General features: G+C 44.9%; 1 long non-coding RNA gene across 2 annotated transcripts; it reads right to left on the bottom strand.

The window, feature by feature from the left end:
• Positions 1-15,530: 15,530 nt before the first annotated feature.
• Positions 15,531-71,617, bottom strand: LOC102560111 (uncharacterized). 2 transcript variants are annotated; one of them, XR_002091772.2, is made up of 3 exons: positions 71,505-71,617; positions 20,979-21,103; positions 15,531-16,456 (listed from the first exon to the last, which is right to left on the bottom strand). It is a non-coding gene; the product is annotated as an uncharacterized LOC102560111 (long non-coding RNA). The 2 variants fall into 2 exon arrangements; XR_009461323.1 differs by lacking the exon at positions 71,505-71,617 and adding an exon at positions 26,973-27,288 and having other exon boundaries at positions 15,532-16,456.
• Between the last annotated feature and the right edge of the window lie 472 nt (positions 71,618-72,089).

The following is a 72,089-nucleotide window of genomic DNA, read 5'->3' as shown; positions in this document are numbered from 1 at the left end:
TTCTCCCCAGCTTCAGAAGCTATAACATGTACTTCCTTCTACATGAAAGAAACCAGCATTTAAATCAAGCTATTTTACTTCAGTTTTCTTACTTATTATAATGGTCTTTATCATTTTATACAAGTCTATAATATTGTCTTCATTTTTCTAATTCATGTAAATAAATAGTTATTTGATTAAATGGTATAATATGGTTGCAGCAGTAGTTGTATTAAAACAATACATTTCCCTTGATTTAGTCAGTTATTTGACATATTTATACAGCTCTTTCTCATTGCATTAGTTACCACATACCCATCTTTAATGTGCCTTAAATATGGTGGCTAAGAGTGATCTGGGAGTAAATTTGATACCTGCTTTTTGCTCAAGTAGTTAAAACTCTGTAAGCTACGTGTTGACACAATATGGTGCCTTAACACTCTGTCAGCTGTGCTAGCTGCAGCCAAGTCCTCAGGGCCATGCACTGCTGCTGAGCACCAGCAGGAAGAACAGCAGCAGAAGAAAGAATGTGCCTCTACCTTGAGCGGGATTCCTGGCTGGGTAATGCAGTGCTGCAGGTGGCAGGATGCCTTGCCGCCCACACAGAATTCAGGTGCCACATAAAAGAGCAGGCAGGATGGCTCTGCATCTACTCCAGCACCTGGCAGATCATTTCCTGTTCCAGTGTGGTGTGGCTCCAGCCTGGCAGGCCTTTCTCTGGCACAGCTCCTGCACCCGGCACAACTTTCCCCCACCCATATTACACCCACATGCCCAGGCGGAGCCCCAAGAAGCTGACACTGCCTCTCTCAAAGGCAGTATCCAGCAGGGAAGCAGGCAGCATCAGCTCCTAAGGGCTCAGCCTGGGCACATGGCAGGTGGGGGAAAGCCATGCCCAGTAATCAAGCCATGATGGAGAAAACTGTGCCATGCTGGAGCCACACTGACTATGGAGCAGGCAATGCCACATCAGACGCTGGGGTAGTTGCAGACCTAGTTTGTAGGCCTGTGCAAACAGGCAACTATTCAATTCAGATTCGGCTGATTCAGATTCAATCTATTCAATTTGGAGATTCAAATCGCTTTTCCAATTCAATTCGGGCAAATCGATTCGGAAAAGATTCGGAGATTCGGCCATAGGGTATAATGGGGAATCAATGAAATATCTATAACCTTGTTGTCTTTTGGCTTATTTGAATTAAACTTTCAGTGGTGGTAGCCCCTCATACGGGCCAAATTTCAAGGTGATAGGTGCAGGGGGTTCTGGGACACTGCACCTCAAAGTCCTGAAAACAAAACTCATGTCATGTATGGGTGTTAAGCCACAGTGGGGTGAAAACTGCAGGGATGGTAGCCCCTGCTGAGGCCATGAAGCCTGAAAGCTTTCAAGGAGAGAGGTGCAGAGGTTTCTGGGAAACTGCACCTCTACATTTTTACCTGTACTGCTACATCCCTCCCCCAGCCTGTCCGTCACCCCATGATGCCTCCATTTCCATTTTCACTGACTGGCTTTCCTGCTTGCATTGCATGCCAGGCCAGCCTCTGGCTTCTTTACTCTTCCTTCCATCCAGGACTAGGAGACGCACCAACTGCAGGTCCTTCCTCGGCCTGACAAAGAGTTTTTCAAACCCAAAAGCTTCCTAACATATATTTTTCTAACTATTTTGGTTTTTTTTCATAATAAACATATAAACATAAAAACACAAGATAACCCATCACACATCATGAGTTACATATAGCCAATACATCATCTTTACTTCTTGCAGTCAATTTCTTTATAAAAATAAAGGCTCTGTGACAGTTCTGTTCGGGTACCTTTGTTGCTACTGGTGCTATTGGTGTTGAGCCAGCTAAGTTATTTTGACCTGCTGTTGTTTACAGTGGTGGACTGTGATAAGGCTGTAGGGGAAGAGGAGACCTCATGGAGAAACACTTCCATGCTATGCAGAGGCCCCAGTACCAAGAAGGGGGCACCTGAACACACACACAGTCCCACAAGCACCCATGTCACGAGTTTTGCCTGCCTGAGACCAGAGGTGCAGAGTCCCAGAACCCAGACTCCCCCTGCATCTATCTCCTTGACAGCTGGCAAGCTTTGGGGCTGCAGCAGGCCCTAGGAGGCATGCAGTTTTCACCCCCCTGTGCCTTAACACACAATGTCATCTATGTCATGAGTTTTGCTTGTCAGCAGTTTGAGGTGCAGTTTCCCAGAAACCCCTACACCTATCTCCTTGAAACTTGGTGGGCTTTGTGGCCTTAGCAAGAGCTACTATCCCTGAAGTTTTCACCCCACTGTGGCTTAACATACACACGTGACATGAGTTTTGCTTTCAGAAGTTTGAGGTGCAGTTTCCCAGAAACCCCTGCACCTATCACCTTGACATTTGGCAGGATTCATGCCCTTATGAGAGGCTACTACCCCTGCATATTTAATCTAAGTCATCCAAAAAACAACAACATTATAGATATTTCATTGATTCCCCATTATACCCTATGGCTGAAACTCTGAATCACCGAATCTTTTCTGAATCGATTCAGAAAGCCTAAAGCTTCTAGTGATTCAATTCAGATTTGTAGATTAACCCTCATCTGAATCATCTCTGAATCTGAATCATGATCCGAAGCTTTGCACAGCCCTACTTACCTGCCTGCTGTCTGGCAGGGAGCCACAGTGCCGGCTTCCATGGGTGCCTGAATCCCAGGAAGGCAGCGAGGGGTCCCACTGCCTGCAGTGCTGCATTGTCTGGTCACAAACCCCACCTCAAGTCAGACACTAGCTGCAGAAACACCCTTGCTCCTGCCTGCTTTTGTCTGCTGGGGAGGGGCTTAGAGCTTGGCCATGAGGTAGCCCTTAAGGCACATTAGGCTTAATCATGTGTTAATGTACGTGTAGACATGCCCTATTTTTCCTAAACCCTGCCCAATGCAGTCCAGGTAATAAAATCAGAATTTAAGAAACTGTGCAATATATAGCCACAACCTTTAAAAATCCTAAATATTAATTTGTCTATTATAATACCAAAGATATCAGCTTCCTAAGTAATTACACCTGAATGCGTAAAATATTATTTTTCCAGACAACATAATTATTTGCCGGATGATTACATTGCATAGTGGATTTATCTTTGTCAAATACATTTTTTATTTGGCAGCCTTAACCAGTCTTAGTAGATCTCATTTGCTACAAGGAAGAAAGGGGAAATAATAGATAACTGAGTGAATTACTGTTTTATCCCAAGCTTGAAAATTCTTTAGGCAAAGCTACTCAAAGTACAGATAAAATTAAAACGTAATTTATGCTTTTCTTCCACATCAGAAATTAAAGTCACTCTTCTTTGTTTGGTCCCTATTGTTCTCACAATGGCAAGTTCTAGGTCACTGCATACAGGCAGCTGATTTTTAGTTACTGATCATAGTAGACTTAATTGGTTGTCTAGTGAAAAATGTCTGTCTCCTGAGTAAAGACCCAATACATTCCTGTTAATAACACCTTGTTTTTTACCAGGACACTTATGAGACTGATTACTGACAAGCAAATGCACTATTCAATAGAACTATTCACCACTTAACTTTATTTGGAGCTTAAACCGCATCTTACTAAATTTACTGGAAGTTCTTCTATGGATTTTAGTGGGAAATTGATCACATCCTGTTCTTTTTACTTAAAAAAACTAACTTAGATCCCCAATTGCTGTTTTAGTGAATCAGATCCTCTGATGTACCACTCTCTCTTGCAGATTCTGGGCATAAAGCAACTGTAGCAAGATCCAGAAGGCCCACCCTTGCTCAGAGAGGCTATTCCAATCAAATAAAGCCAACATAGAAACATCAAAACTTTCATCTTTTCTGGTACAAGCCACTGCTCCCCAGTAGAAACTACAATCATTCAAATGTTCATGCAATTTCTCCTGGAGGAAATATGTCCCCTCTGGGAGAAAGATCTTCCAGGTCAAAACCTAGAAGATCTCCCCTATGACAAATTCTTGCAAGAAGAGAATTTGAATTTGGTCTGATAGGGGAGTGGAATAGTGGGGTAATACTCCCTGTACTTCCCTAGACCCGAGACTGCCTGGTTGGGAATGGGTTGGAGTGTTGCCCTGCTGCTCCAATCTCATCCTGGTCCAGTTCAGAAAGAGAATGGAGCAACTGTCTGCTGCTCCCTGCCTCCTCCCCAGACCAGAGGTCCTCAGGAATTTTCACTGCTAGAAAGGATCACCTGTTCGTACCTTTAGAAGAAAGCACCCATAGTTAGGATGCATCATTTCTTTGCTGACACCAGAGACAATCCAAGCAGGGTGTGGGGCCCAAGGCAAATCAGCTTGGGTGCCCCGCCACTACTGGACGCAAGGAAGCCAGCGACAGATTTGGCAGCAGGGGGAGGAGGGGTGCTGAGCAGCCAGACATGAAGCCAGTGGCAGTGCAGAGTTGCTGCAGCTGCTCTGCCCTGCTCCACGAGGCCCCCCAAAATGCAGGGTCTGGGATGGTCACCCTGATTCACACCCCACCCAGGGACAGCCCTGTCTGCCTTACATTAAAATAGCCTATAGCTTCTTATCATTAACTTCTGCTTCAGACCTGCCACCACTTGTCCAAACAGCTTGTTCTCTGAGGATTTCTAGTGGATGACTAGTCATAAACTCAAAGTCAACAAGCCTACAACAGAACTCTTAATCTCCCACCTCAAACCCTTCCTGCTGCCTCTTTTCTTTATCACTGTGGAAAACAACGATATGCTGCCTGCCACTCAAGACCATAATCGGGGTATCATCTTTGACTCAGACCTTTCTCTCTACATCTTTGCAGTCATGCTATCTGTAAATCTCATAGTTTGTATAAAATCCAAAAAGCAGGTCTTCCTATCCATCTACAAAGGTAAAACTCTCATGCAGACCCTCACTGTCTCGTATCTTAGTTCTACAACATCCTTTTTCTCTGATCTAGGAAGATTCAACTGGCATCCAGTCAAAATGCTTCTGCAATGATTATTCTCCTAAGCCTATTGCTTTGACCATGTCTCTCCTCTCTTTCAAAGTCTATTCATTCTCAGTCTATTCTTTCTCGGTTGCATCAACATACATTGCTTGTCTTCTCTTTCAAAGCCCTTCCCCTACCTATCATCTCTCGTTCAGTTACTGAGAGGTTTATTCTGACAGGCCCATGATACTATCAGCCACCTGTTAACATTTCAAACTGCTTCATGCTTTGGCTAATGCTGTCATTCATAATTAGAAGAAACTTCCCATCTACATCTATTAAGGTAACTCATTATCTTCCTTCAAATCCCTCCTTAAATCTCCCTCTTGCCAAATTGTCTACAAAAAACTTGGCAGTAGTTAGGATGCTGATGTTCTATGACTGCTGTCTATTAGGTTGAACTGTTTTGTCTCATTGTTTTCTTGTGCACCCTCCTCTGTGTGTATCTGCTTGCTGTTATCTTCAGCGTAGCTTGTAAGCTCTTGGGGTAGAGACATGAATTGACAAGGTTCTATGCTGCCCTGTCTTCTGCCTAGCATCTAACACAGCCAACTTCCTCTGTATTTTTGCTCTCAGTTTGCACAACAACTTGAACAATTTGGTCCTGGTCTATGACAAGGATTCTTAGGCATTATGGTAATACAGAAAACAACAACAATTTACTCTGAGAGACCAGCCCTGCACACAACAGTTCTAGAATCTAAGAATTGAAAAAATGAGCATTGTCCTACCTTCTTAACCCCGTGAATGTTCATGCCCCGATTTCACAACGTATACTCATCAGACAGTCAAAGGTCTAGCCAATGTCTATATGAAAATAATTACAAGTTGCTGCAAGTAAAAATATTGGATTTATACTAGTTGACATTTTACTTTTTATACTTTACTTTGGAGCAATTATACTAGCAGAAGTCTGCACATTATTTAGGAAATCTCTCATGAATCATCCTGTCTTTTGTACCATTTAAGTGCCTAAGCCCTAGGTTGATCCTGCTCCAATGACCACAAAATGGCTTAGATGTGTAGATTCATTAAGTGCCTCCATGTTGGCCTGAAAAGACTTAGGCACTCCTTGAAGGAGTTTTAGTTTGCTGCCTCTACAGCTGTGGAGCGAAGCACCGGGCTCCGTGCAGCTCCATGGCTCTGCAGGAAGCCCTGCAGGCAGCCTGGCAGCAGCTCAGGAAAGCAGCTCTGTCCAAGAAAAGTGGTGAACCTGATCTCCCCCCCCGCCCCCCAGAGCATGCCTACCTGAGCTATGTGGGGACCTGGTGTTTCGCTCTACAGCTGCGGTACCCCCTGGGACCTCTCGAGCCGGGTGCCTGCAGGCAGGTGCTGCCTGGGGGGGACACAGCTGCATGGAGAAAAGCACCAGTCCCATCCCCCCACAGCCTAGGGACCACTCCACTGCCCTCCCCTCCCCACCGGCTAGGCAGGTAAGTCAGCTGGGTGTGTGCATAACACAGGGGTTTAATCAGCCCTATGTTGAAGCGGTGTTTTTTTAAACTGATCACGGCCCCTGTTTTGTCTACACATGCCCTAACTTATCACACTTTAAATAAAGTGCAATAAGTTTTAGAGCAGGACCCCACAAAACAAACATTCATTGTTCAGCGGTGGGACTCAGAGCCTACCTGCATTGTCCGCTGAGAGCGCTCCTGCATGCCTCCCAGTAGGCTGCCAGAGTAGCCACCCTCCCCAGCCCCAACTTCCTGTCAGCTGCTGACTGTCAACAGTGGCTGGGCAGGAGAGACCCCAGAGCCCTTCCCCCATAACAGCCCCAGCTGCTTCAGGAACACAGATCCCAGATCCTGGACCCTTTCCACACCCCTCTGGCCAGGCTGTGCCACACAGTTGACTGGAGGAAGGAGGCAGGGCTGCTATCAGAGGCTGTCACTGACCCAGATCAATGACAGCCAAGGGGCCAGAGCCAACCTGGAGCTTGAGGCAGGGCTGACCTGGGCAAACCTGGAACTTGGACAGAGCAGAGAGCTCTGCCTGAGGCTAGAGTGTAGCTTTCTGCAACACTACCTGGGATGGTGGTAATCATGCCCTAAATTAACTCTCAATGGGATGTGGTACTGACTATCACTCTAACAGAAAGTACATTAGATTAGTGCACATCCATCAAGGGTTAATTTAGAGTTCAATCTGCCATTTTAAGGCCTCTCAGAGCCATGAATATCTGTTCAGTTACAGCTTTAGAGCATTTTTTACATGCTTAAAGTGCCATAGGTGTAATGCCTAGATCTAGCCCTAAAGTCTGCCTAATTCCCAAAGAGGGACAAATAGTTGGGTGCTTATAAGACATTGTATGCAATAATCTGTGGAATGAGTGAATGAGGAACTAGAGAATTTGTATTACAGAACCAACTAGATCAAATCAATACATAGGATACACTAGCAGGTCATTAAAATACAAAGAACAAACAAGGACTTCTGTTAGTGTGCTGATGGAGGTATTTCATATGACTCTCTGAAGTAATTTAATAACAAGATGCAGGTGTTTATCATGAAGTATTTTTTTGCAATATTTTATTACTCTTATTTATTTTTGTAGCTTACATGCATCTCCAGCACCACTCTCAGACTTTCTCAGAGGAGCTGCAGAGTGGTCCTGAGAACACACCCCAATGTCAATCTGAGCCAGTCAGGGCAGCTCCAAAGCAGTCTGTGCCACCTAATTTCTTGTCTTTGGTTTGCCAGAGTGGGAGTGAGGTTGAGCACCAGTCCCAATGTCTACAGGGAGGCAGTACAGACCGTTGCTTCTTTTTTTCCTTGTACAATTTAAACAAAAAAAAATTACATATTTAAAAAGGTTTAAAAATGGTGATTTGAAAATGCAGACCCAGAGAACTGACTTCTACAAAAATCAGACACATTGCATGAGCTTCCATGCTTACTGCATTCTTGAGTATAGGGACATTGTATATAAAGCTCTGCCTCAGTTTGCTTGTGTTCCCCAAGCCTCTACCTAATTTTGTAGTTACCTAAATTTCCTTGGAGTTTTCATTTCTACTTGTTTTTAAGTGCTAGATGTTACTTTCAAGTAGATCTATAACACAAATATCTCCTTTTCTTACCTGTGGAATGTATTCCAATTTCTTCTGCCTGCAGTGAGAAAGCTGTATTACATCTAACTACAGAAGGGCTTCCAGATCCTCACTGCTCAAGTACATTATAAGTGCTACTTCATTATTGATCCCAAAGTTTGTCAGAAGCAAATCCTTTCTCATCACTTAGTTCCAGATCCAAAGTGGCTAGTGAGCTGCATAGATAGGATGCCTGTTAAATTTAGGTGCCCAAGTCCTAGATTGATCCTGTTCCAATGGCCACAAAATGGCTTAGACACATAAATTCATTAAGCATCTCCATGTTGGCCTGAAAAGAATTAGGCATGTAAAGTCTGTTTAAATCCTGAAGAGGGACAAACGGTTGGGTGCTGTTTGAGCTGATCAAACTCATACTGACAGCATTGAGTTCTTCTGTAATTGTCACTTGACAATGTATTCTTGATGGTACTGCCTATCTTCTGCATGGTGGCCTACTGGTAAAACCACTCAGGAATAGGAGGCTTACCCCAACCTGAAGGGAGTCAAACCCACTTCCTAGGAAAGTGTCCTACCTCCCACACAATAGGTGCAGAGATCCCACATGATACGTGCAGAGAAAGCTAAAGAAGGAACTTGACTCTAGATACTTACATGGTAGAGAGGAGACCTGGATTGCAATCCCTGCTCCCTGAGCAGTTTATACATTTTATATTAGATAGTTTCTTGCTTAGAACTGGAAACAATCTTGGCAGGAAGGACTACAAACTAAGATTCCCTATGGGATTATTTTATAGAGCCAGGCACATTGTTACTTGCTCTCCCTCTGGTCCAACCTCTGCAGACCTCTGCAACAGGAAGTGCAGGAGATGCCCTGCTGCCTGCTTAATAGCATGGGAGCACTGCCCTGCAAAGTGGGAGATGTCAGTTTGAATCTTCTCAAAATGAGGAGGTCCTAGAATCCAGGTCTCCCCTTCCTGGGTGACTACTCTAATCACTAAGCTATTATGCAAAAGGTGAGGAGCAGCAGCATTGTCACCGACATCAGTCATAAACAGTTGAACAGTAGGGGTGAAGGACCGGAGCCCTCTGTAAGGAAACCTTTGAAAAAGAAATGCAGTTGTACAAAACTGCACTTCAAAAATGAAGAATGTAGCCAATTAAGAGGGAACAGGTCAAACATTCTATAATATCCAAGGTTTAGTTCATGCTAGAGAAATAAATACAGTGAAAGAGGAAACACAAAGAGAAGTGCAAAATTGGACCTCTAGAAAATAGCTAAGGGAGATTGATTGTGAATGTGCGACCATCTGAGGGGAAGTGAAAATTTAAGACTAGCTAGCTATTCCCCACTAGAGCAAATTTGCAAGTTTCCTTCAGCTGCTACTGGATTCAAAGAAGAAAAACTTGTCTTGGCACATACTTGTTGAAGTTTTACTTTCTCCACAGGATTACCAGATATGAACAAACCAAAGTTTAGAGGCACAGTGAACTGGCCAATGAAAAAAGAATCTCACTAATCACAAGGGAAACACTTTTTGATACGGTGATTTTTCCCTTTGTATTTACTTAAGTATATGTACTGAACTATTTAAATTGAAAGGCTGTCAGGAAACAAATATAATTTATCTGGGAACTTCCCTGACTGGTGACCTACTGATTTTTTTTCCCTCTTAAATTGGTTTGTGCCCTCTTTGGTTTCTTTGGGATGTATAAAGAAGGCTTGATTTTTTCATTAAATAATGCAATTCTACTTGATTTCTTTTCCTTATCAGAATCCTCAGTGTGAATGCTGATCTTCTCTGCCTTTGCTGAAATACCTGCTGAAGTCTCAGGAGATTGTATATTTTAGGTTTCAAAGTGACAACATATATTTTCTGATTAAAATGTTACAGTTTTATCCACATCACTTGCATATATTTCCCTTAAATCTCTTATTCTGTGAATTGGCTGTGGGTAAGGGGGGGCGGGGGGCATGCCATTAGTTTTTCAACTGAAGGAATTAAATAAACTACTGTAGTGAATTCTGTAATAGGCCTGATGACAACTATAATCTTGCTGTAGCAGATCATGGCCTATGCTTTTACTCAAAGGTCTTTTTTGAGTTTTCTAGTGAATACTGATTCATTTTAATGTGCTTGGCTGTCTAAGGCACTAGTATTATAATTTTATACACTGCAACTGAGCTTATTTTCTATTCTGAAAGACCTCAGAGAGTATAACCTCTGGATGGAGCTACAGTCAAAAGAAGATCAATAAAAGTATCTCCTGTGGGAACCTTCCTCAAGAATGACATTGCACATATGTTCACCAGAGACTAATATTGTGAGTTCCTTTCTGAATTTAATAGCAAAGTCATATTCATAGTCTTCACTAGAGAAAATCTTTTGACCTTTTCTATTAATTTTTTTTTCTGGACTTGTGTTCACTATGCACAAAAATTCATAATTGCAATGCACAGTATGTTGTGCCTGTAAAACAAGATTGGCCCTCAATAATACCCACGTTCAGATAATTAGAGCTGTGCACTCTACAAATGCAATTGTCATGTTTTCAAAGAGCTCTTCACTCACAATTAGACCAGATTGTTAAAAAAAGAACCATGTTCCTAGCTAGGCACCTAAAAATGTGAACATATTTTAGCTCCAACTACAGCTACATGCTAAACACTTTTGAAAATGTAGTCCCTGCCCTCCTGTAAACTGTATATGTTGGTAACTGAAGGAATATAAGGATCTGGGACTTAAGCAGCTGTAGGCAAGCACATTTGTCGTGTAGCCCTTTCAAAGACTATTAAGTTCATAAAGCTAGTTAGCTTTTTTATGCCTCTGCTACTTATACTGAAAGGCTGGTCCAAAACTTTACACCTGGGATGATTAGAACCCTTTTAATTTCTAGCCTAAATTTATCCAGTTTCTATCCATTTGTTCTTATGCCAAATGTTCTTCTATCCTTGAGCTCAAATCTTTTCCCTTCCTGGTGTTTACCCTCATCTTTTCATTATGAATATGTTAAGTAAAATTAGTCCCTAGACTAAATTTTGATGAACTCCATTAAACTACTTCCCTCCAGCCTACTACTACTCCTTTTAACACTAACCACTATCATGTCCCCTTCAGCGAGTTCCTTACTCACATTGTAATTCTTTTATTAATCTGTATCTTATCCAGTTTAGCTAATAATTTCCTATGTGACTCTGTAAAAATTCTTTACTGAAGTCCAGATAGATGAGATCTTTTACATTTCCTTTGGCTAGAAAATATGTTACCTGATCAAAGAAAATTATCCAGTTAGCAAAATCTACCGAGAATACTTTTTATTATGTTTTCTTTTTCCTTGCATGACTTCAGTTATTCTTTCCTTCAAAGTTGTTCTCAAATACTTTCATACTATTGCAGGAATATCAAATTAATGGGTCTGCCAGTGTCCTAATCACCATTCCCAACCCTCCAGGTTAAATTTACATATTCTGTGCCTTAATCTCAAATCATACGATTTCACTCTGAACTTGATATATTATTAAAATTCTTGCTATTGAACTATCTATGTGCTAGGTCTGTCAGCATTTGGTCTCCTTGATTTAAGTGCATTAAGTTTGAGTTTTACTTCTTTCTACTTTAGCTGTAGAAATTTTCATTTCTATATCCTTGTTTTCATTAGACATCCTGTTCTGACCACCAGGTTCAACATCATTGACAACTGAAGGTGTGTATAGAAGTTGTTTTTTTCACCATTTCTAATGCTTTATTGCCATGATTTAACAGAAGCTCATGAATTTATAGGACTTTACAAATATGTACAGTGCTTTAAATTAACCCTTGTTAAATGAGGTATTAAATTTGAAGTGCTGTATTTTACAGCACTTTAGCAAACCTACAGCCTTTTAAATAACTTCTGTATGGTGGTCAAATTTCTGACCAGTGAAAAAGCTTCAGGAGGCTGTGGAAAGTGCAGGGAGCCTCAGAGGCCCTGGGCCTCACCTGTCACCAAACAGTACACTTGTTTAAGAACACTGTAACTTTACAGTGCTATAAAAAGTGCTCTAAATTATAGCACTATAAAATGTGTATGCAGCACTTCTGTATACACTTGAGGCTAAGCATTTATTTAGTTTTGCAATTACAGCTAGATCAGGGGTGGGCAATTATTTGGTCTGGATGGCCACTTAATGAGTTTTGATGAGTTGTTGAGGGCTTGGAGCTCCCCTCAACCCCCAGGCCAGCATGAACTCACCTTGTAGCAGTGCCTGGGTGGGGTGGGGAGAGGATGGATGTGGTGGGGCAGAGGAATCTGTGTGCTGTGTGACTTGACCTAGCTCTGGCTGTAGCAGAGTGGAGTGGCACAGGGCCCTTCCTTCTCAGGTTTCTGGTGGTGGCCAACAGGCTGGATAAGATCAATTATCGTCTCCTCCCCACCCCCTGCTTTGCCTCCCCTGTAGCCCTCAACAGCTTACTAAAACTTGTTAAGTGGCCATCCAGCCCAAATAACTGCTGCCCCCTGTCAGGGCGCAGTGCCAGGACTGCACAGTGCCAACAGGAAGTCGAGTGGGGGAGGTGGGATGAATATTTTGCCTACTCCTAGATAGGGTGCTAGATGATATTGTATCTTTACCCCACTCTCACTTCATAGCAGTCTTTCTTTCATTAAATTATTTAGTTACATGGCTGAAGATCCTTTTCCTATTGTTTAAATTCCCTTTACAAGTTCTAATACAGATTGATGTTTGGTAATGTTCACTTTATTCCTATACTTCTTGACCTGAACTACATAGTTTTTTTGTGAACTGTCATGGATATGTCCTTTAGAGTTTATGCTCATTACTAACATCCTAAAGGTAGGCTGAAGGCAGGGCAGAGTATCACCTTATTGACTAATTAATTCAGAGAGCCTTAAGCTTTTGTACATGACTGTTTACTTCATCAGATGCTCATCTTAAAAGTAGTTATTCATCCAGGTATGTCAGCCCCTCCCTGCAAGTTTTTCTTCCTTGCTTCAGATAATTTTGGCACTTATGGGCATGTCCACACATGCAAGCACGTGCACTTGCAGCAGCTCAAACAGAAGCAGTGAAAATTTAAGCCTGGGCTTTTTGTCTCAGTGCATGTGCCCAGACATGCACTTTGGTATGGGGCAAATTGTGCCACTTGGGGCAAAATAACCCTGCCTCGCTCCTCCCAGTTCTGCAGCCACAGCGAGCTACAGCCCAGGGCCAACACCTGTGCTGTCCCGAGAAGTATAAAAAGCTGCCATGTCCTGGTCCCATCAGTACAAAAACCTGCCCTGGCAAGTAGCTCAGGGTTACTTACTCTCAAGAGTTTCTGGGGCCCAGCCAATTGGTACCTGGGGACACGACCCCTTGTGCCAGCTGGACTGCTGAAGTAGCCCTGAGATTTCCCTTCACCCTCTACCCACTGCAGCAGTCTGGCAGTGGGGCCTGCTGCCTGGACATGACATGCTGCGCACCTGCCAGACCTGGATGGGGACTGCACACCCAGTAGAGACATCTGCCCCTCAGGACTAGCTGCCAGTGGGCTGTGGCTGCAGGGTTGGCATTTGTGCAGCACTACTGCCATGTGTGTCCCTGCCCAGCCACCTGGGCAGCTATCACCTGGAAGATGTTCTGCATGTGGTGGCCTGCTTTGAACCATCAAAGCATGTCCTCCTGGCCCTAACTGGCCAGGAGGTCAGCCACCTCCAGCTGGATCCAAGGTGCCAGCTGTGACCATGCCCCCTGGATTGCTGTCCCACCTGGCCCCATTCCCTGCTGGCTCCTCCAGCCCCCCCAATAGCTGCCCCACCCAGCCCCATGATGGCTGCCCCCCCCCCACCTCAATCACTTAAAAAAGAAAAAAGGAAAAAAAAGCTTCTACTCACCAGCAGTAGCAGGGGCTGTGGGGCCTCTGGGGCCTTCTGACAGATCCCCCCCATGCAGCATGGGGCAGCAGGGGGCAGTGGGACCCAGGCTGGGGCCGTCACCCAGCCCTGCACTGTGCAGGAGGGCCCAGTGACCCAAATGGCAGGTGCTAGTTCTGGTGAGCGTGGGGGGGGTTGTTTTTTTTTTTTTTAATTGCCGGGATGCAGGGGACCAGAGGGGCAGTGATGGGTGTGCTCAGGGAGCTGGGAGGGATGGGGCCAGACAAAGCAGTGATGTAGGGGTTCAGGGGCAGGTGGGGGGGATGGGGCCGGGTGGACCAGCCATCGGAGGGGTTAGGGAGGCAGGCAGGAGTGGGGCTGGGTGGGGCAGGGCTCAGGGGGCAGGCTGGGGGTGGGGACAGGTGGGGCAGTGATCGGGGGGTCTTGGGGGCAGGTAGGGGGTTGGGCCAGGTGGGGCAGTGTTTGGGGGGCTTGTGGAGTAGGTGGGGGGTGGGGCCAGGCAGGGCAGTGTTTGGGGGGGGCTGGGGGAGCAGGCAGGGCCAGCGGAGGTCCCCCCCATGGCCCCCTCCCCCATCCTCCAGCTCCCTCACCCCTTACTTACCAGCACTGGAGCCCAGGTCCAGCTCTCTGTGGCTGGTAAGCTGCCTGCCCTGCATGGTCAGGTAGCGTGCTTCAGCACCAGGTCGAGGGCCAGCCATTGAGATGCTCTGGCTGCTACCAGAGCGCCTCTGTGAAGGACCCAGCTCCCAGTTGCCTCGGGGTGTGGGACCATGCCCTGCCCCACTTTTTTCTCTGCATTTTTTTTTGACCCCTGGATATCCAGGGGTCTAATTTGGCCCCCATGCTGCAAATTTGCAGGACAGGGAACGTTTTCTCGTTCCTGCACGTGCCTCTTGCGGCATCTCAAATGTCTTTGAGATGCTGCAAGATGCATGTGCACTCTTATCTGGACGCACCCTATGAGTTTAAAGAAATTTCAGATGCCCTCCCTCTAGTGCCTCTTAGCTCCTCATGTTAGTTGAGCTTTAGTCATAAATGTTGTGTCTTTTTTTATATGTTATTCTTCAAAGGGTCACTTGAATATTTTGGTTCATATATGCTTCAGCACATATCTGCGTAGTCCAGCATCTAAGCAAAAATAATTTTCTGGATTGGAACACATACATAGTGAACATATTTGGAACATCACTCATTTTGTTTGAGATGTGCCTAAAGCCAGGTTTCATTTCAGTTTAGAAGCACAAGCCCACATAAGATGTATGCTTGAGCCATTTCCAAGGAGCACTCACTATATGCCAAGCCAGCCACATCATAACTGTCACAACCTAAATGTGATGTAAATAGCTACTTAGCACTCTAACTTGCCATAGGCATGCATATAATTGTTCTTTCAATTTGTAGTATACTTAAAAGTTTTATTGTATACTTTCCAATGGCCAATTTGAGCAGCTATTCCAAGGCACATGGTTTGGTTTGGCTACCTAGTGAAGGCTTTATTTTCCATCTAGACATGACCCTTCACAGTTGGACTTGTAAAGATAAACCTTATATCCTAAGATAGGGCAAGTGTCCTGGCATTTCCAATGTGAGCATCTCCTCAAAATAGTCTATGACTTCAGCAATTGTAACTGCACCCTCATGCTTTTGAGGTTATATCTAAAGAGACACTGAATATTTCAGAAGCCCTTGAAATTTGAATTAAGAAAGGCAAACAAGCACAGCAGTCATCATGACTAATGAAATAGGTATATCTCACAACCAGCTGTGTTTTAGAGCCTCAGAGCAATATTGATTCATTATATGTATATATGGCCACTTTTTTTTCCAAAAGACTGAAAGAATTCATTAAAAAGTGTAAACAAATAAAATATAGGAAAATATAGGAAAGGATGTGAACATTTTGTAGGAAAAATAACAGCAAGAAGTAACATGACAAAAAAGAATTGTTTTAACCTTCCCCAGAAAGAGCTCAGGGCTGTGATTCTTCTTTACTGTCACTGATAGAAGCATTTAAGCCCCCACAGTGTTCATTTGGGTGCATAAACCTATATTGTGCTCCTCTAGGAGATAATTTATGCACCCATGCTTATATCGGGATTTATATCACTGAATGCAAGAGTCAAGGTTCCAGACTACTATTAAGCTCCAGTGGAGGGCAGGGTTCCAAACTCCTTTCTCATCTTTCCACACTTCCTATTGATTGGTTTCTGCACCCTGCTTAGCATGCTGGCCTTAGTACCTTTATTTAGTAAGGTCTGTCTTTTGAGAATTGAGGTAGTACAAGTAACTGTGTACAAGTGCAACATAAGAAAGATTGGTGTAGGCACAAACATATAACATAATCCATCTTTACATATTGTACGCATTCTTTGTATGTCTTGTATTCTTTGTGTGTCTGCCACTCTAAAAGTGACGTAAAGAATCTATTTTAATATGCTTCTGCCATTCTTTGGTTCTGTATAGCTTCTTGTACCATCTTCTTTGCATCCTTTGTCAGTCATTCAGAAATCTTCTTTCTTCTGCTATCCAAGATGGAGAGTTCTCTACGTGGCATAATCTTCTTGAGCAAAAAGACATGAATTCTAATAAGAAAACAGACAGGAAAACAAATTTTATTTGGCCTAAACAAGTCTTCCAGAACTTTTAAAAAAGTCAGTCCTCTGTGTCTTGGGGGTGGGGGGGGGGGGGTCGGGTCTCCTGAGGTCGGGGGCTGTAGCCCCTGTGGGGGGCATCAAAATATATAGGTATTTAGAATTCACTTGATGGTGATGATAGAGACACTGGTAGGCTTCCAAATTGCTTTTGTAGCAAAGCCACCAGTTTTTTCTTTTTTTCTTTTCTGATTATTTTAAAATGCATTCCCTCCCCTTCCCCAAACATTTCTGACCTTTTCTCTCTCTCTCTTTCCCCTATAGATAAGTATAAGTAAGCTAAGATGTAGGATAAGCTTTAAACATTTTTATTTTGGTAGCAAGTTTTATGTTTTAGATATCCACTGTTTTATATTGTATTATTTTTAGGTTTGTATTGATTTTTTACTGTTGTATATTGTATTATTATAATTTTTTATTGATTTTTATTGTTTCATATGGATATTGTATGGTTTAGGCCAGGGTTTGTAAGTTAACCAAAGTCATGTCAAGTTTCCATTTTATATGTCAAGGCTCCATCTTGTGTCCTCTGCCCAGGCATCCCCTGTGTCGCAACTGTATGAATCACGTATCCCTCCCATGTAAATTGGTTCCTGCATGAATGAGTGTGATTGGGAATGATTGAAATACAATGGTAGCAGGCCTCTACTGAATGGCCTGTAACAACTGGGCCATCACCTCGCATTGATTCACCCAGGAACCACAGACCTCACCCAGGAACAGAGACAAGACCAGCATTTGAAAGACAAAAGACCCTGCAAAACCAGCAACTCTCACAATTACAGACACCCAAAACTGCACATCCCTGCATGGAGCGCACATGCTCAGTATGCCAGGGCCTGACCCTTGCATGGGCATGCCTCCTATCACTAGGGTCACACAAGGTCTGCCCCTATAAAAAGGGGCAGTGAAGACAGACCCAGTGGGAGCACAGTTTCCATCAGGACCAGCACCATGCCACACCACCTATCCACCCAGAGGCCCTGCCGGCAACCCCACTCTGGACAACATCTACTGGACAAGCACCTCTTCCAGCCTGGATAGGTAGATATTACCTGCATACCTCCTCCTAGAATTTAGACTCTCTCTCTCTGTCTCTCTTTCTCCTCCTGGACTTCAGTGGACTTCAGCCCCTGCACCAAGCCTCTCTAACCTCTGCTGCCATTGAGTGGGTGGGTGCAAGGGAACCAATTTGACATTGTGTCGCCATCTCCCCTGTTCAATAAAACCACTGTCATTTGCAACCCCAAGTTGGGTCATGTTTTACTGAATCCCAGTCCCTTCCTGATCTTAAATTCCAGCCTCATTCTCTCTCTTTCTCTCTCAACTCCAGTCCCCACCCTCTCTGCTAGTTTCCCTATCTCCTCCCAATTCCATCTCCCCTTTTCTGCCACCTCTCAGCCTCTCCTGCTCCTACTGCCTTTTCCCTGTGACTTTCTGCTGCCTTTCTCTGTTTTCTTGCTGCCCTGCTGCCTGCTGCTTTTCCTGTGATTTTCTGCTCACCGTCTCTCTGTTTTCAGGCTTCCCCCACACCTTCTGTAATCCTCCCCCACCCCTGCAGCTTCCCAGCTCCTATTAGCTGTCCTGCAGTTTGCTCCAGCAGCTGGAGCCTTGCTGCAGCTTCCAGCACCTACTGCCACTCCCTGCAACTTCTCTAACTGCTCTGGAGCCATCCTCTGGCTCCCAACACCCAGAGCCCCTCTTTAATACCCACACTTTCCCTTAGTCCCATTTTCCCCTCTCCCTACCTACCTTTTCAGCTCCCCCATAGCTCTGGCTACAGTCCCAGACTCTGTGCCAGCATGCTTCCCTGTTCTGCAGGCTTTGGGCATTGTCTTTTAATCAATTAAGATCAATTAACTTAAAGTTACCCCGAGCCTCAGTTCTTCAGCCCAGGCCCCTGTAGTCTTCCAGTTCTAATCCCGGTCCTGGTAACTTTAACTCCCTATACTTTTATTTTCTTACCTTAACCTTTCCCCAGGTATCCCAAGTACACCAAGCACATACATACATACACATCACAACACCCAACTTAGGAACTCACCTGTGTGTATGTGTAGGTGGGTGGTATGTGTGTAAATTAGTGAATACACACATATATATACATATATAGATATCATTGTGTGTGTGTGTGGTATATGAATTAGTAATCCATGTATGTGTATTAGATGTGCAGGTGTTGGTAATTGGTAACTAATTCTGTCTAAATCTGGTGTGTGTAGCATGTATGGGCTTAAACTGGTGATAGTTGTGCATGAACCTAGACTGGCTATTTTGAACGTGTGTGTATCTGAGTTGCTAGTGTGTGTGTGTGTGTGTGTGTGTGTGTGTGTGTGTATGGCATTGTGTGCATAATGTATGAATTAGTGATCTGAGTCTAACTTTTGGGGTGTATAGTGTATGTGCTTGAACTGGTGATAGGTATGCATGTGCCTAGGCTGGTTTGGATGTGTATGCCTGAGCTGGTAGTGTGCGTGTGTATGCACCTAATTGATTTGTGTGTGTTTTGTATATGTCCAAATGTGTCACACCCTCCTGTCTAACAGTACAATATTGAGATCCTGAGCATTGGCCTGACCCTTCAGGGCAACACTTTAACACTGTAGATATATCAATAAAACATTGCCTAACTGATCACTGTCTGTCTGTCTGTCTGTCTGTCTGTCTGTCTCGCTCTATATATATATATAAAATGGTCTTTTCTTTTAATTGTGGTATTTTGGGGTATCTTACAGATATTTTTATCAGGGATTTTTCAGTTTTCCAATAAGGAACACCAGAATTCCAGCAAGGGAGGCCAGTGGCAGGACCCTGCCTGGTCAGAGCTGGCACCTTGGACCCAGCTGGAGGTGGCTGACTTCCTGGCCAATTAGGGCCAGGAGGACATGCTTTGATGGTTCAAAGCAGGCCATCACATGCAGAACATCTTCCAGGTGATAGCTGCCTGGATGGCTGGGCAGGGGCACACATGGCAGTAGTGCTGCACAAATGCCAACCCTGCAGCCACAGCCCACTGGCAGCTAGCCCTGAGGGGCAGATGTCTCTACTGGGTGTGCAGTCCCCATCCAGGTCTGGCAGGTGCTCAGCAGGTCCGGCCAGGCAGGACCCCCACTCCACTGCCAGACTGCTGCGGTGGGTAAAGGGTGCAGGGAACTCTCAGGGCTGCTTCAGCAGTCCAGCTGGCACAAGGGGTAGTGTCCCCAGGTACCAATTGGCTGGGCTTCAGAAACTCCTGAGAGCATGAAACCCTAAGCTACTTATCAGGGCAGGCTTTTGTACTGATGGGGCCAGGACAGGGCAGCTTTTTATACTGCTGGGGACAGCACAGGTGCTGGCCCTGGGCTCTAGCTCCCCCTGGCTGCAGAACTGGGAGGAGTAAGGCAGGGTTATTTTGCCCCAAGTGGCACAATTTGCCCCACACCAAAGTGCATGTCTGGGCACATGCACTGAAGCAAAAAGCCCAGGCTCAAATTTTCACTGCTTCTATTTGAGCTCCTGCAAGTGCACGTGCCCGCATGTGTGGACGCGCCCAGTGAGCGCATCTACATGTGATGTTATGTTGCCATAATGACACATTATGCAACATTGCTCATTGTTATGGCAACATAGCATGAGCGGGCACAAACTGTGATGCCAATGCTACCTCACCATAATGATGAGCTACCTTGTTATATCACATCTAAAAATAACTGTGCGCCACCCGTTTGACACACTAATGGCTGCTACTGCACCATCATTTAGTACTTCCTTTTGGTGCAGTAACAACGGCACCATGGGGGGCACGTGAAGATGTCCCCAGTAAAAACAAAGAAGAAAGATTCTCTGCCACAGAGTTCTTACAATCTAACAGACGCACACATTTATAGAAGCATACACTGAAGACATTCAAATCCTTTTACAGAGAATGGACTGTGCAACTTTTAATTCAAATGTTGTTTCCAAACCAGTTCAGTGAGAAAGCCATTAGGCCTTCACACCATTTGAGATTAGCAGAAAGTTCATTGTGGAGACAAAAAAGAGTGTTATGACAGGAAGCCAGGCAAAGTGATACAAATGTGAGACCATGGAGATGATTTTACAATCTGAGGAACAAACTGAGGTCAATACCAGTAAAGGAAAAAAAGTGATAATATGATAGCTTGACATTGTCACTATGAGTTTTTTGTCACACAACAATTCTTTTATGCATATGAACCTCCAAATGTATTAAATATGTATTACTTTTTTAGGAAGTCCATTAAAATAACATTATGTTTTATTGCTTTATAAAAAAAAAAAAACCCCAGGGAGAATAGAATTCAAGTTCAAATATACAAAACAAACAAAAGTAATTTTATAAGATTCAACCCATGCTCATTTTATTGTCATGGCCACGCAACAGTGAAAGATACTTTATAAATATTTCAGTCACAAAAGGACCAGGCCTAAAGTATTATTGCAAAACATTTATTACCTGAGGAATGATGAAGATTGTTCCCATTGGTAATGTAACCATTGACTTCTATGGGACTAGGTTTTACTTTCTGTTTCTCCTGTGGGCTGTAGCAAAGATGGTGTCAATGTGCTTCAATTTCTTTTCTGAAAAGTCAAGGTAATGTTATTTACCATGTAGTTTTTAGAAGCATCATTTACTAAGAACAATCTTTATGAGCAACACCTGATCTAAAGCCCATTCAAATTGCTAAAGGACTGAAGAGGGGTAGTTAACTATGTTAATTTGAAGTCAGGCAGAAACCTAGGCAGGGTTATTTCTTAGGGCATGTACAGATATTACATTTAGGCTGGTCTAAGTTAATGTAGATTGATCTAAACCTATAACCATAGAGAAGTTTGGCGCACACAGACCAGTCTAAAAATAGCATGGGGAACCTAGAATAGACCTCATCCAAGGTACACTCAGTTGACATCAATTCAGGTTTCATAGTTTCATAGTAGTTAGGGGTCAGAAGGGACCTAAATAGATCATCTAGTCTGACCCCCCGCCACTGGCCAGAGCACAAGCTGAGATCACACAATCCCAGACAGGTGTTCATCCAGCCTCTTTTTGAATTTACCCAAGGTAGAAGCGAGGACCACTTCCCTAGGTTAAAGTGTATGTATGTATTATTCCCCTATTGATTCAAGTTAGATCTCTGTCCTCTGGCATCCCAGCCTGGTTTGTGGCTCTTGCTTCTCCTCCCTCTCAGGAAGGTGTGCTAGAACTTGGCCTGAATTTGGATGCTCTGGATGAGCCCCAAGCAAGCACAGGCCCTCTTCCAGCCCCACCTCCAGCCCCCAGCTACCTGTCAGCTGCAGGTATGCATTTGGGGGAAATCAGGTATCTATGTCCTCTGCATGAACCCTGGGACATGGGCACCAGGCCATGCCCTGGCACCCCAACACCATGTCCCAAAGCACCCCATAATGTACATGCAGACTCCCAACACTAAGCACCTATACATGTGCCTGATGCCTGATTATTGAAGTCTGCTAGAGTGTACTAATTAGCACACTCCAGCAGCCTCAGCATCATGTATATTCAGCATCTCCATGCTTCAAAATGACATTGGGGGTGCTCATTGAATAAACTTTCATTAAAGCATCCCTGCTGCCATTTTGAAGTTTGGGATGCTGACTACACGAGATGCTGAATACATGAGATGCTTTAATTAGAGCCAGGTTCATTCCTATGGGGGGTGAATCGGGGTGACCATCCCAGCCCCTGCACTTTGGGGGGCCCCATGGAGTGGGGCAAAGCAATGGCAGTGCAGAGCCAGGGAGAGTGGTGGCTCTGCGTCCAGCCACTTGCTACCCCCCCTCCCCACCATCAATGCCACCACTGGCATTGACAGCAGTCAGCTTCTTTAGGTCCAGGGTCCGGATTGGAATGGGGGCAGGGCCCTGCATGGGCTGATTCGCCTCAGGCCCCGCACCTTGCTCTGGTCAGCTCTGATGAGAGTGGCTTCTGATGACCACTCTAATTAAAATGCCTGGACACCCTGGAGCATATGTAAAGAATCCGAGTCCAGGACAATCCTCACATTTAGACACAGCCCTAAAGACCCCAGCTCTGGCACCTGCACACCCAGGGACTCCCATGGCCTCAGTGTTGAAGGTAGAGGTCACTGGAAATTCCCAGGCTGGGGCATGGGGTGTTGCCAGTATCATGGGGGTGTCTGCTGGAAGCCCATTGAGGTCATGGTGATGGCCTGGCCAGTGAAGCTCTGGTCACTCTGGAGCAAAGGCTGTACACATGACAGGACCTCCACTTATGGACACCCACTGCTCCACCAATCCCTTTGTCCCTGTGTCTGTCCATCCGTCTGTCCATCCACTCATCCATCTCCTTGCTGATAGACCTTCACCCACCTATAGATGCTGAGACCTTACGGGCACCACCATGGACCACGGAAAACCCCATCCCATCCTCCTTCAGTACCTAACCCTGGTCACACAACTGATGCCTTGGGGGGGATGAGGGATCTCTGCACCATCTTGGCCTAGTAGGAGAACCAGGACCAGCCCCACAAAGGGCACTGCAACAGGGACATATTCAAACATATTGCCCAATGGATGTAAGCATGGTGTCATGACAGGGAGTGAGTGCCAGGCCAAGATGAAATGAATGAGGCTGCAATAAAACCACATGCAAGATGCCAATAAATAGTCTGCAAGCAGGGACATCATTAGCCTGCATATGTACAGCGCCAATGGGGGACAGGATGAGTCACTGGAAGGAGACGCACTGTTGCCCTGTGGGGTCAGGCCAACTCTCAGGATCTCAATATTGCACTGTTAGACAGGAGGGTGTGGTGTACAATTGCAAATGCACACACTCAAAAATCAATTAGGTACATACACACACTAGGCGCATACACACACTCTAGCTGTGTACACCCCCACCAGGCATGCACACGCACACTACCAATTCAGGCACATACACATCCAAAATTACCAGCCTAGGCACATGCACACCTATCACCAATTCAAGCACCTACACACACTATACAAACCGAAAGAAATTAGACCAGAATCAATTACCAATACCTGTACACCCAATACACATACACAGATCACTAATTTGTATATCATGCACACAGTGGCATACATGTATATCAGTTCACATACATACCAATCACCTACACATACACACAGGTGAGTTCCTAACTTGGGTGTTGTGGTGTGTATGTATATGCTTGGTGTACTTGGGATACCTGGGGGAAGGTTAAGATAAGAGAGAGAGTGAAAGTGTAGGGGGTAGAAAGTTGCCAGGACCAGGATTAGAGAGACCTGGGATGAGGAGCTGAGGCTTGGGGTTACTTTAGGTTAATGCTGGTGGAGACGGAGATGAAAGTTGCCGGTGCCAGGATTAGAACCAGCAGACTGGAGGCAAGTTGGGGTAATTTAAGGTTAATTGGTGTTAATTTAAAGCAGAAAGCTGACAGAGCAAAGGAGCAATGCCGGGGAGAAGCCCAGAGGCTGGAGCCAGATCAAGGAGACTACAGGGGAGCCAAGAGGTACATGGGGAGAGGAAAACTGGGAGTGGGGCTGCGGGGGGAGGCTGGAGAACAGAGAGAGAGAGAGAGAAGGCAGAGAGAGATAGGAATTGGGGAGAGGTGGCAAGAGGCAAAAAGCAGTGGGAGTGGGGCTGAAAGCCTGCAGAAAGCAATAGGGCTGAGAGCCTCCAGAAGAGGAGCAGAGAGGAGGCAAAAAGCAGCAGGAGCAAGGCTGAGAGCCTGCAGAAAGCAACAGGGCTGAGAGCCTGGAGAAAGGGAACAGATAAGGGACAGACAGGATCTGAGAGATGGCAGGAAAGGGGAGACAGAACTGAGAGATCAGGAAAATGTGGGGCTGGAGCTGAGAGGGAGAGACAGAGACTGGAATTTAAGATAGGGAAGGGACCAGGGCTCAGTAAAACAGACCAGGAAGTGCACAGCCCCACTAGGGGTAAAGCCTTGCTGGACCTGGTCCTGGCCCCGGGGATGACCTGGTGAGGGGACTGCAGGTCCTTGACCACCTGGGCAATAGCGATCATCACTTGCTGGATTTCACTATCCAATGCAGGCCATCTAGGGCTCACACCAAGGCTAAAGCCCTTGACTTCAGAAGGGCCAACTTCAATGAGCTTAGGAGATTAGTGGGGGAGGCACTGATGGCCCAGAAGGTAGAGGAGATGGGAGCCCATGAGGGATGGTCGTACCTTAAGGGGGCAGTCTTCCAGGCCCAAAGGATAACAGTCCCTGAGAGAAGCAAGGGGGGTAAGAGTGCTCAGAGTCCCCCTTGGCTCAGCAAGGGCATTCAGCAATGCCTGAGGACTAAAAGGGAGACGTACAACCAGTGGAAGAGAGGAACTATCACCAAGGAGGAGTACTCCACCTCGGCCCGGGATTGTAGGAGGGCTATTAGGAAGGCCAAGGCAGAGATGGAACTCAGGCTAGCGTCCAGGATTAAGGACAACAAAAAGTCCTTTTTCAAGTACATTTGGAGCAAGAAGAGGGCACCAGGCAATGTAGGGCCCCTGCAAGACACAAACAGTAATCTGGTGGCCACACCAGACAAGAAAGCTGATATTTTGAACAGTTTCTTTGCCTCTGTTTTCCTGAACAGGGACTGGGTTATCCCACCTACCAGAGGTAGGGACAATCTTGGGGATAGCTCTATCAAGACTTTAGTCAGTGCAGATGTAGTTTGGGATCTTCTGGAAGGGCTAGACATTTTTAAATCTGCAGGTCCAGATGCCCTCCACCCAAGGGTGTTGAGGGAGCTGGCAGGGGTCATCGCGGAGCCTTTGGCCTGGCTGTATAAGCATTCGTGGTCATTTGGCCAGGTGCTGGGGGATTGGAAACTGGCTAATGTGGTCCCTATTTTTAAGAAGGGGAGGAAGGAGCCAAGTAATTATAGGCCTGTAAGCCTCACCTCGGTGCACAGGAAGCTCTTGGAGAGGATCATCAAGGAGCATATCTGTAGGGGGCCTGCAGGGGAGATCATGCTCAGGGCCAATCAGCACAGCTTCACCAAAGGCAGGTCCTGCCTGACCAACCTGATTGCCTTTTACGACCAAGTAACTAAATCCTTGGATGATGGTGTCGCTGTGGACATAGTCTTTCTAGACTTTAAGAAGGCCTTTGACACTGTCTCTCACCGCATCCTCATCAATAAATTAAGCGACTGTGGCATTGATGCCTACACAGTTGGATGGGTAAAAAATTGGCTGATGGGGTGCACCCAGAAAGTAGTGGTGGACGGGTTGTACTCAACCTGGAGAGATGTGAGCAGTGGGGTACCCCAGGGCTCGGTCCTTGGGCCCGCACTGTTTAACATCTTCATCAGCAACTTGGACGAGGGGGTGGAAAGCACACTGTCCAAGTTTGCTGATGACACTAAGATGTGGGACGAGGTGGACACACTTGAAGGGAGAGAGAGGCTGCAACTAGATTTAGACAGACTACAAAAGTGGGCGGACGAGAATAGGATGGGGTTCAACGTAGACAAATGCAGGGTGCTGCACCTTGGGAGAAGGAATCCACAGCATACATACAGGCTGGGGAGTTCCCTTCTTGAAAGCACAGAGGCAGAAAGGGATCTCAGAGTCATTATTGACTCCAAGATGAAAAAGAGCCACCAATGCCAGACCGCAGCCAGCAAGGCCAGCCATACCTTGTCATGCATCCAAAGGTGCATCTCAAGCTGGTCCAGAGAGGTGATACTCCTCCTCTATGAGACTTTGGTCAGGCCACAGTTGAAGTACTGCATCCAGTACTGGGCAACGCACTTCAAACGGGATGTGGCCAGCCTGGAGAGGGTTCAGAGGAGGGCCACCCGCTTGGTGAGAGGGCAGCAGGGCAGGCCCTACGAGGAGAGACTGAAGGACCTGAACCTGTTCAGCCTCAGCAAGAGGAGGCTGAGGAGCAACCTGGTGGCTGCCTACAAGCTCATCAAGGGGGATCAACAGCAAATAGGCAGAGCTCTTTCTCCCCGGCACCACCTGGGGTGATGAGGAACAATGGCCATAAGCTGATGGAGAATAGGTTTAGGTTGGAGATCAGAAGCCAATATTTTACAGTTAGGGTGGCCAAAATCTGGAACCAACTTCCCAGGGAAGTGGTCCTCGCCCCTACCTTGGGCAAATTCAAGAGGAGGTTGGATGATCATCTGTCTGGGGTCTTGTGAACCCAGCATTCATTCCTGCCTGTGGCAGGGGGTCAGGCTATATGATCTGCCTGATGATCTGTTCAGGTCCCTCCTGACCCTAGCTACTATGATACTATGAAACCCAACTCAGGGTTACAAATGATAGTGGTTTTATTGAACAGGGGAGATGATGACATGATATTTTATTGCTTCCTTTGTGTGCGCACACACACAGACAATAGCATCAGGGGTTAAAGAGGCTTGGTGCAGGGGCCAAAGTCTGGGAGGAGAGAGATAGAGTCCAAATTGGAGGAGGAAATATGCAGGAGATATCTACCTATCCCAGGCTGAAAGTGGGTTCTCGATGGCCAGTCGGGGTCTCCTTCAGCTCGGTGTTGTCCAGAGGGGGCCGCTGGCAGGGCCTCTGGGGTGGATAGGCAGTGTGGTGTGGAGCTGGTCTGGTCCAGATGAAAATGGCGTTCCCAAGGAGTCAGTCTTCACTACCCTTTTTATGGGGTAGACTGCCTATGATCTCCTATGGGGAGGGCCTGTCCAGGCAAGGTCAGTCCTATGTGACAGCCAGAACCAGAGGGATTAATAAGCAATAATATGTGCTTCTTGGAGGCATTTGGTATTTTGCCTAAACAGGTAATATTAGTTCATATTAGCTTATAAATTTGTAAACTGCAAATGTAACTTGTCTGTCATAAGTTTAACCAAAATGATAAATTAACCATTCATGGAACTGACTGGGCCCCAGAGGCAAAGCTGTAGCTGTCAGGTTAGCTGGCCTAATGGTTTTTTGCTCAGGGTTCAACCTTAGCGATAAAAACTGGATATAACTGCTTGGCACACCCAACACATTCCAGGAAAGCATATCCCAAGAAAGCATATTCAAATGAAGCCTAAAAGGGGTTGGGATTTAGGCTGAGCGATGTCAATTTCAAACCTAAAGGTGCTGCATCATAATTTGCTTATTGGATAAACCTGAGTCTGGGTAGTAAACTTTTATGATAATTTTAACACTTTTCAATCCCATAGGGTAACAGTTATAGGGCTACATTGTGAGTGGCCCTGAGGCCAACAGATTAACATAAGACTAGGTATAAAAAACACATGCATCAGGTAACCAGCAGGAAGGAGGGAACAGAACGGTCATTTGTGTTCCATGCCCAGACCCTAGACTCCCGGTGTGAGTGAAGATCGGATCCTGATCAAGGGATCTTCCCCTGTAATCCCTCTGACAGCGTCGATCATCAGGGATGCCTGGCTTTGCTGGAATCACTTGGTGCGCACCTGGCATTGAGGGACTATCGATAAGTTGCCAACCCATGTCTGTCTATTTGTTGTTTTGAACAGCCCGGTGTGGCTAATACCCTCACAGTGCCCAGTTGGCCTGTGACAGATTGATCTATCTATCTGTTATTATTATCTCTTGTTATTATTTACTATTAGCTCTTTTATACTGCCTTATCTGCTTACCACATTTATCTTTCTGTTTACTGTGGTGTGCGTGTAAGCTATAATAAATTTGCCTTTATTCCACTCCCAACTTTGCCTCCTCAATCCGAAACTGAATCAAACACCCAGTTGGCCTGTGATAAAATTGATACACTCACAGTGCCCAGCTGGCCTGTGACAGCCCTGTTCCAGAGGGTTCCAGATGTTCATACTAATCATGTGCAGCTTTTGTACAATGCTGGGTTGCCTCATCTTTTGTTTCTTGAATTCTAAGGGTGGTTCCAGTGACTGGGTCATTGGTCCAAGTATTGGTGATGATGGTTCGGTCATTCAGAACAGCTATTTTTAGACTGACTGCCATTGTCTCTCAAGCACCTGCGTTCATCCCTATTCATTCAGGAACCAAGTTACATAGGAGGGGTAGGTGTGAGTCATAGGTTACACAACAGGGGAGACAAGATGGAGGCTTGACATTACAAGATGGAAACTTGACATGATTCATGCTAAATTACATATATAGGCTTAAAACAGCAATCACACAATATAAAAGCAGTACAAACATAATAATGATCACTTATAAAACAGTGGATATCAATATCAAAATAGCAGGGCACTTATTTGCAAACAGGGGAGAGAAAAATAAAACTTACTACCTAAAATAAAATGTTAAAGTTTATCCTACATCTTAGCTTACTTATAATTATCTATAGGAAATACAGAGGGAAAGGAAAAGTCAGAAATAGTTGGGGAAGGGAATACATACATATATATATATATATATATATATATATATATATATATATATATATATATATATATATATAAAAGAAGAGAGAGGAAAAAAAAAGAAACTGAGGGTTATGTTACAGCGTGAAGGCCCTGAGACAACAGGATAATGGGTGCCCAGGACCAGATCCCTAGGGCCCTGGGTCTGCTCCTGGTGGTGGTCCCTGAGAACAAAGGGGAGATCATAGCCCACCAGTCTATCATACCAGGTTGTCACTGGGACAGCAGTTGGCTTTCCAGACCCCATCTTCACTATCGCATTCACCTGCCAGGTGAGGGGCCTGTGCAAGAGCTTTTCTACTCCCCATGACCCTTCTCCAGAGCCAGATCCTGTTATAGGGGAGTGCCTCAGCCACAGCAGGAATGGGCAAACCCACATCTTGGTCTCACCATTTGAGGGCCCTAGGCATGGCCCAAGGTTTCAGGGTTGGGGTCCCCACAAAGGGAGACTGGAACCTGGGGTGGACAGAGGGGTAGGAGGAACCACAAGGAGCACCAGGAATTCATGGCCCCTGCTGTGGTGATGTCTTCCACCCTGCAGCCACCTCCCCCTGCTCCCCAACCCTGCAGTCCTCTCAGGAAGACACCCACCTGTCCAGCTTCTATGTAGAATCCCTAGTCTTCACTCTCAAGTCTGGGAATTAGTATGCTAGGTCTAAAGTCCTCTTCCCCATGCTTCCCCTCCAAGTTTCTGTGTCGAGTGCTACCCCTGTGGCATCTTACCTGACATTAATCCCTTTTTCATTCCCCATACTAACCACCCCTCCAGGTTATTTTGCCCTTTTCACAAACCTCCCCAATTCCCACCCCTCCTCCAAAGGTTTGCTGGCTTGCATTGATGGGAAGAGGGACTGAGTTTTGTCGTAGGCAAAATTCAACAGGTTTTCTTTACTAATGTCATAACCAAATGAGTTGAGTCCTTTCCAGCCCTGCGGTTCTTTACCACCCGCCCGACACAAAACCAGAGGCGTTACTTAGCCGTGTCAAGCCTACAGGACAGACGACCGCACTCTCGCGGAAGAGTATGCCAGGTGCACCCGGTACCTGCGGGAAGGAGGGGAGCCCACCCCACCAGACTGGTTTAACTGTCCGGCTTTAGTGCCTGGATCGCGTGGTCACGAACTCCTCGGCCAGCTCCGGGAAGACCTAAAGACCGAGGGCCACCACGCAGCAAAATGGGGACGCCCAGAATGGAACAAGGAAAAAATAATAAACGTGTTATTTCGAGCGGTAGAGGGGTTATTGAGAGAAAACGCCAACCTAGAAATGCAATTGCAAACAGCGAGCGTGGAGTCACTGGAGCAGGCGGGGGGGGGGCTCCGAGCCAACACTCGAAAATGGCGCCGGCCGCATGGCACCGCTGCCAGAAAATGGCGCCGAGGAAAGTGAAAATGGCGTGAAAATCCCCCTGGGAGGCGGGCCGACCGCGTCGCCGCCCACGGCCCCGCCTCCTGGAGTCACGCCAAAAGACAGCCCGCCCTTCTAAGTGACGGAGAAAGAAAAACCGCCCCCCCATGAGGGAGGAAAGATGTATCCAGTGCTCCCGCCCGACATGTTTAACCCTTTCCCGGCCACGGTTCACCTGATAGCACTGGTCAAGCAAGTTACTGATGCACAGGGCGCAATTCGTGCCACCACCACATACTGCACCCGCACCCAGGAAGAAATACAGGAGTTGTGCAGAGAATCAAAAGTGAAATCTGGTGAAACCTTAGCTATGTGGCTAGGGCACCTAGTAGTAGAATTTGGGTCAGACCTGCTAGACTTGGAAGAGACTAGCTTCCTAACTCGTCAAGCCTCATGGAGTGGGGGGCACACCACTGACGTAAACGTGGTAACGGGCAATGCCTACTGGCCCATCCCGCTCCCAGCTCTCGTTGCAGGTCAAGTGTGCCACAAATCTCATGAGTGGCATAATGGACAACTGTCGAACCCGTCCGCAGAGCAGCTGCTGCTGGCTATTATTGGAGTATCCTACGCATCCTGGAACCCGAGGGTACACCTGTGGGGGCTGACATAGGCGCAGAGCAATGTGCCATGGCCCCATCGTCGTCTCGGTCGCCCCGGGGATGTTCTAACCACCCTGGACAGTCAACACTGTTACCAACACAACGCCTCATATAAAGACAAGCCCCCCTGGAATGAACCAGCGCTTCAAAAGCTCCAACCATGGAAGCCAAAGCTCACCCCTAGACGAATTAGTCCGAGTCACCGTTCCACACCCTCGTCAACTACATCCACGAGTGCACAAGGAAGTCATCTGCGAACCCGAGCAGTATCCTGGCACCTACTCTGTGCTCCTAGAAGGCGATCAAACCCAGTCGCTCATCATAGCTCATCACAACTGGCTAACTTGCCGCCCTGCTGTTCACCGATCACGGCCCCCCTTTTCTTTGTTTGTTTGTCTGTTCGTTTGTTTTGTTTCCTTGCAGGCCTGGCAGAGACGAAGCGGCAATCTACAGCTGCTCGATCACGAGATCCACCGAGCACCAAACCGCAGCACGTCCAAGTCAACGCAGCGATGGCCGCCTGCTTGTATGTCGCGAGCAGGGTAGTCACCCTATTCCTGCTGTTCCCGACGGGTTCTTCGGTGAATGGACCTGACTTCGCAACATCTAACTCGGTTTTGTCCCTTTTATCACTCTGGGCGAACATCATGGGAGATAGTGGAAAGTCAAGACTCACCGCATGTTTACGCCTGCCTCTTTCTGTTGACGACCCAGTGTTAACCCCGTATGTATACCCTCTTAATGTTAGTAAGTGGTTTAAAGCCCGAAGCACCGATCCAAACCACAGTATTACGAAAGCTCAACATTCTTTTATATATTCCCAGTGCCAACACACCGTCTATTACCAGTATTCCTGGCCACGTAACTTTATGAACCGCTTTGTCTGCAGATCGGAGGCTATGTTTCCACCTGCCCCCGTTCGGCTCTTCTATAACATTACGTGTTCAGAAATACCATGGGGGATTAACCCAAAACGAATAAAGTGGTCCAGGGATGATAATTCGTTAACCTGGAACCCCACAGCCATCACGCCAACATGGTACTTAGCTTTTCCACCAGGCCCGAACAAAACGAGGGCACGAGATGAGTCTGGCCCGGTTCCATCCGTCCTTTGGTGGACCCGATCTCTGGTTTCTTGGAGCGAGTCGTTGGCCATCAACATATCGGATGCCCAAGACTGGCGCTCATACTTTTACCCCATCTTAATCGTAGCCCGACTTAGTCAATGGTGCCATGGTTATGACGCGCCTGCAAACACAGTCGATCTCCCTCATGAGGTAGCTTTAATCAGATGGAAAGACCAAAGCTGTGCACTGATCAATACACCAGCCCCCATAGGGATGCTATGGGCCTGCTCGGACGGACAGCTTTATACTAACCTCCCAGCTACCCTAACAGGTGTCCAATGTTTTTTGAGCACAGTAATGCTCTGCCCTCCTTTAAGTGTTAATACAGCTCACCCGAATAGCCCGGCCATACTCCGTCACCATAAGCGACACGTTCCTGGTGTGGAGTAAGTTGACACGGGACGAGCGATTCAGCCAACATTTGGCATGGGTGCTTGAAGGTTATTTTGCATGGGGAATAGGGATAGGTAAGGCGAGAGTCGTTATCGCTGAACAAGTTAAAATTCCTGCCAATAGTGCCGAAACATCCCTACGGTTATTGAACCAACAACTACAAGCTCCATCACATATGACCGTGCAAAACCACTTAGCCCTCGACGCAATATTGTTACACCAGGGAAGCGTTTGTCAGTTTCTTAACCTCTCTAAGGAATGCTGTTGTATTAGCATACCCAACGTTGCTATTCCATTGGAGGAGCAACTCGACCGCATGAAGCAGGTTGCCGCAGACACCAATAAAATTGCCAGAATCGGGAAAGGATGGTTAGCCGACATTTTTAGTTGGATAGGATGGGACACATCATCCTGGTTGATACACTTGTTAACTCCTATTGTTGCCTTGTGTTTACCAATAGTCATTGTTATATGTTTGGGTTGTTGTATTTTACAGTTTGTTAAAGATCGATTTATAAAGTTATCTGCTTATGTATATACCCGTTTACCACTTGAACCTTGCAAAGACGACGAGTTCCTAGACGAAAATTACTTGTAACCTAATTCCCTAGTCTATTGTGACATGGTCAAGGGGGCATGTCATAACCAAATGAGTTGAGTGCCCCTGTCACAATAGAACTGCTGAATAACCGCAGTTACCTTCAAATTTGGTAAGTTCTGCCTCATTAGCTATTCCTATCTGGCAGTCCGGAAGGCAGCCAAAGGTGCTAATGTCATGACAGGGATCAGCAATGGCTGGCTCGCAGACCTATTTTCAAGTTTCGGTTGGAACCTTTCATCCACCTTTCATGGAGATGAGATTGATGTCATATATCGTGACTTCAAAAAAGCCTTCGATCTGGTGTCCCATGATCATCTCTTGGAGAAACTGGCCAATTGTCGCCTTGGGTCCTCCACGATTCACTGGCTGGAAAATTGGCTACGGGGTCGGACCCAGAGGGTAGTAATTTATGGAAGTCACTCATCGTGGTGTCCTGTGACCAGTGGGGTCCCCCAGGGCTCTGTCCTTGGACCCATACTGTTCAACATCTTCATTAATGATGTAGACACTGGAGTCAGAAGCGGACTGGCCAAGTTCGCAGATGACACCAAACTTTGGGGCAAAGCATCCACACCAGAAGACAGGCGGATGATCCAGGCTGACCTGGACAGGCTCAGCAAGTGGGCGGATGAGAATCTGATGCTGTTCAACGCCGATAAATGCAAGGTTCTCCACCTTGGGAAAAAAAACCCGCAGCATCCTTATAGGCTCGGCAGTGCTATGTTGGCTAGCACTATGGAAGAAAGAGACTTGGGGGTCATCATTGACCACAAGATGAACATGAGCCTGCAATGCGATGCTGCAGCTAGTAAAGCGACCAAAACGCTGGCTTGCATCCATAGATGCTTCTCAAGCAAATCCCAGGACGTCATTCTCCCCCTGTACTCGGCCTTAGTGAGGCCGCAGCTGGAGTACTGCGTCCAGTTTTGGGCTCCACAATTCAAAAAGGATGTGGAGAAGCTTGAGAGAGTCCAGAGAAGAGCCACGCGCATGATCAGAGGTCAGGGAAGCAGACCCTACGATGACAGGCTGAGAGCCCTGGGGCTCCTTAGCCTGGAAAAGCGCAGGCTCAGGGGTGATCTGATGGCCACCTACAAGTTTACCAGGGGTGACCACCAGTATCTGGGGGAACGTTTGTTCACCAGAGCACCCCAAGGGATGACGAGGTCAAATGGTCACAAACTACTACAAGATCGTTTCAGGCTGGACATAAGGAAGAATTTCTTTACTGTCCGAGCCCCCAAGGTCTGGAACAGCCTGCCACCGGAGGCAGGCACCTGTTCAAGCGCCTTCATTGAACACCTTCAAGATGAAACTGGATGCTTATCTTGCTGGGATCCTATGACCCCAGCTGACTTCCTGCCCTTTGGGCGGGGGGCTGGACTCGATGATCTTCCGAGGTCCCTTCCAGCCCTAATGTCTATGAAATCTATGAAATCATTAGCCATGCGCATAATTGCTCCACTTTTAACGTTATTAATAACCTTAGTTGGTATTTTACTTTGTGTTTGTGTTGGAAGTCATATCTTAAACACACTTAAGCTAATCTGGCATTTGGTCAAGGGGTCACGTCTAAATGCAGAATGACCAAGCGCCAGTCAAATGTAAAACACGAGGGTGAACTATGCTCGGAGTGTGAGGGAGTCATGATGAACGCGTAATCAAATAGCCTCAGCAAATCAGGGGCTACATGAGGGGCGTGACCGCACGGCCAGCAGTCACAGCCTCCTGAAAGTCAGCAGATACACGGGACACATTTTGATTGGCTCGGTAGCTTATAAAAAGGGGCAGAACACAAGCACAAGGGTGGGGACCCGTGCCATATCGGAGAGGCCTGATCACCCTCACCGGAGGTCCTGCGTCCATGAAATCCCTTCCCCCCAGACGCCCCCATCACGACCGAGTATATCATTCGAATGTGTTTAGAGCTCTCGAGTCACCAGTGAATTTAATCTTGAAACTGCTGTAAAGGAAACCACCTATACGAAAGTGTGAGTAAAGCATTTATTTGTTACACCACCTCCTTAATTGTTTTTCTGTCAATGGGAAGAGAGATAAGAGAAGGAGAAACAAGGTCCCATAACCCTTCCATCCCCAGCCTGTTCGCGCAGCACTTTTCTGGGTCAAACCACTCACCGTCAGGTTGGTCAACTAAAAACAAGAAAAGTTTGGCAGCTTCAACATTGTAATCTGAGGCACATCTCTTCCAGTGTGTGACCCTTGGGAGAGTGCAGGGGGCAGGAATAGTGTCCAGGAAGCCAGTATTGTGGGCAGAATGGCCTGGGGTGCAGAGCTAGAGAAGCCTGGGACAGGGTGTGGGAACTCAAGGATTTGAAGCCCTTTGGCCCTACTCATCCAGGGGGCACTTCTGGTCCCCCTAAGCCACGAGTCAGTCAGCCAAGGCCTCACAAGCTTAGAATCCCTGCCAGTGTGTGGGACCACCAGTGGTCCTGATATCACTGTGGGGCTTGCTCTCCCCAGCCTCCTTGCACCACTCATGCATAGCGTGCTATGCTTGTTCTGCACTCTGTGCTTCTTCTTCCCAGGCTTTGTGGAACACCTCCCCAGCACCCCAGTCTCATAGATATTGTGGAGGTTGCATGTGGTGATGATGATACACAACTGCAGGTTCTCCGCCTCCATCTTGAGGTGCATGCTGAGATCCTGCTAATGTGCTTTGAGGTGGCCAAAGGCACACCACAGAGTCGTGTGGCACCTGCTCAGGCAGTAGTTGAAGTGCTCCTTTCAGTGGTCCAGCTGCTTAATGAAAGGCTTCATGAGCCATGGCAGGAGTGGGTAAGCTGGATCCTTGATGATGAGAGAAGGGATGAGGACAACGCCAATGACAGAATTGGGGACTTCTGGAGCATAGTTCCCATTCTCCATCAGCTGCGGGAGGGGAGAGTTGCGGAAGACACAGGCATCATAGGCACTGCCTGCCTACCTGGTGAAGATGTGGGTGAAGTGCCCTTAGTCGCTGATGACATCCTGCAGAACAATGGTAAAGTAGCTCCTGTGGTTGATGAAGGGAATGAAAATGGTTTCAGGGCTGGGATACAACACTTCTGAGGAGAGGCTGAGGGAACTGGGTTTATTTACTTTGGAGAAGACAAGGCTGAGAGGGGACTTGATACCAACCTTTAACTATCTGAAGGGTGGTTCTAAAGAGGAGGGAGCTAGATGCAATGGTCTCAAGTTGCAGCGAGAGGCTTAGGTTGGATATTAGGGAAAACTTGCTTATTAGGAGGGTGGTGAAGCACTAGAACAAGTTACCTAGAGAGGTGGCATCATCTCCATCCTTGGAGGTTTTTAAGGCCCAGCTTGACAAAGCCCTGGCTGGAATGATCCAATTGGGAATGGTCCTGCTTTGAGCAGGGGGTTGGACAAGATGACCTCCTGAGGGCCCTTCCAACCCTCATTTTCTATGATTCTAATATTCTATGACATTCTTGATGACCACATCCTGGACAGCATCTCTACCTGTAGACTAGCCCAGGGATGCCCAGCTTCAAGATGGTGATGGCCAATTGCTTCTCCACAGTGAAGGCTAGCCACAGGCTGATGTCCTGGAGTGTAATGTTGGAGGCCTCCTGGGAGACAATATCTATGAAGGAATTCCATGTGGAAGTTGATGGCTCAGTCCAGGATGCTGGCTGATGACTCATGGGCTGGAAGCCACGTCCCATAATGACAAACTTTTGGGTTATATCCAGATGACTGGGTATGATGTCCCGCAGCCTCCAAAGAAAGTTGCCCAGGGTGACAAGCAGGACACACTACAGCTCCTGAGTCTGTAGGCTTGGGCTCAGATGGTGGGGTGCCATGGTGGGATATAGACAGGCTGGTGCTTTTTACAAAGGCATGTAAAATTAACAAGAGAGGGGACTCAATCTGGGGCTTTTCTGGAAGCCTCTGATCAGGGCACAAGGGAAGGTCCATGATGAGGTAGCAGGGGGTTGAGGGCACCTTCCCCATGCCCAGCAGCCAATCACAGGTGGCTTGTTCATTTGCCTGTGCTTGGCAGTCTCTGGCAGCCTGGGGAGCCTGCAGGGAATGCTGCCAGGCATGAAGGAGTGCTCTCTGCCTGCAAGCATCTGCCAGGGTAGGCAGCCTGCTTGCACCTTCCTCCCCCCCACCCCTCCCCATGCCCCAATCCCACTCTATGCAAAGGAGGTTGTGGATACTGTTTACTCCCAATCTAAGCTAGGTCACTCAGACAAAATCATGTAACTTAAATAAGTTCCTCCCCCCACTTTTTGGACATCTGTACTTGGCCTTAGAGGATAACTTGTTTAGAGAAGTATATACTCTTATAGGCAATGAAAGTTTATGCTTCTCTGAACCAAATAGTCTCCAAGGTGTGACCATGCCCAGGCTGCTACATAAAAGGACTAAGGTTACGTCTACCCAACAAAAATGACTACACTGCTTCTGGTTTAAGAAGTTGCCCACAGAAATCAGCCCAGCATACTTGAGGATGCAAATTTGTAGTACAGACATCCCTGAAGATCATTTGATTATCCTCAGGTCATGCTGACTAGCACCTAACTTGGCAAATTGTGTCCCTGAAATCAATGAAACTACTCAATGAGTAAGACACTACTTACCTTGTCATAGAATGAAATCTAGCTCAAAGTACTTTTGATAAAATACAAGACATGAAGGCATATTAAAAAACATTAACAACTACCATGGCCTTTTACAAATAGCTTTGTTGATCAATATAATACTCTACGTTGTTAGATTCTCTGATAAAAAAAATCATTTCAAACTCATTATAACTTCAGTCATCCAGCTTGTGTTTCCTGTTAGCAACAAATTCCCATCTTCATCTTGATATAATCCCCTATTTAATAATAAAGAAACTAAAAAGTCACCTTTTGATTCATATTTTTATACCAGCTGGTGTTTTATTTTCTCTCTCTATCTCTCTACTTATGTCCTCCCTGGTCTTGCATACTGACTTTCTCTTTTCTGTGATCCTCATTTAATTAAAATATAAAAATGTCACTCACTTCTTTATAATATCAAACCAATTTCATTTAGCTTCTCCTCCTACCAGCTGCAGGCAAGCTCCTCATCTAAATACCAGTTCTTCTCAAAATTTAGTATAGATCTCTTTCTCTTTTTGTTCCTATCCCTTCTCTAACTGCATTCCCTATCTTTTGACACCTGGGATAGTAAAAAGAAAAAGAACCTTGAAGGGCAGAGAAGGTCGGGAAACAACCAGCTACAGACTGAGTGAAAGGAAAGGAAAAGGCATAACTTTGGAAATGAAAAGCTAAAAATTGCACGGTGCTCAGATAAAATTAATATGGGGATAATTGCTAGGTCAGTGGGAAAAAAGTTTCTCTTCATCACATTTATGCTATAGAAAGGAGGAAAATGAAATGTCTGTAGTTATTATTATTTCAGTCATTTAAGTAAAGATGCATTTGAGAATTAATTAACAACAATCAGCTGTATTTAAATGAGTAGTAATAGAGGATCATAGATGAGCATACTACAAAAATCTACTCCTCATAGAAGATATCTATCATAAGTAGATACCTCTTTGAGATGCTATGCAAGCCAGTTTTTTAGGTCATTATGACTCCTCCTTGAAAGTGGAAAATACATACCTCTCTTTCAGTACATCAATGGTTATAATGCCTCTGGCCAGCTACAGAAGTTACACCTATTGTGCAGTAGGAATGCAGAAAGTACTCTACAGCTGTAACCAAACAGATGGCCAGGGCCCATAAAGAGCTGTAAAAATCCCACTCTATGATACCCCTGGGTGGATGTGGTATCAGAATTTATTGCTGTAGGCTAGAGCCCCATAACAAATATCTGTACAACATCCCATTGCAACTCATGGTAGGTCACATTCTGCCAACATCTCATGCATTGTTTCACCCCTGATCACCACCCCTCAAGGGATGGTCATTTAACCTAGGCCAGAGCTTGATTCCTCTTCCCAAGTGCCAGGCCAGCTCGCCCTCAAGCTGCTATTTCCCGCCCCCTGGCCAGCTATGAGCTACTATCTGGTATTATTGCTCAGTGTGTGGATTCCATCTACCCCATCTGGGCATTTGTAAAGTTTGCAGCTTTTGATTAAGTGCTGTGTTGCTTGTGGACCTTGCAGTCACACAGGGGGCTTTCCAAGATGTACAGTGGGCTTATAATCTTCTTGTACAGTGTTGTTTTAAAGCATCCGTATCCAGATCTGTCTGTTTAGCTTGACCCATGCTTCCCTGTCAAGGTTGTGCCTAGTAGAGGACCTGTTTGGTGTTGGTATAAAACACTGTAGGAATAGATTTCAGACTGGATTACTTTGAATGATCATTTCATTTCCATTCACCCCACCCTTTATATAAATGTAGCACAATACACAAGGTCACAGTACCCAGCCTGCTGGGCTCTCCACGGACCCAGAAACATGGCAGCAGGGGAGCAGTTAGAGTCTGTTTTCTTATGTATATTTTTGTTCTAATGCCTGAGAGCGCAGGGACTACATCTGTGTGTGTGCAAGTTGGGCAGCCTGTTATGAGTGTGCACTGTTAAGTACAGTGTGGAGCTCTTTAATGCAACAACTTCTGGACCATACAGGAGACAGTAATCTGCTGGGGCATATACCATTGCAAGTACAGCAGTTTTGAGCACTTCAAAGTTGGCACACCATGTTGTGCTGGCTAACATCTTAAGGCAGCTACCCATGCAGAGATTTTACCTCTGACCTTCTGAATGTGATGTTTATAGGTGAGGGAAGTCTACTCTGACTCTTTGGTAGCTTGGGGTATACTCACAGGGAAGGATGTGGTTGCCTACTCAGATGTTCAGCATGCTCTTGCTCCTCACGAACCTTCTGCTTCTCAAACAACCCTACTTCTTAACCCCCATGCCACTGGCCTGGAATGAGGGTATGGTGCCAGGCTCAGTCCCCCTACTCTTTTTGGGGTCTTATCAGTCTGTGTTGCATTGAGTGGGGCCATAAATCTATGTAATTGTCAATGGACCACCGCATCCCTCAGGTCATGTTGCTTTCCTGAGAGAGGCTAGCATGTTTACTCAGATCCATTTGACACAAAACAGATCTGATATAAACTGAAAGCTTTTTTTTAAGCCCCACAGCCAAGGTGTAACCAACAGGCAAATATGCATATCTTTGCTGGTGATTTTCCAGGTGCCATTTGAATGAATGAGCATTGTTGCAGGTAAGAATGAGTACTTCCAACAGCTATGAATGAGCACTGCTGCAGATAAATAGAGTGGGAAATGGAAATTCTGCTTAGCAAAACCACCCCCCACCTCTCTCCTTCTCTGACTTCACTTTTAACAACTGTTTTATAAAGCTCAATTTTCACAGTTAATCTGGAAGTTTTTTTGTCAATTTGCCATGCCATTTTACTTTACTCCATCTACCTGGCAAGAAGCTAATATACAAATGATCCCATTTTACTAATTCTAGAAATCCCTTCCTCCTAGTGCCACTATCCATGGCTAACAATCAATAGAAGGATTATTATTTGAATTAATTATCTTAAAGATTTCATCAAAACTTTAGGAAAAATTGTAAACTTTTCTCTTCTATCAGACTTTGGAGAGAATCTATGAACTCTGTGTTTTAACTCTTTTTTTTTGTCTGCAACAGAGAATGCAGGACCATGTAGAAATGTTATAGCACAACAGTGTTGACATAATATATTTTAACAAATATATTATGCTTATTTGATTCTACACTGGTATAAGAAACTAAGTCCCCAAGGCTCACCCCCTCTCTCTACCTTCTTTTCCCTTTCTGGAAAAAAAAAAAAGCTGGGAGTAAGGAATGGCTTGATTAGACAATAAACTCTGTGGTTATAAAAAACAGTCCTATTTTTTTTCTAAAGTAGAAAATTGTACAATAATAAAAAAGAAATACTTTGTACAATAATAAAAAAGAAATACTTACAATTTCTGAAATGAACCACATTTTCTTATATCCATATGGGAACATTTGCTAATTTCTAAAAGGTTTATCTTATTGTAAAACCATAGTTTTTTTAAATGTCTTTCTTGTCATTTAAATGGATTGACTGACAGTGAAAATAAAGTTTGAATTGGGTGTGTCTACAAGTGTGCCACACAGCGCAATTGGTACTGTGCAGTCATTTAGTATTTGCTTTAGCACAGTGCTGCACTGAGCAATTGGTACTGCACAGTCCCGGCAGGACACAGGTTGTTTCCAACCCTATAAGATGGGAAACTCCCTTCTTGAGAGCACGGAGGCAGAAAGGGATCTTGGAGTCATCACTGACTCCAAGATGAACATGGGCCAACAATGCGAGGTCACGGTCGGCAAGGCTAACTGGACCCTATCGTGCATCCACAGGTGCATCTCAAGTAGGGCCAAGGAGGTGATCCTCCCTCTCTACGCAACACTGGTCAGGCCACAGCTGGAGTACTGTGTCCAGTTCTGGGCATCCCACTTCAAGAGGGATGTGGACAACATTGAGAGGGTCCAGAAGAGGGCCACCCACATGATCCAGGGACAGCAGGGCAGACCCTACAATGAGAGGCTATGGGACCTGAACCTGTTCAGCCTTCACAAGAGAAGGCTGAGGGGGGACCTTGTGACCATCTATAAACTCACTAGGGGGGACCAGAAGGGTTTGGGGGAGACCTTGTTTCCCCTAGCGCCCCCCGGGATAACAAGGAATAACGGCCACAAGTTGTTGGAGAGTAGGTTTAAATTAGACATTCGTAAGAACTACTTCACAGTCAGGGTGGCTAGGATCTGGAACCAACTTCCAAGGGAAGTGGTGCTGGCTCCTACCCTGGAGGTCTTTAAGAAGCGGCTCGATGCCTACCTGGCTGGGGTCACTTGAGCCCAGTTTCCCTCCTGCCCAGGTAGGGGGTCGGACTTGAAGATCTACAAGGTCCCTTCCCACCCTACTTCTATGATTCTATGATTTTATTGTGCAGTAGCAACAAGCTACCCTGCAGTAGCTCATTACTACTGCATAGTAGTGGCAGCGTCATGGTTAGTGCCTGCCAATGCTATGTTGCCATAGTGATAAGCTATGTTGCTGTAGCTTATCGCTACCGTGACATAGCATCTTTGTAAATTTGCCCAGTGTATACAAATGGTTGAACAACACAGCATGAGAGTCATCTTATCCTTTTGTGCTCTCCATCATAGCAGCTACCTATTTTAGTTAAGGTTGGAAACAAGCAGTCATACTGGGTGCAAACCAGCGTTCGTGGCACCCAGTTTATTTTTAGACATCTTAAAGTAAGGTGCCTAAAATTAGACTGGGTGTAGCACGTGCCACTCCTGTGTCTAAACCTAGACCAGGAGTGGCATGTGTAGTCATTTGTCACTGTTAGGAGTGGTGTGTGCAGCTGCTCACTGCTTCCAGGAGCAGCTCCAGGCAGCCTAAGGTAAGTAACTCAGGATGGGGGGAAAGTACTTCCGGTCCACTTCCAGGTTCACTGCCAAGCATGCTGGAGAGCCCCCGTGCTGCTGTGGGATGCTCCATCTGTCCCAGCACCTCAGCAATCACAAGCCATGCCTGCTACCTCAAGGTATATAGAAAAAAACTTTTAAAGCTGTGCCTGTGTCCATCCCTAATTCGCCGAATCAACATCAAATCTTCAGATTCGGCCGAATTGAATCACGGATAGTGATTCTAATCAATGGATTGAATCACTGTCCCTGATTCGGGCCTAATCCACATTGAATAGGGTCCATTTCACACAGCCCTACTTTTTGACTTGGCATTTTCTTACAATGGCTGTGTGTTGTCTTCTTTCCCTCCTACGTGTAGTAGCAGGCTCTCCCTCATGGGAAGTATCCACCTGGTTCTTTGCCCATCAGTTTCTGGGTTGAGATACTATGAAGTCCTGAAGAGTGTGGACTGCTATGGTCCAAAAGAGTCAAATAAGCATGTCCAGTTCTTTTTGCCCTTCCCATTAGTCTTTTGGTTATCTTGACAGCTGATTCTGCCTTCATATTGCTTTGCGGATTCCCTGGGGAAGAAGTCTCATGCTCAAACTCCCATTGTGTGGGTACATCCTTCCAATTGTGCTGCTGTATATTGTGTCCTGCTGTCTGAACACAAAGTATGGGGTGTGCCATACCTGACAAAGTGTGCCTTCAACTTCCTGGTTACTATTCATGTTTGAGTATCCTCTAGGTGGTCCACCTCCCAAAAATTAGAGTAGTCATCTACTGTAACCATACAGTTTCTATCACTGAACACAAACTGGTCTTTTCTTAACCTTTTCCCAGGTTTGTGTTGGGATTTCATGAAGCTGCAACATCTCCTGTTGTCTATCTCCATGCTTGTTATGCACCTCACGCTGTTCCATGTATGTCCTCATCTAGGAATTCATGACTGGCCAGTAGACATAGTCCTGAGCTTGCCACACGCATGCCGCTATTCCCAGTTTTGGAGCATGTATTCTATTTATGATAGCCTGTCTTGAATTGTCACCTTTAAATAAGATCCATCTTATGCACATAGCTCATCCCTAATGTGCCATTACAGAATTACTTGCTAGGACACTTGTTCCTTGTGACCTTCCTAATCCTGGAATTCAATTCATATCACAGGCTATGGTACATTTCTGCTAGAAGAAATACCTTTTCAGTGTACAGCTGTTCAAGGGGTTTCTTGAAGAACAGAACTGATGAATTAGGATGAAGGTACAGTGTAAAAACACTAGCAGGACAAAAGCCTCCAAAACTATTTAAACCTCCTTGAGCAACTTGCCACCAGAGATATTCCATTTCTACCTGGGTGGCATGAAGGCAGGGTGGGAGAAGGCCTACTTAAAAGCAGAGGAACTTAAAAGCAGAGGAACTGCAGGGGCTTAGGCCTAAGCTTTGAAGAGCTAACAGTTTAAGTTCTGTTTAAATGTATAACTAACGTATGCTGTTAACCTTTATAAGAGTTGTGGTCATTTATTTTAGGTCCTTTCAGAGACTGCACTCAGAAAAGTATGTTTTGCAAGGAGAAATGGATGTAAGCAATGTAAAACAATAATCACCCTTACTTTTATGTCACATCTTTCCAAACATAGCCTGGCATTCTAGAAATCACTGTTTTAAGAATGATTCAGACTTGTACAGTGAAAAACCTTAGAACAGTTCTAGCTTTTCAGGTGTTGTTAGTAGATCTATCACAGCTTATTTTGACATAACAGAAAACATTTCAGCCATCACTACTGTTGTTTTGCTAATTTTGATCTAAATGCTGATATTTGTAATATTTATAATTTAGGCATAAGCTAACCATATAAAGTTCTGAAATGTGTTGCGAGGGTTGATTGATATGATATACATTGCATTTAAATACATTTATATGTGAACAGTCACTTAAGTATATCTAATACAAGACTTCCAATATCACAGTCATCATTCCTTACAAGTCCCTTTTACAAGAAGTAAGTGGACTGTTAAACTTCAGCTCAAGGGCACAACAATCCTCAGATCAGCGTAATTTAATCATCAACATAAGCTAATGGAAAGTTAAATACAATGTTCAAGACAGTCAGTTTTTTTTTTGTTTCACATATTCCATGCCTATAGATTTTCTAAAATAGATTAATTTTAAACATTAAAATGTCATCCGAGACATAAATGCCTTTATACCTTTTTTTATATCCTTATTATTCTTTAAATTGGAAATATCTTATTTCTCCTTTATCTACCTTGAAAATTATATTTTTATCATGCTGAAAAATACTTCCTGATGCATAACTTTTAGGAAAGCTAAGCATATATTTATCTTTATTAGTGGCCTTTTCAGCTTTTTCTTACAAAATTTTTCTGTAAAATATTGAAAACTACAAAAATATATGCAATTTGCCCTGCAGAATTCTATGGAGATTTTCTCCTACTGGGACCTAGCTTAACAAAAATTCAGAAAATACATTTTTCTATAGGAATTAACATGTCCCAAAGATATTATTTTTCTTTTTGAAACTGTGTGTAATTTATGGTCTGATTCTCACCCACAGCCAGAGAACATTCAGTGAAACTCAGGAGACAGAAAATGTGTGACATGTTACTTCATTAAACACAGGTCAAAACAAACTACCAGCTATTGTAAACTGCATCAGCTGCTCTACTTCATTTGTAGTTAGAGAATCCAAACCAAAGTCTCTTTCCACTTGCCAGTTCTGTATGCCAGCTGCAGTGTGACAGGAAGAAGCAGAAGTGCATTACACTGCCTTCTTACGGTCCACTCTATGTTAAGGTGATCCACTTGTAGTTGAGTAAGCCATTATTGGGTTGCTCTATATTAGTAATATGCTGCAAAATCATCTAAATGTAGAAGACAACTCCACTCAGTACTGTAGGGCTTCGGCTGTCACTATAAATTATGGCTTCATGTACATGCCCCCAGACAGATTTTCCTGTAATTATTCTCACAAGAATTTCCCTGAATATAAGCCCTGTGCAACTTCAACCTACTCTCTCAAAATCCTCATCAAAATGTATTCCCTTTGTTTCAGTCACTGATATCCACATTCCAAAAAATAAACACAGGCTTTCATCTTTGTTCTTTCTTTCAAGCTCTTCCTTCTGTTCTTTGGGTTAATAATAGGCCTGTGTGAGTAGGCAGCTATTCGATCTGGCTTCAGATCCAGCTGCTTCGGATGCCAGGGATCCAGTCCAGAGCTCCAGATCAGTTTTTCACTTTGATCTGGCTGAAGTGGCTCTGAAGCTTTGGATCCGCCTTGGAGATCCGGCCATGGGGTATAACGGGGAACCAATGAAGTATCTATAACTTTGTTGTTTTGTCCTCTGATTTGGATTAAACTTGCAGGAGTGGTAGGCTCTGCTGAGAGCATGAAGCCTGACAAGTTTCAAGAAGATTGGAGCAGGGGTTTGGGAAGATCTGTACCCCAAATTCTTGAAAGCAAAACTCATGTCACGTGTATGTATTACACCACAGGGGGATGAAAACAGCAGGCATACTAGCCCCTGCTGAGGCCACAAGCCTGCCAAGTGTCAAGGGGATAGGTGCAGAAATTTGGGGGGAACTGCACCTCAAGCTGCTGACAGGCAAAACTCATGACATAGATGACCCAGTGCGTGTTAGGGCACAACGGGCTGAAAACTGCAGGGTTAGTGGCCCCTGATGAGGCCACAAAGCCTGCCAAGTTTCAAGGAGATAAGTGCAGAGATTTAGGGGAAACTTTACCTCAAGCTGTGAACAAGCAAAACTCGTGACACAGGTGACACTGTGTGTATTAAGGAGCAGCAGGGTGAAAGCTGCAGGCCTGCTAGCCCCTGCTGTGGCCACGAAGCCTGCCAGCTGTCAAGGAGATCGGTGCAGGGCTTCTGGGTTCTGGGGCCCAGCACCTCTAGCTGCTGACAGGCAAAAGTCGTGTTATGGGTGCTTGTGCAACTGTCTGTCTGTCTTGGGGCATGGGGTTGAGCGGAGGAACTACTGCAGGCCTGGCTACTAAGCTACTGTATTACCAGTTACCAATCAATCATGATTCAATCAGGGACCAGCTCAATACATAGTACCTAGCTACTAGTAACTAACTAGATAATGAGTTACTTAGCAATGATTAACACCTACAAAACCACAGACTAAGGAGAGGAAATAATCAATACAGACAATCAACTGCCCCAAGACAGAGACAATCAGTTGCACAAGCACCCATGTCACCAGTTTTGCCTGTCAGCAGCTAGAGGTGCAGGGCCCCAGAACCCAGAAGCCCTGCACCGATCTCCTTGACAGCTGGCAGGCTTCCTGGCCACAGCAGGGGCTAGCAGGCCTGCAGCTTTCACCCTGCTGTGCCTTAACGCACACAGTGTCACCCATGTCATGAGTTTTGCCTGTCCGCATCTTGAGGTACAGTTCCCCCCAAACCCCTGCACCTGTCTCCTTGAAACTTGGCAGGCTTTGTGGCCTCAGTAGGGGCTAGCATGCCTGCAGTTTTGACCCCCCCATGTGACATGAATTTTGCTTTCAAGAATTTAGGGTACAGTTCTCCCCAAACCCCTACTCCAATCTTCTTGAAACTTGTCAGGTGTTATGCTCGCAGCAGATGTTACCACCCCTGCAAGTTCATCCAGTTCAGGCAGCAAACAATAAAGTTATAGATAGTAAATTGGTTCCCTATTATACCCTATGGCTGGATCTCTGAAGTGGCTCCAAACCACTTTGGAAAGCCTAAAAAATTCAGTGCTTCAATCCAGACATGCTGTTTCAGTGTCTGAAGCATCCAAATCTTCTCCGGATCTGAAGCACGGTCCGAAGCCTCACGGCAGCCCTGTTAAATAACTATCCGCATGCTATTTAACTTTCTCCTTAAACATGGCCTGGTTCCCTTGCAACACTCATAGAGAAGGCATGCATGGGGTCTGATTTTGATCACAAGTAGACAAGTGTAAATCAAGTTTAAATCAGTGAAAATCAAGGGAGTCAGACTGGTGAAAACCTGGTTTCTGTCAGATCCATGTCAACTCACCAACACTGATTACAGCCCTTTCCCCATCCTTGTAAATAAATGTTTGTCCTTTACAGCCTCAAAATACACTCAGCAAGAATCTTCAAGGCTTTAGCCTTCATACGTTCCCATGGGGTAATTTCCTACCCCAGATGTATATTTTGTGCAGTATCTTAAAGTAAATTCATTCTAAAAATTTTATTTTTTTAGGACATTGTCACTGGCACTGCGGTGCACAAAACCCCAAAGAACACACAGCTTACATGAATGGTTTGCCCTCTGTGGATGAAAAAATGCCCAGGGTAACAAGTTACCCCAGGTATGAATGTGTTTTTCCATATGGGGTAACAATTTACGCAAAGCCCATGTTAATGCATTGGGGTAACTTGTTACCCCAATGCAATTTCTGTATAAATGACAGGCCTAGACCTGTTTGGTCACTTTGGGTGGATGCATCTGAAAGGTCAGCATTCATTGACACCTCATTCACGTCCACTTCAGATGTCTATGGTAACTAATGGATGGCCATCCTCCACTCTGCCTTTGCAGAAGATGTGGTAATCCCTTTTGCTAACCACTTCGTTTGCAGGCTTCAGGGTCATCAAAACACCCTGACCTTTGCCAAAAAACAAACGAATGCTTTTTCATACCCAAATCCACCTCTGCTCTCTTTTCTCATGGAAAAGCTCTGCTTTACCTCTGCTACAGCAGGACTTGACCTATGCAGTATGATTTGGAAAAACAACTCCAATATTCCAAATGAAATGCAAGCAAATTGAAGAAGGGAAACTTTTTCATCCATTTTTGCTTTTGATGGGGAACTCACCCTAGTTTCCTTTGTTCCAAAGAAGTCCAAATTTGTGCTGTTGCTGTCAAGCATGCACCCTGACCTATCAGTGGGTGGAGAGCAAAGAAAGCCGGACATCATCGATGACTACAAGAAAAACAAGAGTGGGGTGGATAATCTTGACCACTTAGTCTGTATGACCACCTGGAGATGGAAAATCAACAGGAGGACAATGACACTATTTTACAATATGCTGGATGTGGCTGCCTTTGGCAGCCTCATCATTCAGCTAGACCACAACACAAACTGGAAGCAAAGATCACAATTAAGAAGACGGTGCTTTTTTTTTTCAGGAGCTTGGATAACAGTTGATAGATGGACAAGTAAAGCAAAGAATGATGGATATACATAATCTGTCCAAGTCCATCGAGTCTGCTATGACTGCCTAAGTTACAAATTGCCACAATGCACCCCAATAAAGCCTTCTGCAAGCATGAGTGGACATTGTACTTTTTGTCCAAGGGCAGATGACCGCAAAACCCAGAAATGATGCAAAGATTGTAACTGATTTGCTTGTGTGCACCACAGTACATCACTGCTGCTTTGTGAGGAATGCAATATTTAGTTAAAACAGTTAGGAAATGTTTTGGGAAGTAATTGTTAGTTTGAAAACAGTGTGAACTGCAGACTTAGCAAATTGTTCATTCACATTTTGAAACTAAAAAAAGTTTTAATTTTTTTAATAGTTCTAGTTAAGTAATAGTTTGGGTTCAAATCATCATAAATACTCTTTCAAACAATTTGTATGTTTAATAAATAGTTGCTGGTACATTTATATGGTTGTCACTGGTTCCATTTTGTTCTTGCGGGTGGGGTAACAAGTTACCCCAGGAGAACAACAACAGTTACAGTTTCATGAGAATGAATGAGGGATAAACTAATAACAACAGTCTGTCTGTGAAAGTGTACAGGCTCTGATGATGTAAGTGGTGTCAGAATGTTGCCTGATAACCAGGGATCCTGGTTTTCTCTGTTTAAAAATCTCAAATTCTCTTATTAAAATTGCAAATTCTCTAATAAAAATCCCAAAATCTGTGATTAAAATGAAACACCACTATATATATAGGTATCAGTTTTACACAATGTTTTATTGATATATTTATAATTTTAAAGCAATTTCGAAGCCTGCCAGTGCCTCAATCACTATAATAAAATAAATTCGAAACACCTACAAACTTTGGTGTTTGATTTGGGGTTTTTTATCATGAAAAATTCGAGCTCCCCCTTCCCTCCACCAGGATGCAGGTCCAAACCCCATACCCCCAAGCCACAGTGGGTGCCCATCACTCCACACCCACAGCCCCCTGACCCTGATGGTGCCTCTCACACCCCACCCACAGCCCTCTGGGCCCTGCTGGTGACCCTCACCCCCGACCACTCACAGCCCCCTGCCCCCGAGCACTGCAGGAGGGGGCCCTCAGCTGCCAGGGCTATGGGGCCAGGGACCTAGGTCCACAGCCCTCTGCCCCCTGCTGCAGTGCCCAAGCCCCAGATACCACACCCTGGAGGTGGCAGCTGCCATGGCCTGAGCAGGGAACAGAGTGCAGAGCATGGCTCACCTCCCCCACAGGGCTGCAAGGCCAGAGTAGAGCCTGTGAGGTAGGGGTGTGGGCTGCCCTTTGCAGGCTTGGGCTTTCCATCCTTCTGCCCTCCCCTCAGGGCCTCTGGGGCCCAGCGGGTGGGGCCTGGCACAGCATGACAGAGCAGAGATGGGCAGGGAAGCTCCTTGCCACTGTGAACCCTTTGCTGCCCTGGCAAAGTGCCTCCTGCCTGCCCAGCAGCAGTGGGGGTGGCAGTGTGGAGTTGTGTCCCTCACTGCTGTTGGGAAGGCAGGGGGAACCACACCAGGGCAGTGCAGAGCTCCAACTGGTGGCATGAGCCTCCCCGGTTGCCCCTGCTCTGTCCTGCCATGCCAGGTCTTTTCATAGAGGCCCTGGGGGGAAGGCAGCAGGGTGGGAAGCCCTGAGCCCACAGCAGGCAGCCTGCATCCACCCCCACCTTCACCCCTACCCTGTGCACAGACCTTGGGGGCATGTGTCCCTCCCTGCACCCCCAGGAGTGCACTCAATGGTGGGGAGCCAGCCCCTCCCCCTGCCCCCTGGACGAGCTTCCTGCAGCCCCATTCCACTCCCCACCATGGCCCTTCAGCCACACGTTCCAGCCGTGGGCCCCAAGCTCCATGCACTTCTCCCTCATTATAGCACATTGCTACAGTGATGCAGCAGCAAAAAATAACCGTGCACAGTCAGCAACAGTATGGGCTGTTACTGTGCCATCTTTCAGTACTTCCAAAAAGCCTCCAGCACTGTTAAAAAAAAAAAAAAAAAAAAAAAAAAAAAGCCTATACTCACCCCAGGGCTGTGGCAGGGCTGTGGAGTGTCTGGAGCTTCCTGGCAGAGCCCTTCCAGGCAGCACTGGGCAGTGGGGGGGCGGGGCAGCGGGGCCCAGGCTGGGGATGCTGGGTCTGTCACCCATCCGCACTGTGCAGCAGGGGCCCAGTGACCCGGATGGGCAGTTGTACTGCCAGGGACAGTTATTGCTTTTTCAATTGTGGGGATGCTGGACCAGGTGTGGCAGGAATTGTGGGTGGGGCTCAGAGAACTGGGGGGATGGGGCTGGGCAGGGCAGTGATTGGGGGCTGGGGAGACAGATGGGGGGTGAAGCCAAGTGGAGCAGGGATCGGGAGGGCTGGGGGGCAGGCGGGGGATGGGGCCAGGGGGCAGGAGGGCAGGGATTGGCAGGGCTCAAGGGGGAAGTTGGGGGATAGGCTGAGGCCTGCATGGGCAGGCAGCATGCTACAGCACCAGGGTGAGGTCCAACCAGATGGTACCAGAGCATCTCTGTGGAGGAACCAGCCTTCAGTTGCTTCAGGACATAGTCTGGAACTGTGCCCTGCCCCAGTTTTTTTCACTCCATTTTTTTTTTGGCCCCTGGATATCGAGGGATCTAATTTGGTGGGGAACATTTTCTTGTTCCTGCACGTGCCTCTTGCAGCATCTCAAAGGAGTTTGAGATGCTGCAAGAGGCGCGTGCAGGCTCATCTGGGCACAACTACTGAGTACAAGTGGTCGCAGCAATCTCTGGCTACAAGGTTGAGAGTCTTCCAATAAATGGGTGAGCCATCAGTGGGTGATTGAGGAGGCTGATACAAAATCCACATGTTCTATTGCAAATGTTGCAAATAGCACATATACCAAGTAAATAATCAAGTAAACAATATTTTATAAGATATTTCTTTTTCTTTTCTTATTGTAAAATGATTCCAGGTCAGATCACTACTTTGGGCATGGTATAACTTAATCATTAGAGTAGAAACATAAAGTGAAGGTTTTAAAATAATTTTTCAATCTGTTTAAATGGGGATAATGTGTAACATTTTACATCTCTAAAGGGAGAATAACAAATCTTTAAATGTAAAGGTGTAGTAAGCAGCCTTGCAACTACCCAAACTCAGGAGAACAAATTACGTTCCTGTAGACTCATTTGAATAAGTTCACAACCTAATTTGAAAAAGAGGTATATGAAAGGAAATTTTGAATCTTTTCTCTGATAACAACACATCCTCTGTATTCCCAAATGCTGCTTGTGAATGCCAAAAAATCTAATTTCCCTATGCCACCTAATTCTTTCAAACTACAAACAGAGATTGGATTTACCCCAGTAGAAACCATTTTATCCCAGGACAAAATGCAATTGTTCAGACATCCATATCTAATTTAGTTGATCAAAATTACCTTCTCAGTGGGCTAATATACCACCTTAGATATTGATCATTTAGTTTAGAATTTTCTTAATAAAGTACTAAATCGGCAGTATCTAATGTTACTGTGTAGTAGCATTGGTGCATGGTTATTTAGTGGTGCTTACTGTGCATTAGCCTAATAAGACTGCAGAGTAGGTTATTCGTATGGTTTTTGCCATGACATGCTACTGCGCAGTGTTATATTAGGCTAATATGCAGCGAGCGTCTCTTGTAGATGCGCCCAGTTGGCAGTGGGATATATCCAGGTTTCTTAATTTACTAACGAATTCTTCAGTTCAATATAGGTCTATTATGCAACATATTCCAGAACACGATTTTTTTATTTTTGCTATTGGTTTTTGCTATTCTTTAAAAAACTGATTTTAGTAACAGTTCACTGAGACCCCCAAATGCTTAGTAAATTTAAAATATATTTCAAAACTGTACAGTTCATCTCTTCCTCTTTAGAGATCTTTTAGTATTCCATGTAGAATTCCATATCTCTATATTATTTTATAACATACTTTGTTTTTATTTATAAGACATTAATTTGTGTATATCACAATTTCTGTGTTTTGTTTACTTAAAAAAGTCAGAAACATGTTTAAAAATGTTTTCTACCCAGCATTTTCCAAAAATGAAACCTCTTTTCACCCATTCATCCATATGAATTTCTTTAATAAGTTTATTTTCTATGGTTTAAAATATTCAGCTTGCTTGAAAAGAAGATACAAAGCAAGTGTTTGTTTGCTGGGGAAAGGGTGAAGAGGTTAAACAAGTACAGTATTTCTCATTGCAATCCAGCAACTGGTTGTGGCAGTAAATGTGAATGAATTAATTATAGAAACATTTCTAAGAAACTTTGTGCACTCTGTAACTTTATGAGCTTGAAATTTCCTCAAGGATTTGAGTCTTCAAAGGTCTGAGTTATATTAAACCAGTTTCCTTTCAAGTCTGCATACACTGTTTACCAGAAGGGTGTGTAAGTAGGAGCAAGAAAAGGGAGAGCTTCTAAATTCTTAGATAATGAGTTAAGTTCTTCGAGTTCTTAGGTATTGGTTTAAGGAGTTATTAAACTACTGCATAGGGAAGCTTTTTACTCAGCTAATAGGATAAGTAGTGGATGCCTATCATTCAAAAAATGTCACAAAAAGTTTGCATGATAGAGCTGCCTCATGAGTTGATAGTAATTCAATGAAAACATGCTAAGTATCTATGACATAAAATTAAATATCAACTATTTATGCCAAGCAATACATTGCAAAACATTAACTATAACATTTATAATGTAATATAAATAATAGTTGTATTGAAAATATAGCACTACATTGCATTATGCTATGCTGTTTTCAATTGCCTTTAATTTAGCCAACAGTCAGTCATTTGGCCTAAAATTTTGTACACTAGTGCTCTTCCATTACCAGTCTCTCTCTTTCTTTGGCTGTGCACAGACATTCAAACAATCTGGGAGAATTCTCTTAGCTTTTTTCTCCTGATAGAAAAACTTACCTACAGATATTTGAATGCTGAAGCACTAGACAATGGTGAATTTGCAGTCCTGACAATGTGCAGCTGGGGAGGGGGTGTCCTGTGCATGCATCTCAACATGCTCAGTCACTTGGAGACAGATGTCAGCAATGCACAGTGGAGCCCCAATCAGGTGACCCAGACTGTCCATGGTCAATCTGTGTTTCCCTGCACTGCAACATAGGGATTGTGAAGGAGCAATGACACATTGTCTCCCTGATGGAAGGGGGAGGGGATACTGGAGAACTATGTCCTCTTCTACAAGAAGCCAGAGCATGTACAGATATTTGCTCTCCCAGGAGATATTCTCCTAGTAATGATTTAACCGTGGTTATTCCCCAGTTATGCTTCTCCTGGAGATTTATTTTTACTCTGAGAAAAAAATCTGTACGCTTATCTTTTCTTCTGGGACAGCAGCAACTCTCCCAGGGGGAGCTGAATGTCTGTGTGAGGCCTTTCTTTCAGAAAATTATAGCCAAAACAATTTTGCCATTTTTAAGACTGATGCCAGGGAAAAATATCTAATTTTGCCCATGTTCAAAATTCTTGCCCCTTTGTACACTCTAGCTCTCCCGTCCTTACAGGAACTGAATTGAAATTTGACAAAGCAATAATTAATTTTTTGTATTCTTCAGGGATCCCAAGAAAATCTGCCCAAATTTGGCCACGTTATAAGCTTTTTAAAATGGTAGAACTTGATTTGGACAAGAAACTCGACCCTGGGTTTACCATATCCCACATGACCACCCTAACCCTGGCTATGGACTCTCAGTACAGAGGGAATGAAGAGATGTAAAATCTTTGTTGGATATGCTTTTCTTGTGTGAAAAATTCTGAGTGGACAAAATCTCAGAATTTTTCATGGACAAAATATTTTTTTTCAATTGCCTTCCTCCCACTGCTAAGCATAGTGCCTATGTGTGTACCCTTCCTAAAGAGTGCTGATATCCTCATCAGGATAAATGATTAAACAAATTTAGAGATATTGATTATACTTCAAAACTCACAACTTTATCTCCTGGGAACTTGTACTGTTATTCCTCAAATGTCTATATATAAAACCTCCCTTTTTCTCCCCAGATAACAATGGTTACCTACTAGAAGTGACCCATAAAATTGTCATTTTTTTTTCTTTCCAAATGCTTAGATTTCAGAAAAATTGTAAATGAGTCTTGCAGGTCAAATGTTGGAATGGACGGTACCGTCGGGCTGGGATTTGCATATTGTAAATTATGTCCTCTCTGTTGATTTGTTATCAAAACTGTTTTTGAGCAAAACCAACAATCTTAATGATGTCAGTAGCTCCAGAAAAAAAGTTAATAAAGAGAGAAGGCATTAAGAATGGTTCAGAAAAAAAAAACACCACCTTTCTGCGGTTGCTTGGTTTCTGTTGTAACTTTTAGCTTGCTATAATGGTTAGGCATATCAGAATTAATGTTGCAAGTAGGGACCTAAGAGAATGTAAGACCAGTTACTAAATGGCTTAGCATTTAGAGGTCCAGGGCTTGAGGCTTAGGCAAAGCCTAGTGGGCAGAAGTAAATATGTAACTCTTATCCCAAAGTAGTAGTTAAATGGCTAGGATGTATAGAATAGTAGGGCAGTGTGAAATTTCACTGGCTGTTTCATTTTGACACTGTTTCAATTCATTTTGAGGCTGAAACAGCGAAATCAAAATGAAACAAAGGGCGTCAAAACAGCCTCGAAACAAAATGAGGCTAGTCAAAACGTTTCAAAAGTCAAAACATTTTGACCATGGTGCGGGGGATGGGAAATCATCCCAGCTGGGCTGACTCCCCATCCCTGGCTGATCCAGCGAAACATCGAAACAGTGTCGAAACAGCCTTACTGTTTTGAAGAAGCAAAACAGAACAGCTGTTTTGAATCAAAATGAAATTCAATATGAAACACTGTCCCGTCCAAACCTCGAAACTCAAGGCGACAAAGAACGGTGCCATTTCGCACAGTCCTACAGATGTCTTGTTTAAATTTGAAGACAATTTAGGGAAAGGCTGGCAGTTTCAGCTTTATCAGCAATAAGGAATAGATATGTTAAAATTAGAGAATGGTATCAGGATATAGATCCATAAGATTTTTGGGACACATGAAAATTATGGTGAAAACATGTTAGTGTACACAAAGATCATACGTATATAAATGTATGATATGAAATAAATAAAGAAGGAAGCACAAGTGCCTGGGTGTGTGGAGAAAGGAAGATACTCAAGTGCCAGACATCCTGATTGTCTGCTAACTCTGGGGTCTTCTCCAAAGAAGCAAGAGTAAACCTGATGGAACAAGGGTTGCTCCTGGTATCCTATTATATATTTATTTTCCAATTTGATGCTGTGTCTTTTATATTTTGATTTATAGGGGGAATACTGAATCACTGGTTGTCATACTGTTTAAGTCACTGGCTACCTTTTACAGGCTGCTGTAATAAATATTCATATGTAGTATACGCAGATAAACCTTGTCCAGTACTCAAATCTAAGTTTAATCCCGCCAAAAAGGTGCTCTTACATGTTCACCTTTGGTGAGCTAGCAAAAAAGCTAAGTATCATTTAAGTCTCACTAGCAGGACTACTTGAGGGAAGGGGAAGAGGAACAGTATACATGTACGTTAAAGTGACTTTTAGCTAACATAGCTCCCTAACACATAACTGTTTACAGTGAGCTGCATTAAGTGCAGTTCAGATAACCCAAAGTCTGCACCAATAGACTTTTGGTATCACCTAATCAATACACTGTATTAATCATCCTACTTCTCAGTCTTGCTGTGATTATGAGCATTTCATTGTTGACCCTTTGCCCTCAGTTGTACTTTATTTGCTACATTATTTCTGCATTAATCAATAGATATACATCACCAACTCTTACAGTGAGGTTTTGTTTATTGTGTGAGATTTTTTGCTTCCCTGTTTTTGCTTCATGTTATATTTCATTTTGTAATCTATAATGTGTGCATTAAGAAATAGATATGCTGCTGGTGGGTAACTGCACCATAGTCAGTAAACACAACATTAAGTCAAAAAAGAGAAAGCATTAAACATTATTTAGATAGAGATATAATGCAAACAGATAACTAAAGTTTTGATGAGCTCAGAAAAAATGAATGGGGAAAATAATATATACAAGAAATTCATTAAAAAAGACCGCATTCATATGCCACACTGGAGCATCATAAATGGGGGGGGTGTCACATGGTAAGAAGATAACAATGAGACTTGAATATCTTACTAACAATGAAATAACACTAATGAAAGGTAAAACAGGATCTATGCAGAAAAATATGAAAGGTTATAAAATCCCTGGTTAACTTAGTAAATATTTCCTGAAATGACTCCTTTTCTGCCTCTTATATTCTATTACATTGCTTCAGTAGAACTGGGAACATATGACATAATGTTAATACTTTTGTGAGAAAACCGCAGTAAGACTGACATCAACACTAATTTGTGAAGTCATTTAAATGGATGGCTTGCCCCTATGGGCACTAAAAGTTTGCTCTCTTCTTGTTGCTTGAGTAACTAACAAAACTTGGACAGTACAAGATGCTGGTCAATATAACACAAAAGTTGAGAAAAGACTTGGTGGCCAAAAGGAAAAGCAGCAGATCAATTTTAAAAGGGTGGAACTTAAGGAACAATAGGTAGGAACCTACAGTCTCAGTTGCATTATCTTCAAAACGTCCCTGAGAGACAGAATGAAAAAGGCCTTAATAATGTATTAAGTACACAGAAAAAAATCTTTAAATGAACATTAACATCTACCCAAGGTAATTCAAAGTAAATGTTGAGACATTCATTGTTTAAAAGACCTCTTTGAACCCAGATCTCTGGCTGGGATAGAAATGCTTATTTTCCATTTAAAGTTGTGTCAGGAAACAGAGAGCAAACCTTGTTTCTTCATTTAGAATGTGCTTCCCAGGAGGTTCTAAACATAAAGATAAATTGTGTGCTCTTGTGTCCTTGTAGTACGTGCTCTATAAAAGCACCACATTCAGCACACTGCAATATCATTAGTAGTGTGCCCATCTGTATTATACCATTTTGTTCCCACATAATTCTGTAATGCTTGAAATGAACAAGTGCTTTCCAGATGTGAGACTGGAGATTAGTTGGCTTATTTTGTGTGGGTGATCATTTTGCTGAATTTGGCATTTGCCCCCACATATTGACATGCAGCAATAACATTCATTGCAGATGGACAAACACATTATGCCTTAAAGAACTAGCATGCTGCATAAACCACTTCTAGGGAACTGTCTTCAAAATGTACTTGAATTACTTAATGCAGAATTCATATAGTTACAAGTTCATTATCAGATTTTATCTATGAAAGACAGAAGCTAAAGTTATTAAAATGTAAATGGCATATTTTCAGAGAATATATGATGAGTTCAAAAAAAGATTATTTCAGTCAACTATTTTACTGAACATGTGTAATGAAAAAATCAGGAGGCATTTCAGGAAGAGAAAAAGAGTAAAATCTGTATTAACACTCATAAAATCTAAGTGCCAGAAAGGACCATAGAAATCAATGAGATTAAGCAAAAGTCAAAAGACATGTCAGGAATTTCAAATATAGGTAAGATGGAATAAATGTTAGATTGTGTTGATTTTTCAGAATGCACAGCAAGTGAACCGAAAAGGTGTGTGGTGTATCAAATCCAGAGGACAATTGTCAACTGGAAGTTTTTAAATATAATCAAGACTAGAACTGAACATTGTTTCTCCTACAACTAAATTGAATGTGTACTCCACACACAGAATTTCTGCTGTGAAAGCAAGGTTCAGGGAATTAAATATATAAGCATATCCAAATAAGAAAAGATTAAATACATGTTGAAGCCAAGGAACAAACTTCTAAGGATTCCATGGACTGAACTGAACACCCATACGACCACCTGCTTTAAATTGGCATTATCGTCTTTGAGCCATGGTCATTTATATCAACTGAGTGTCAGGCCCTTGCCACACATTACACTTAAGATGTGATTAACCAGTTAATCATGTCTTAAGTTGTAACCTGGCCACATGTTCCATTAATTAATGGTGCCATAAAACAAGAAATAAGCCACAAAGTTATTTCACAAAAAATGTACAATAACTATGCAGTCAGTTCCTATTATGTCATTAACTGAATGTGAGGCCAGGTACGCGCCCTGATCCAGGTTCCCAGTCATGGGGTTGCACCATGGAGGCCTGTCAGCTGATCCAGGCTTGCAGCCACTGGGGCACACCATGCATGGATCAGCTGACGGTGCCCCCAGCCACAGGAGCTCATTGTGAGCCCCCTGGCTGGGAGCCCCATCAGCTGATGGCACTCCCAGCTGTGGGAGCTTATTACTTGCTGTTACAAGGAGAGACTGGGGTCATGATCCCAGGCACCCCCTGCACCAGCGATAAGGCATGATGGGATCTGATACTGGATCCCACAGTCATGCCTCCTGCTATGCACATGTGGCACAGCAGGAGGTACAATGTTGTGGATCATGCATCAGATCCCACTGCATCTTTACATGAACATCTGGCAGGGAGCTCAGTCTTATAGCCTCTTAAAATAACAGTACATCATAATAAATAATGATATTACCTATATACAGAAATAGCCACAGTCAAACATTAAAAAATATTTTACCTTATGGAAAAAAAAAAACACAAAACAAGACAAATCCATTATATCCTGATTGGCATAAGGGCAAATTAACTTCTTTTAAGTTTCTTCAGCTATCTAATGAGACTGAAATCATTTAAACTCTCTAACATTTGTTGTTTACAGACAGATTTTAAGAGTTCTCTCTGAGATGACTATATGGAAATAGAAACTTTTGTAAAAGATAGCAGGTTAAGAAAGAAATGATAAATTAGTGAAAAATAAGAATGTAGCAATATTATTGAACTGTACAGTTGCTGACTAAAGAAATACCTCAAGGATCCTCCCTAGTCATAAACACTTCTCTTATTTTTCAATTATTTGTGACCCTTGAAATGGCAGAATGAGTACACTGACTACATGCTGTTCAGCAACACCACCAACAACAAAATTCAGCTATAAAATTCATCCAGATAATTTGGCATACCATTAATTCAAGGGTAGATTGTAAATAGAAGCATACAGACTAAGCCTTCCGTTACTCTACAGGTACATATTCAAGTGATGTCAGGGTCAGACCCTGCTTCAACTGCTTCTTATCAAAAGAGAAAATTGCCTCTGTGTTTTCATTGGGTATAGAATCAGTTCCACAGATGATACATTCTACTCCCTGCTCATTACAGGTGAATTGAAAGCTCTGCATCCAAATCCTGAGTTTAGATCCATGTTTCCCAGAAAAAGGTGACATCATTACAGTAAGCTAAGAGAGACCAAAAAGGTGTTTCTTATTCACATGTTCCATTGTGGTAAGAGCAGCACAAGATCTTCAAATGTTTGAACAGAAAGAAACACAGGAGAAAATTCACTGGGCTTCCCAACAAATATTTGTTGGGCTCTAGTGAAGCCAAATTCACAAAGAATCATGAGCAAAAATGGATTACAGCTTCAATTTGCACAGCCTTGATCTTAATCCTGCATTTGGAATGTGTCTTTCCTTTGCATTGTTAGGGAAGCCTAAAAATGTTTCTAACTTGCATTGGCTTTTATTGGACATAAGTGATCAGAAATGTGTCCCAGGCTCTGTCTGGAATATGACCACAAACTTGAAGACTCTACCAAGCAAATTCATCCCTTAAACACCACAATGAAGGCTAGTAGTGGCTATATCAGCACCGCATTGTATACTAAACCCACACACTGCCACAAATACCTTCATACCACCGGCTTTCATCCTAAGCATACGACTAGATCCATCATCTACATCCAACTTCTACATTATATCTGCTCTGATCCCACTGACCCATAGGATGCACATTGCAAGGATCTAGAGCAGGCTACAATTACAATATAATCACCAAACCGTAGCCACTCAAATCAACAAAGCCTGACTCAGACCTTGCTCCAGTCTGCTTCAATACAAACCCTGAGACAAGAACAACAGAAGCCCTCTGGTTGTGACCTACATCCCCAGCTTGACACATCATTAATAACCTCTGAGCCCTCCTGGAAAAAGATAACTGTCTCAAAGTAGCTATAAGGTATAAACTTGTCCCGGCTTACAGACAGCTCCCGAACCTCAAACAGCATCTCTCAAGTAACAGGCTACCTAAACACTTCTCCCACTGAGGCACCAAGCCTTGCAATAGACTCAGATGCCAGCTATGTCCCCTTATCAATACAGACCACATCATCACTGGACATGGGTTATAATATGGGTTATAATACCCAAAGCTCAGTTACCTGCACCTCCAACATCATATATGCCATCACCTGCTTATAGTGCTGCTGTGCTGAACAGATGGGGTGATTTCTACATGTAAGATTGTGTTAAGTATGGTCTAAACAGCGACTGGATTCTTATCCTGTTACCTGTATTAGTTCTTGTGATATCTTCCTCCCTATGGATTTATTATTGGTTTGGCACTCCTAGCACTGTCCCTCCTTCCCTGTCTTTATTCAAATCACTATCTACCTTTGATAGACTACTCAGGGCATGCCCTTTCACAGCATCTGATTAAATGAGCTCAGATTCACAAAAGCTAATGCACCTCTGATTCCTTTTGCAGCAAGGAAATTGCATGGCGCAAAGGTCTCTAATTCAAGCCTATACCACTTCAAGGGTATCCTCACTTTGAGCTGATCCTACCAAAACAGGGTAAGATGAGTATATAGTCACAGTATAGGAGTTGTATGATGCAAAGCAGATACATAGCCCTTGAGAATCTGGCTACTACTTTTAAATTATTTTTTAACACTGTTAATCTTAATGAGCATTTTCAAAGAGAATGTTGACCTCCCACCCATCCTCTTCTGACCTTAAAAAGACAGGAGAAAAGGCATACACAGACAAGATTATTTGGGTAAATGAAATGATTCCTTGCAGGTTTTAGGGCACAAATGCCTTTCTTCAGGCATAGGGAGAGTCTTCTGGGATTTTGTGGTCTCCTGGATGGAATAGAAACCATCAAAATGCAAAATTCAGGTATGTGAAAATGCAGATGTGAAAAAGAGGAAATGTTGACGCGGTGATCGAATGTAGCTGGTAAAATGTAGAGAGGTTACTTGGGGTTATCAACTGTCAGGCAGTTTATAATGTGTCATAAATCCAATGTCTATATTGAGTCCATGATTTTTTGTATCCAGTAGATTTATCAAGTGAAGTTTGGAGGCTCATCAACAAAAGGTGTTTTGTAAATTCCCTTTGAGGATTAGAACTGAGAGATTGGAGAGCAAGTGGTTGCTTTGTGAGAAGTGTGTACCCACAGGTAATTGGATATTTTTTAGGGGTGCACTGGTAGAGATTTTGGGGGCCGGTGAGGGAGGCGAGGGAATGTGCAGGAGCAGGGGCAGCGTTGGCAGCAGTGAAGGGCGAGTGGGGACTGCCTGTAGATGTTGCTGACCGTGTGAGCAGTGAGGGGGTGGGACATGTACAAGCAGCGACCACCCACAGAAGCCGGGGGCGGCTTCAGCAGCGACCAATCTCAGGGAGGGTACGTGCCCTGCCATGCCTCCCCTACATGTTGCCTATGGTTCAGTGGAGTGCAAATCAAGATTTCTTGATTTTACTTGGGACTCCCTATAACATGGACAAGGGCCTTGTTAATTTAAGAAGGAAAAGCACCAGGCTAGAGCTGCATTTTGATGGGGATAGCTGCATTTACATCATCTACTGAGTAAGCAGCTTTGCAATGCAAAGTGCTGTAGTGAGGAGCAGGCAATTTGGTGAGCCAAGAGGGACATCTGGGCTCAATAAGGGAGATAAGGAGGCCATGTGATGGGAAAGAGGAGGAGCTCAGGGAGATAAATGCTCAGCCCTGAGCTAGCACAACCAGTTAGGATCTCCTTCCTGGCCAGAGAGGTACTCCTCAAATAACCAGGAGTTTGCAGTGCACAGGGACCTGTGGTGAGGGTACAAGCCTACATTAGGGGTTCAAAAGGTTTATGTTGGTATTTTGTGTTTAAGTAACCAGAGGACTGAGCTGTAGCAATAAGGGTGGTGTGGAGGACACAGGAGCGTGCTTGAGGAGCATTTGTGTTTGAGCCCGGAAAGTACCAAGGACCCAGAAGGCAGATCCAGAAGGGGGCTGGGGCTGAGAGGGCCAGTGCCTGAGCCAGAGAGGGACCAGGACTAAAGGGTCGACACCTGTCACAGGCCAGCTGGGCACTGTGAGTGTATCAATTTTGTCACAGGCCAACTGGGCTGTTCAATTCAGTTTCGGATCGAAGAGGCAAAGTTGGGAGTGATGTAAAGGCAAATTTATTATAGCTTACACACACACAACAGTTAACAGAAAGATAAATGTGATAAGTAGATAATGCAGTATTAAAGAGCTAATAGTAAATAACAAATGATAACAACAGATAGATCAATTCTGTTGCACGCCAACTGGGCACTGTGAGGGCATTAGCCACTGGGCTGTTTAAAACAACAGATAGACAGACATGGGTTGGCAACTTATTGATAGTCCCTCAATGCCAGGTACGCGTCAAGTGATTCCAGCGAAGTCAGGCATCCCTGATTGACACTGTCAGAGGGATTAATGGGGAAGATCCCTTGATCAGGACCTGATCCTCACTCACACCAGGAGTCTGGGATCTGGGCATGGAACAGAAATGACCGTTCTGTTCCCTCCTTCCTGCTGGCTACCTGATGCATGCACTTTTTATACCTAGTCTTATGCTAATCTGTTGGCTTTAGAGCCACTCACAATGTTGCCCTATAGCTGTTACCCTATGGGATTGAAAGGTGTTAAAAATTATCATAAAAGGTTACTACCCAAACTCGGGTTTATCCAATAAGCAAATTATAATGCAGCACCTAGGCTTGAAATTGACATTGCTCCACCTAAGCCCCAACCCCTTTTAGGTTTCATTTGAATATGCTTTCTTGGGATGTGCTTTCCTGGAATGTGTTGGGTGTGCCAGGCAGTTGGATCCATTTTTTTATTGTTAAAGCTGAACCCTGAGCAGAACCGTCATCTAATCTTGCATCTACAGCTTTGCCTATGGGGCCCAGTCAGTTGCACGAAAAGTTAATTTTATCATTTTGGTTAAACTTATGACAGACAAGTTACATTTGTGGTTTACAAACTTACAAGCTTTATATTAACTAATATTACCTGTTTAGGCAAAATACCAAATGCCTCTAAGAAGCACATATTTATTGCTTAATAATCCCTCTGGTTCTGGCTGTCACAGACACCTGAGCCAGAAGCCACGGGCTGGGGCCAAGAGGATTGACACTTGAGCCAGATGGGGACTGGGGCTGAGAGGGCCAAGGCCCAAGCTAGATGGGGGCTGGGGCCAAGACGGCCAACCCCCAAGCTCACAAACCAAATTAGAGTAAAACCTGCAAGGTATGAGCATGATTATGGGAAAGACTGGAGGCTGTGATTATAGCCTCTAAGGTACAGTTAGGGCCAAAAGGACCACAATTAGCAACCCAAGGCAATAAGGCCTGGAGAGCCAGGCTCAGTACCAAGAGGGCAAGTTTGGTGCCAGCAGGGAATGAGTAGTGCAAGGCAGCAAATTGAGGAATTTTGTCAACAGATGGAGGATCTGGTGGCAAGAAGAACTAAGGGTCCAGCAAAGGAAGGGAGGGGATCCGATGGACAGCACCACCGGTATCACTCTAAGGCAGGGGTTCCCAACCACTGGGCCATGGCCCAGTACTGAGCTGTGGCAGGTTGGCTGTGAGCCAACTGCATGGAGTCCCATCTGTTTGCCTGGGTGAGTGGCTTCTGGGGTCACAGCTGAGCTTCCAGGGTTAAAGCCAGGTGGCGGGGGAACCCCGGGAGGGAGACAGCTGGCTCCACATGTCCCCATCCTACTCCCACAGGGCCATGGTATAAAAAAGGTTGGGTACCACTGCTCTAAGGCTCTGGGGAAGCCTCCCTATGTGCTAAAGAAGTTACATAAATGTGTGGTAAGCAAGACAGCAAAAGGGAGTATGCTGGAGAGCCAGAATGAAGGGAAGGATTAGTTTGGCCACTAGGGAGGCCACCACAGCTGCCATTGAGCTGGCTCTGGTGCACACACTCACTAAACAAGTCAATCACCTACTTTGTTCTAATCTTTACCTATCTCAGAAATGTGTGTAAATAAGCATTTTGCAAGAGTCTATCAATTAAAGCTTGACAATCACTTTGGGGCCTAAACAGATTTAAGACCTAATAAGCATGTTAAGCATTACAACTTCACTAGATCCACAGTCTTAGGCAAGAAAACCTCCCTAAAAGACACTGTCTGATGGTGTTTATTTTTATTTCAATACAATCTGGAACAGATTTTATGTTTTTACTGTAGGCATCGTCATCATTGCTAGTTGTAGTATTCAGTTGAAGTTAGTCTTTAAAATCTGGACCTCTGCTAATCCTGTTCAATTAGATGGATCCTGTCACTGGCTTGAATTAAATTAAACAGATCTACTTCTGCCATCATTCATTACAGGGCACGTCTACACGTTGCCATACAGATGCATCAAATGCCCTTGGGGAAACTACCTGGGTGAAAACAAACACTATACACCAAAATGAATGAGCACTGAAAAAAGATAAAGGAGAGAGAGACTGGAACATAGGTAGGAGAATATTTTTCAGAAAAAAATAAACCACTGACTATCTCACGTCAAAGTTGTTGTGCTCAAACGAACACTCTTACAAGAAAAGCTTACAAACAGAAATGCATTAGCTGATTGGACACAGAGGGCTCCTATACACATGCAGGGAGCCTGCTCCAATATGCTGGAAATCCAACATGTTGGAGCAGACTTGATTAATAGAGTCTGCTGGAGCAGGGAAATAAACGCACTCTAGAAGCCTTCGGTGTCACGTGAATCAATGTCCCCACGTTCCCCGTGCTGAAAAATTAACTAAAGGTCGTTTGATGACCTTTAGTTCAAAGCATCCCGTTGCCATTTTTCAGTGTAGGGGATGCTGATACACGTGACATTCAGGTGCTTTTAATTAGCATGGCTTGTTAATTAAAGAACCTCCCCCTCCACCCCCGTACCTCCCAAAGCAAGTTTAAAAATGCCCTAAGTATCAGGGACTTAACACAGATTATAACTTCATGGTCCATTAATAATTTGATACTTTCAAATCTCTGCACTTCACAGGTGATAACAACCCTCCTGAAAAACCTTGTTTTTCCTTTATCAGATCTTTAATGAATCTCTCCTGACTGTTAATTTCTCTTATATCCCGTTTTTATTTACATATGAAATTTACACAAGCTTTTGTTCCATCTGCTACTTAACTCTGCTGAGGAAGGGTACTGGGCTAACCAAAAACTTTCCTGTCTATCGCAACCATGCAGTTGGTCCCATAAAGGATTATCATCCACAAGAATTCTAGCTTCTTGCCTATTTCCTGGACCATTACAATAACATTGCTTCAAAATTATTTACTAAGAGTACTTTTAGAAAATAATGTAGCTCATCCTACTATGCTTGTTCACACCACTAATCTTTATCAGGCTTTATCAGTAATCTTTAACAGCAAGCTTTATTAGCTCTGAAAGAAACAACTCACAAAAATCAGTATTACTCATGTGACTGATCCAAAAGCCATTACGAAGAAAAATTACTTTGGACTGGATCATGTGCTATCAGAACAAGACTTGCAGATCAGGCCCTATAACTACATTCCACAGTCTGGGTTGCACATTTAATTCATATTTTACATTAGAGGTCATATTCATTAGTATACTCTCACTATTATGCACCACTTGGACACAACAAAGCAACTATAAAAGCAGCTAGTAACTCAGTGTAACCAGCTATTTGTGGCAGGTTTGGAGCTGCTGTGTGCTGTTGAAGAAGAATGATCTGGTCCTGCATTTCATGTCATTCCATAAAGCCTAGGAATGGTCATAGAACAAAAAAAAAGGTCAAATAGGTAATGAACAACTCAGGCATAAGATTATGAAATATCAGAAGCAGGAAAATTTTAATTCAAAGGAACAATCTTATATAAAAAGTAGATCTTAATGCAACATAAACATTCTGACACGTTGCTCTCTACTATGAGTCCAAGTTTTTCCCCTTGTTGTTCCAGTCTTATCAGCACACAAATGTCATGGGTTCTGTTTCTTTAACAGATAGATACGTAAGCTAAGTAACAGGAATATAGGTCCTATCAAAATGAAAATGCATGGTGATTTTTCTTTTCTTTGTGTCTCAAAGACTACAGTTTATGTATAATTTAAATAAAAATGTTCTATATATGAATGCTGCTTCATCAATAAAAAAGATCAGACTTGCATTTGTTTATTATGAAGTACCATTTTACAGTGATTCTTTAAACTAAGGTAACCTCCTGTCATCCAGCACACAGATCTAGGGGCTGCACCCCTGTGAGGGCTGCAGGGTTGTGCCAGACTTTTCTTGGGGGTGCAGGGCCCCGGATCTATGTACCAGATGACAGGAGGCTGCTGCTGCCACCTGGGCACAGCCCATGCCTAGCACTGGGAAGACTGCTGCTGCTGCTGGCCCCAAGCAGCAGCCTCCTGCCTCCTGTCATCCCAAGTGCAGATCTGGGGGCCCACGCCCCCGGGAGGAATCTGGCAGTGCTGGGAGGGCAGGCTGAGGTCTGTGGGGCTGGCGGAGCCTCTCAGAATGCAGCCCAGTGGCAGGAGGTGGGGGAGAGCCAGGGCTGTACTCCGACTGGCTCTGCCAGCCCCACGGAGCTCAACCCAGCAGCGGGAGGTGGGGGGGAACCAGGGTTGTGCTCCACCTCCCATCATCGGTCTGAGCTCCTTGGGGCTGGCAGAGCTGCTCAGAGTGCAGCCCAGTGGTGGGAGGTGGGGGAGAGCCAAGGCTGTACTCCGACTGGCTCCGTCAGCCCCATGGAGCTCAGCCCAGTGGTGGGAGGTGGAGAGCCAAGGCTGCACTCCACCTCCCACCGCTGGACTGAGTTCCATGGGCTGACAAAGCTGCTCGGAGTGCAGCTCTGGTTCTCTCCCACCTCCTGCCACTGGGCTGCTTTGAAACTTGAAATGTTTTAAAACTTTTTAAACATTTCAAGTGCCTTCATTTCATTTCAAAGCTGTTTTGAAGCTTTTTGTTTCATTTTGATTTTGCTGTTTCAAAACAAAATGCTTGGCAACATTTTGCACAGCCCTACTGGTTAGCACCTTATTCTACAAATAGACAACTTATCCTACTAGGATAAATTATCCTTTTCTACTAAGATAACTTAAATAGTAAGTAGTTACTCAAAATTAGTATGTATAGGACTATGTCTGGCCTTTATGCAAATGGAACAGCCACAATTACTCTTTCCAGTCACTAACTTCTATACATTAAGCTGATAAGTTCCTAAGAATTGCCATTTACTGTACATTGCCAGTTACACCATGGCTAGGGACAAATGTTACACATAAATTGGTTTAAGTGATCAGAAACTGGTTTAAAGCTGTAACAGAATGTAAGTTCAATGCACGTAAGATAAACCTTGTTGAATGTAGTATAGGACTTAACTGATTTGGGTCAAACTGGTTTATGCAAGTTCTGTCCCAGACCTCTTCCTGGTTTAAGTTAAATCAGAGTCTCCCAGCATCCCAGCATGCATTTCAGCCCTGGGCTAGACTGGACTGGTCCGTCTGCTCCAGAAAGCAGGGCTGGCCCCATCCCTCCCACCCTAGCCGGAACACTATCACTGCTCAAGCTGGCTGAGGAGGAGGGTGGGGGACCACAGGCATAGCAGCATCTGCCTGGCTTCCCCGTGCCTCCCCTCACCACTCACTGCTCAAGCGGGGATCCCCCACTCTATCCCTCCCTCTCTTCTCCCACAGCACAGACCCTACCTGGCATCTGGTCATGGTCATGCCACCCCCATGCTAGCTAATGCTGAGAGGTGTCTGTGTGTGTGTCTCCAATTTCAGTGGGACAAAGGCAGACAGAACATGAACTAATGTGAGAGGCTTTTGTTTTCTTGATGGGCTAAGAAACTTTGCGTTATCAGCAGGGATCCTTATTTTCCTTGATAAAAAAATCAAATTCTCGAATTAAAAAATTGCAAATTCTCTGATAAAAAATCCCCAAATCCATTATTAAAATTAAAGCCCCCCCCTCCACAGTCCCCACAGCCCTGCTGGTGCTCCTTACTCCCTCCCCTCCCACTTCCCCCCAGCCTTGCTCGTGCCCTTCACCCCACCCACACACAGCCTCCATAGCCCTACCGGTGACCCACAGCCCCCTGCCTCTTCAGCCCTGCCAGAGGGGCCCCCAGCTGACAGGGCTATGGGGCCAGGGACCTGGGTTCACAGTCCCCTGCCCCCGACAGAAGGCAGAGGCTGCTACAGTGGAGCAGAGCCCAGATCCTCTGCACTGCCTGCTGCCTGCCTGCTGTGTGCTTGGGTGTGTGTGGTCTGGCTCATTGCCACTGTGCTCACTCCCAGGGGGCAGGGGGGATCGGTGCTCCCCAGATCTGTTCACAGGGTGGGAGTGGGTGCATGCTGCAGGGTTGGGAACCTGCCCTGCTCCTCTCCCCTGGGACCACCGCAACCCAAAGGGTGTGACCCAGTGCTGCAGGGAACAGTGGAGCCATGATGTAGGGAGGGATCTCATTGCTGCTGCAAGCTCTGTGCTGCCCTGGCGATGTGTCTCCTGCAAGCATGGGGACAACCCCACACTGCTACTCCATGCATGCAGGGGAAGCATCACCAGTGCAGTGTTAAGCAGCATCAAGCAGCTTTCTTGTACAGCCCCACTATTCCCTGCAGTGCTAGGTCATACTTGCTAGGCTGCAGAGGCCCTGGGGCAGCAGATCAGGGAGCCTAGGCCCACAGCAGGCAGTGTGCACCTGCGCCTGCATGCACACAGATCTGGGGGGCATGTGCCCCCCCTGCCCCTGGGAGTGTGCACAGCTGTGGGGGGCTGGCCCCACCCCCAGCAAAATTCCTGCAGCCCAATTCTTCTCCCCATTTGGGCCCTGTGGCCACACATTGCGGCCCTGGGCCCCAAACTCCGCATACCACCCATTTATGCAGCAGTCCCAGCCCTATCCAACTCCTTCCCTCCCTCCCTATTGTGGCCCCAATCTCCTCCCCACTTACCTGCAGGAGCTGTTGTCCAGGCTGCTTGGGACCATGTGCATATAGATGCACGTGGCACCCCCTGCCTGACTGCCTTCCCCCAGCTCCCTCCCAGCCCCTTGCAGGTTGCAACTCTCTCAGCCTGCAGAGAGCTCACTGCAAAACTGCAAAATCCATGGGTTTCTCTGCTAAAATGAGAAAAATCCATTTGACTCTGGTACAGGAGGAAATCTGCATTTTACTCCATTTTTCTATGGGAAACAGAAAACCTGGATCCCTGGTTATCAGCTCCTGATGCCTTGCTTGTCTTTCAGTTTGCTGCAGACAGTATGAAGAAGCAGGAAGAGGGAAATTGAAACTCTCAGTATCATCAACGGATGCATGCACTCCACACAAGCAGTCCTCCCTCCCCTGCCCCACCTTGCCTCAGAGTGCTACCCAGAAGTCAGGGTCTGGCAACAATCTTGCCCCTTGAGAAGCAATCCAGGAAAAGCCTGGTGAGAGCTGCTTCTCCCTCCCACTCCAGGCACACCCCAGCTGGGGACTGTGCAGGCAGGGTGGGGGTTTAAACCCCTCCCTAATCAGAGCATTCTACCAGGGCCTAACCATGCCCCCCTCAGCTCAGCACTGTGGAAGGAACAGGAAGACTGCTCTAGCACCCCCCGGCTTGTAGCCTGAGCTGCTGCAGGCATGTGCCTGCATTTTTTGCAAACTGGTTCAAGCTCTGCAGGTTAGACTAACCTGTAAAGACTGAATCAATTCAGGCTCAGGTTTTTGCAATATCTGTCCCTCGCCCATAGGTCCATATAGCCCAGTATCCTGTCTCACATTGTGGCAGTGTAGATGCTCAGGGGCAGACAAAGAGTTTTTCTCTGTCTCCAGTATAGTGTTCTAAAGCCTGCACGTACATTTGACAGGTTGTATATCAATTACACATGTAACCCTGGCCATGGTGCTACCTGCAACCACATCCAAATTTCTGGGATCCTGGGGTGCCAATAGATTTCAGTCTACTCCCACTCTGTCTACAGGCTGGGAGCACCACTCATGGGAGTGCTTTCCTGTGGTCCTCCCCACACCAGACCACACACTAAATAACTATTTACAATAATTTATTATTTCCAATAATAATTGAGAGATTGACAAATTTGGCATCCCATAAATAACAAACAAAATATTTTCAATGAGCTCAATAATAATCTATACCAGTAGATAAAGCAAATACTTATCATATAACAAAAGCAATTATATTATCAACTTTAACACTCAGGCAACTTATAACAGGTATATACACTTAGTCAGCCAGGTTTCCACATAATCACTCTGCCTGCAGCAAAGTAGCTCACTGTGGACTGGATGCACCTCAGAAGAGATGTGGCGATGTCATCAACTGGACAGAAGATAGGGGTGTCAGGACCTCAGGTGTGGCTGCTCCAGGGACCAGGGTTTCTTCCCTTGTCCAGTCTTTCCTGGGCACCTACAGTCAATCACACCGTTCCCCAGACACTTCCCAAGGCAGCTCCCCTGTGTTTGGCACCTGCAGTGCCCCTTCTCAGCTGTACTTTATTGAGCTCTGCTGGAGCTCCCCCACAGCCACCATTCCCTGCTGCTTTCTCTAGCTCTCCCAGAGAACCTCCTCTAGCAACCCCTGTCCCTGATTTCCTCCCAGTGACTCCCTGCACCCAGGGATCTTAAGAGTGGGGAGGGGAACCCATTTGCACAACCCCTGCTCCTTCAGTAAAGTATACCAGGCAATCCTGAGTACTCGTTAGCTGATGGCTCCTCAGCCCTCAGTAGCAACTCACTCTTCTGCCAGTCATCTTCAAGAAGCAACTCTTCTGCCAGTCATCTTCGAGAAGCAACTGTCCTGGTAGCAGCCCCCTCAGAAGCAGCCCTGCTCTGCACAGCTTCAGCTCCCCTCTCCCCAGCTAGTCTCCCCTGTTCCTTCCCGGGCTTTCCACCCTGGAGTTCCAGCTGTCCAATCACGTGCATGCATTCTGCATGCACAGCCTGCTGCAGAGCCTGGTCCTAAGAGTGTAAACACCCTAACTGAGCTTGCAAGCTCCGAGGAAACGCTTCAGCACCTTTACACATATACCAGGGGGGTGTCTACATGTGTGCTCAACTGCGCAGTTGTTACTCAGTAATTGCTGGAACTGCACAGTCCTGGTGCCACACGGCTCATCTATGACCTAACTGCACAGTAGCAATGAGCTGCTGCTCTAGTAGTTCATTGCAATTGCACACTAGTGGCAGCATCATGGTTCATGCCCACTGATGCTACATCGCTGTAATGTTGACCTACATCACTGTAGCTCCTCACTGTAGCATCTCAGTAGATATGCCCTGGCATTAGTGCTTGGAAAATGTCACCCCAAGGATTGTGTGCA

The sequence above is a fragment of the Alligator mississippiensis genome, chromosome 4, assembly GCF_030867095.1.
Source record: "Alligator mississippiensis isolate rAllMis1 chromosome 4, rAllMis1, whole genome shotgun sequence".
NCBI lineage: Eukaryota > Metazoa > Chordata > Crocodylia > Alligatoridae > Alligator > Alligator mississippiensis.
This window is presented reverse-complemented; position numbering and strand designations above follow the sequence as displayed.